The sequence below is a fragment of the Protomyctophum parallelum genome (genome assembly GCF_964188405.1).
Source record: "Protomyctophum parallelum genome assembly, chromosome: 12".
NCBI classification, from domain to species: Eukaryota; Metazoa; Chordata; class Actinopteri; order Myctophiformes; family Myctophidae; genus Protomyctophum; species Protomyctophum parallelum.
In genome coordinates, this window is record NC_139712.1 from 40,013,551 (window position 1) to 40,085,639 (window position 72,089).

General features: G+C 43.1%; 2 protein-coding genes across 2 annotated transcripts; one reads left to right on the plus strand and one right to left on the minus strand.

Moving 5' to 3' along the window:
- Positions 1–20,655: 20,655 nt before the first annotated feature.
- Positions 20,656–34,939, plus strand: terf1 (telomeric repeat binding factor (NIMA-interacting) 1). The gene is made up of 10 exons (XM_083778096.1): positions 20,656–20,945; positions 28,950–29,045; positions 30,303–30,430; positions 30,814–30,900; positions 31,020–31,169; positions 32,543–32,652; positions 33,360–33,389; positions 33,538–33,641; positions 34,557–34,648; positions 34,761–34,939. The coding sequence occupies exons 1-10, from the start codon at positions 20,744–20,746 to the stop codon at positions 34,917–34,919; spliced, it is 1,158 nt and encodes a 385-aa protein (XP_083634222.1). The 5' UTR covers positions 20,656–20,743; the 3' UTR covers positions 34,920–34,939.
- Positions 34,940–35,662: 723 nt separating this feature from the next.
- sbspon (somatomedin B and thrombospondin type 1 domain containing) lies at positions 35,663–47,692 on the minus strand. Its single transcript, XM_083778097.1, has 5 exons — positions 47,020–47,692; positions 45,349–45,543; positions 44,670–44,748; positions 36,711–36,887; positions 35,663–35,795 (listed from the first exon to the last, which is right to left on the minus strand). Exons 1-5 carry the CDS (start codon positions 47,243–47,245, stop codon positions 35,678–35,680), a joined length of 795 nt encoding a protein of 264 aa, XP_083634223.1. The 5' UTR covers positions 47,246–47,692; the 3' UTR covers positions 35,663–35,677.
- Between the last annotated feature and the right edge of the window lie 24,397 nt (positions 47,693–72,089).

The window sequence follows — 72,089 nt, forward strand, 5'->3', positions numbered from 1 at the left end:
TGGAGGACAAATTATTTTAAAATAAAAGTCACTGAAAAAGGAAACATTTATATTCCACCAATGTGAGCTACAAGCATACAACACACTACAATGCTACAAGCTCATCTAAAAATAAATATTCTTTGAAAGGTTAGTGCATTTATACATACATGAAAGAACAGAACTGGACTGTGTTAATGTTTATAGACAATTAATCTAGTTTTTTAAACAGGAGCAGAGGGCGCCAAATGTTTAGAAGAGGTAGCTGTTATTCCACATTTATTCTGAGAAATTATGTTGGAAAAATGAGTACTTTGTGTCAATTTGTTAGATATATACTTTCCCAGACAATATTGCAGTAAATGAGATATGGATAAATTAAACTAGATTAAAGGAGAATTCCATACTAAAAGGCTTTCATACCTTTCTTTGTAGTTGTTACGTCCCCACCAAAGAGATCTAGTTGTTATTTTGTGCAAAAGCTCCTTATTGGCTATTTCCCCTACCATAAGCCCTAAATGAATTGCATTGGATTGAATGGGGCTATGGGGTGTTGTGCTAATTTGCTTATTTCCATCGCTCAAAATTATAATTATTTTGTAGGCTATATATCCTCTCTTTATAATGTAAATAATATCCCAAGCGGCACACTTTACTACTTATTTAGATGGAAATAAGCAAAGTAGCACAACACCCCATAGCCCCATGCAATTCCCATTCAATTCAATGCAATTCATTGAGGGCTTATGGTAGGGGAAATAGGCAATAAGGAGTTTTTGCACAAAAAAACACCTGGACCTCTTTGGTGGGGACCTACAAAGAAAGGTAAGAAAGCCTTCTAGCATGGAATTCTCCTTTAAGAGTCAAACCAAGCCCCTGATTCTTCTGATGATACCAAATGATCTTGAAAATGTTGTTCTACTTTCCTACTTTCCAAGATTTTTTTTTGTATGTAGGCCTACTATAGAACTAGACGGGCACTTCGAAACTTGACTTGACTTGACTAATTTATATCCCACCAATAGAAATTTCAAAAACACAGTGTGTTTTGTTTTTACTTTTAGTGTTTTAAAATTTGTGATAACTTACCATTCAGATAGCATAGCTAGGACAGCAGATTAAAATAAAATTTATCGTCAGCAAAGATAATTGGAGTATTTTTAATATGAATGCTTTACTGTTTTGAAATTTAGACATAAAAACATTCATTAGTTAAACAAATCTACGAGTCGGGATGTGAGGCATTTTGAGCTTGTAGATCTGCTATTTTCACTATAATTTAAATACCCTTTCCCTATAGAAATCTAGTGGAGTCAACAAGTACAATATTTGTCTTTGAAATGTAGAGTGAAAGTCGACTCTTATCCAAAACTTGAGTAAAGTAGGCAGTAAAAATAAATAAATAAATAAAATAATACGAATATGAATATGTTCTTCGACTTCGTTGCTGTTCAACACTGGTTGTAAAAATATGCAGAGCTCTGGGCGTGAAAGAATGATTTATGGACCCACGCCACGGAATTAATGGTTGGTGCATTATCAGCCTACAAGAAAATGTTCATTCTTTATTATGGGTAATAATGCTCCAACATATTTATTGAAAGTGTCCTGAATATACAGCCAGAAGAAGAAGAAGACGTGTGGCACAGGTTAAATTTAACAAGATATTTTCTGTAAAGGATTCTGTAAAAGGCTAAAAGCCCTCTCAAAATGAGTACTGGCTAAATGTAGATGCATTTACATTTAGAACATTTTTTCTTCATTCTATTATTGCATTGTTGGCTGTAAACTGAAATAATTTCTCAAATAATTGCTGCTTTAAACACTGCCTACTATCAATGTCATCGTCAAAAAAGGAGGTTATCCTCCATAACACACGAAGGCGCTGTGAGATAACAGAATCCTGGATCAAAGCGTATACCAGTGTTGCCATTTCTGCTTATTATATGCGATTTCGGGCTTTCGACTTTCTGTAACGTTGGTTGTAGCGGACGTTACAGTAGATTTGAAGTGCTCGTGTGGCTTCTTTTTTACTTAGACCTGGCAACACTCTTCGTCACACGGACGGAAGTGCCGTGGTCTTTCTTTGTTAAAGGGCTCCGTCTTTTGAGCTAATTTAGAACTTCCTGTCTGAGAGCTAGCTAATTTAAGACATCCGGTTGCCTTCAGAATAAAATAAGGTTATTTAATTAATAATTATTACATTACATTATTAGTATTATTATTACATTACAGTTATTGTAAAGACACACATTATGTTTCTGTGTAAAAATAAGTAATTAAATAACATCAAAAAGTTATCTAAATGGATAAATGCTATTCACTGGAGTGAATATTCTATTATATTCTAAAAACGACTTATAAATCCTAAAGCCTTGTTTATACTTCACTGTGCGTGTGCAACGGTCCTATGCTGGACAATAGCAGATATGCAAACTCACAGCACATCTCATTCAAGACACTGAACTTGCAGATCTGCCATTTTTGAACACACTATAAAGTTAACCATTTATCATGCTGCTCTACGTGGCACTGCATTCTGTGACATTAAACCAAATGGCATTTTCCACTCTATGACACTACTGTTCTACATTTTTGTCTAATAAAATAGGCTATTAATTTAATCAATCAAACTGCATTAACTAACAGAGATACTACTAACCAAGCTATCCATGTCAACATGCTCTATAGGAGTCTCAATAACAGGTATAAGTAACGTTTAATGTTTAGTAATGTTTAATGTAGCAGAAGAGGCCATTCATTGAACAGAGTTTTGCACAATTTTAACATCCCAGATCGATTGAAATATGAATCTACTGTGCTGTGCTACACCATGATATATTAAGAGTACAATAACATTCCATTGTGAATAAAAACCTATTAACCACAGTGTAATGCTAAAGGTTTCATCACAGGGCTGTCTGCTTCATGTAATATCATTAAAAGTGTTGTTGGTGACAGTTATATGAGATGGAAGCATTAAGACCCATTTTAACCCTCAATGGCGGATGGGACCAAGGGACCCGGATGTAACGTAAGAGGACTACAATAGATTCGCGGTTAAATCTCGCGGGCGTGGCCTCACACCGGAAGGAAGTGCCGCCGCCCTCAAATACGGAAGAGACGCGTGGAGGTAGGTTTGGTCAGTGTTTGTTTGGAACGTGCCACGTCACCATCGCGGGTCCGTCTTCGGAGCAAGTAAGTGATTAAATGTTATTTAATACTTAACGCTGTTGTTGTTTGTGTGTTCAAACGTCTATCACTTGAAGTTACTTGTTATGATGTTTATATATGATGTTTGTACGAAACTGTAAAACAGTGTTTCAGTAGCGTCGAAGGTTTATAAACAACTATGCCCGGCCTCAATGTTTACTAACCGTCGACAGTACCCACTCGACTACCGAAACACGGCTTTAAAGAGTAGTATTTACATATCTAAACACAACAAGTAACTTCAAAAGTGATAACATGTTTGAGCCACGGACCACCATTTCACATTAATAGACTCTCACAATGGTGGTCAGTGGCTCAAATGGGTCTGAGAGACTAGATGGCCTCAAATGGTGGTCCGTGGCTCAAACGCTGAATAAATAATCGACTAGAGGTGAAAATAGTATTGTTTGGTAGGTAAAAGGACAAACGTTCTGTGAAAATTGGCACGAAGCAACAAACATTCTTTGAAATTGGTGGGAAACGATCCCGGGCACACTAACAAAGCTCAGTCACTAACCACTATGCTACAATCAGCATTATATAATCAAAGGATCAAAAGTAGCAATCTTCTACATTCTCTAATTGTGTAGTTTTTTTGGAAATTAAGCAGATGCTTAACAACAATTGAACTATTGAGAGTGTAAAGATCTACTATTGGGGTCAATTTGGTTACCTAAATTAAATTGCTCTGTATTGTGACAGTAATCATTGCTATAGTGTGTGTTCAGTAACAGTGTTAAATAGCTCTATAGTGTGACAGTAATCATTGCTATAGTGTGTGTTCAGTAACAGTGTTAAATAGCTCTATATTGTGACAGTAATCATTGCTATAGTGTGTGTGTTCAGTAACAGTGTTAAATAGCTCTATATTGTGACAGTAATCATTGCTATAGTGTGTGTGTTCAGTAACAGTGTTAAATAGCTCTATATTGTGACAGTAATCATTGCTATAGTGTGTGTTCAGTAACAGTGTTAAATAGCTCTATAGTGTGACAGTAATCATTGCTATAGTGTGTGTTCAGTAACTTGCAACACAGCAGCCAAGTATATGCAGAACACATATACACGCATTTGACATAACACAAACAACAAGACAATTTACATACATAAAGACATGAAGAAAAGAGCAATATCCACCGCTTAGATTATCCTGTGGCTACTACAACTCCTGATTAAACCCTTTTCTATTTATTAAAGAGCTGGAGAGACAGGAATATTCCTGTTACTGAACACACACTATAGCAATTATTACTGTCACAATAACTTTGTACTTTTGCTACTGATGTTTGTGTGCAACATTTGAGCTGGTGTCAAGTCACCTTAATTCAAGTGATAGATTATATACAGGGGCATGCCATATGGTCTACCTGCACAGCCTTTGTGATTACTGGTAGATCACGATGTACCTTTTGGGCACCCCTGCAATACAGGATTCCTGTCCAGAATTGTTTTTTATTAAATATAGAGGGTTTAAGTGTAGGGTTTGTCATGTTGGTGTTCTCTATAACTTTTCGTCCTGGGCATGACGTTAAACTGTCCAGTGTAACTCCAAGTTACATGGGGTGGGTATGGTTTGAGAGTTTGTGATGCTCAGTTCTTTTTTTGCGTCTCGGTTCCTCAGGTGGAAGCTGCATAGTTGGGTTTTTGATGGGTTGGGTTTCAAGTGGCTGGTCGTTTGTTTAGATATTGAAAAGGAGGGGGGCGAGCGCGCTACCTTGTGGGAGGCCGTTCTTTTCGGCTTTCCATTTACTCCTCTGGTCATTTAACTGAACATAGAAGCGCCTGTTGTTGAGGAGGCTTTTCCTGACCATTGTGCGGTGTTGGACAGTGTCGTAGGCAGCAGAGAGATCTCTGAATGCTGCTCCAGTTATTTGTTTCCCCTCAAACCCATCCTCAATGTGTTGGGTGAGGTTGAGCTCTGTCCAGCACAGGAGCGGCTGGGACGGAAACCAGCTTGGTCTTTAGTCAGCTTGGTATCTATGAGTGGCAACAAGGCGTTGGAGTAGCAGCTTCTCATATAGCCTTGTAGGTGATGCAGAGGGAAATGGGTCGGTAGCTCTTTGTGGATAATGGGTCTTTGCCAGGTTTAGGGATTGCAACCACTTTGGCCTTTTCCCAGACAGAAGGGATGGTTTTCTGTGCTATGCATGTGTTCAGCATCCCCACAAGCCAGGTCTTTGCGTTGGGTCCCAGGTGCTGTAACATTTCTGCCAGTAGGTCATCAATCCCTGCTGCTTTTCCGGGTTTCAACTTTCCCATTGCAGTTTCAAGTTCTTCTAGGTCGAAGGGTTTGGTTTGAGGGCTGGCTGATTGTGGTTGGTCTGATACCACTGTGCGATGGTATTCTCCTGTGGGTCGGTGGCGGTCTTGGTCACAACTGGTGGCCAACAGTTGTAACCAACACCGCCACCGACCCACATAGAATACCATCGCACAGTGGTATCAGACCAACCACAATCAGCCAGCCCTCAAACCAAACCCTTCGACTTAGAAGAACGTGAAACTGCAATGGGAAAGTTGAAACCCGGAAAAGCAGCAGGGATTGATGGCATACTGGCAGAAATGATACAGCACCTGGGACCTATCGCAAGGACCTGGCTTGTGGGGATGCTGAACACATGCATAGCACAGAAAACCATCCCTTCTGTTTGGAAAAAGGCTGGAGTAGTTGCAATCCCTAAACCTGGCAAAGACCCATTATCCCCGAAGAGCTACCGACCCATTTCCCTCCTCTGCATCACCTACAAGCTCTATGAGAGGCACTACAATTTCTGAACAGACTATATTTACATCAATATGTCTGGGTCCCCACCTACTCACTCAGGGTTGACGTGTCACACCTGCAGTGATGGGAGGGGCACCAAAATGTGGTATTTTGATTGTTTAATGGGGGCACTCCCTTAGTATAAAAGTGTATGTTTTGTGTACACATGACCTGATGAAGATCAAATGGATCGAAACGCTGTCAGTATTTCAACAAAGAACGTCTTTCTTATACCTGTGGTGTGCGGGCTCCATCCAATACCTACACCAGTTGTGATGCAACAGAGTTTGCTGTGACCGTTGTGAATTATGGGTGGTGTGGTTTTTGCCAAGACGGTGGATTGTGGCCCATGCCTTCCTGCTGTTATTTGACATGTTGGTGTTCTCTATATCTTTTCGTCCTGGGCATGACGTTAAACTGTTCCGTTCGAGAGGACCAGCGACCCTCGAATGTAAACGGCCACGAAAGGAAATTATGTGTGTGTGAGGTGTTCTCTATAGGTTGGGTTTCAGGTGGTTGTATTGTAGTAGCTTGACATTTCTTGGAGGGCACTTTCAAGGACAGACTCAATCTTCTGGAAGTCTGCTTGTTGGGTCGTAATGCAGAGGTTGTCGGCGTAGATGAAACGCTGGCATTAGGCATTGGGTAGTGGCTGGTCGTTTGTGTAGATATTGAAAAGGAGGGGGGCGAGCACGCTACCTTGTTGGAGGCCGTTCTTTTGGGCTTTCCATTTACTCCTCTGGTCATTTAACTGGACATAGAAGCGCCTGTTGTTGAGGAGGCTTTTCCTGACCATTGTGCGGTGTTGGACAGTGTCGTAGGCAGCAGAGAGATCTCTGAATGCTGCTCCAGTTATTTGTTTCCCCTCAAACCCATCCTCAATGTGTTGGGTGAGGTTGAGCTCTGTCCAGCACAGGAGCGGCTGGGACGGAAACCAGCTTTGTCTTTAGTCAGCTTGGTATCTATGAGTGGCAACAAGGCGTTGGAGTAGCAGCTTCTCATATAGCCTTGTAGGTGATGCAGAGGGAAATGGGTCGGTAGCTCTTTGTGGATAATGGGTCTTTGCCAGGTTTAGGGATTGCAACCACTTTGGCCTTTTCCCAGACAGAAGGGATGGTTTTCTGTGCTATGCATGTGTTCAGCATCCCCACAAGCCAGGTCTTTGCGTTGGGTCCCAGGTGCTGTAACATTTCTGCCAGTAGGTCATCAATCCCTGCTGCTTTTCCGGGTTTCAACTTTCCCATTGCAGTTTCAAGTTCTTCTAGGTCGAAGGGTTTGGTTTGAGGGCTGGCTGATTGTGGTTGGTCTGATACCACTGTGCGATGGTATTCTCCTGTGGGTCGGTGGCGGTCTTGGTCACAACTGGTGGCCAACAGTTGTAACCAACACCGCCACCGACCCACATAGAATACCATCGCACAGTGGTATCAGACCAACCACAATCAGCCAGCCCTCAAACCAAACCCTTCGACTTAGAAGAACGTGAAACTGCAATGGGAAAGTTGAAACCCGGAAAAGCAGCAGGGATTGATGGCATACTGGCAGAAATGATACAGCACCTGGGACCTATCGCAAGGACCTGGCTTGTGGGGATGCTGAACACATGCATAGCACAGAAAACCATCCCTTCTGTTTGGAAAAAGGCTGGAGTAGTTGCAATCCCTAAACCTGGCAAAGACCCATTATCCCCGAAGAGCTACCGACCCATTTCCCTCCTCTGCATCACCTACAAGCTCTATGAGAGGCACTACAATTTCTGAACAGACTATATTTACATCAATATGTCTGGGTCCCCACCTACTCACTCAGGGTTGACGTGTCACACCTGCAGTGATGGGAGGGGCACCAAAATGTGGTATTTTGATTGTTTAATGGGGGCACTCCCTTAGTATAAAAGTGTATGTTTTGTGTACACATGACCTGATGAAGATCAAATGGATCGAAACGCTGTCAGTATTTCAACAAAGAACGTCTTTCTTATACCTGTGGTGTGCGGGCTCCATCCAATACCTACACCAGTTGTGATGCAACAGAGTTTGCTGTGACCGTTGTGAATTATGGGTGGTGTGGTTTTTGCCAAGACGGTGGATTGTGGCCCATGCCTTCCTGCTGTTATTTGACATGTTGGTGTTCTCTATATCTTTTCGTCCTGGGCATGACGTTAAACTGTTCCGTTCGAGAGGACCAGCGACCCTCGAATGTAAACGGCCACGAAAGGAAATTATGTGTGTGTGAGGTGTTCTCTATAGGTTGGGTTTCAGGTGGTTGTATTGTAGTAGCTTGACATTTCTTGGAGGGCACTTTCAAGGACAGACTCAATCTTCTGGAAGTCTGCTTGTTGGGTCGTAATGCAGAGGTTGTCGGCGTAGATGAAACGCTGGCATTAGGCATTGGGTAGTGGCTGGTCGTTTGTGTAGATATTGAAAAGGAGGGGGGCGAGCACGCTACCTTGTTGGAGGCCGTTCTTTTGGGCTTTCCATTTACTCCTCTGGTCATTTAACTGGACATAGAAGCGCCTGTTGTTGAGGAGGCTTTTCCTGACCATTGTGCGGTGTTGGACAGTGTCGTAGGCAGCAGAGAGATCTCTGAATGCTGCTCCAGTTATTTGTTTCCCCTCAAACCCATCCTCAATGTGTTGGGTGAGGTTGAGCTCTGTCCAGCACAGGAGCGGCTGGGACGGAAACCCGCTTGGTCTTTAGTCAGCTTGGTATCTATGAGTGGCAACAAGGCGTTGGAGTAGCAGCTTCTCATATAGCCTTGTAGGTGATGCAGAGGGAAATGGGTCGGTAGCTCTTTGTGGATAATGGGTCTTTGCCAGGTTTAGGGATTGCAACCACTTTGGCCTTTTCCCAGACAGAAGGGATGGTTTTCTGTGCTATGCATGTGTTCAGCATCCCCACAAGCCAGGTCTTTGCGTTGGGTCCCAGGTGCTGTAACATTTCTGCCAGTAGGTCATCAATCCCTGCTGCTTTTCCGGGTTTCAATTTTCCCATTGCAGTTTCAAGTTCTTCTAGGTCGAAGGGTTTGGTTTGAGGGCTGGCTGATTGTGGTTGGTCTGATACCACTGTGCGATGGTATTCTCCTGTGGGTCGGTGGCGGTCTTGGTCACAACTGGTGGCCAACAGTTGTAACCAACACCGCCACCGACCCACATAGAATACCATCGCACAGTGGTATCAGACCAACCACAATCAGCCAGCCCTCAAACCAAACCCTTCGACTTAGAAGAACGTGAAACTGCAATGGGAAAGTTGAAACCCGGAAAAGCAGCAGGGATTGATGGCATACTTGCAGAAATGATACAGCACCTGGGACCTATCGCAAGGACCTGGCTTGTGGGGATGCTGAACACATGCATAGCACAGAAAACCATCCCTTCTGTTTGGAAAAAGGCTGGAGTAGTTGCAATCCCTAAACCTGGCAAAGACCCATTATCCCCGAAGAGCTACCGACCCATTTCCCTCCTCTGCATCACGTCTTTCTTATACCTGTGGTGTGCGGGCTCCATCCAATACCTACACCAGTTGTGATGCAACAGAGTTTGCTGTGACCGTTGTGAATTATGGGTGGTGTGGTCTTTGCCAAGACGGTGGATTGTGGCCCATGCCTTCCTGCTGTTATTTGTCATTATGGTGTTCTCTATATCTTTTCGTCCTGGGCATGACGTTAAACTGTTCCGTTCGAGAGGACCGGCGACCCTCGAATGTAAACGGCCACGAAAGGAAACTGTGTGTGTGAGGTGTTCTCTATCATTTCATTCCAGACTTCACTGTCTATCTCCTGTGTTTTCCATTCATCTTGAGCGTTACACAGTCGTCTGATGTGCGGGGGGAGGTGCCGGCTAGCGCATAAAGGCACGGACGGGACAGGTGTTGTCTTGACCCATCCCGTGATGATGCGACAGGTGTCATTTAGGGCTGTGTCGACCAATTTGGTGTGACGTGATCGGCTCCAGCTTGAGCAGGCATACTCTGCTGTAGAGAAAGACAGGGCCATGGCAGTTGCACGGATTGTTTGTGGGTCTGCGCCCCACTTGGGAGTTCACTAGTTTTCACAGGATGTTATTGTGGGTGTTGACCGTGGCTTTTGTGTTCTCCAGGTGTTTTTTTGAAGAAGAGTGTCCTGTCCAGTGTAACTCCAAGATACATGGGGTGGGTATGGTTGGAGAGTTTGTGACCATCCCAAGTGACGCTCAGTTCTTTTCTCGCGTCTCGGTTCCTCAGGTGGAAGCTGCATAGTTGGGTTTGTGTGTCTTTCTTTTTCTGTCTTTCTTTCTTAGGACGGAGATCAAGGTAGACGCCATAGGAAGGCTCAACACTAGCCGATGCCCCTAGAGATCCATCCCAAAGCTTCCCTCAGGGAGCACAGCAAGCCAGCTAGCCAGCAAGCCTGCCCAGTCAGCCAACGCAGCCAGTCAGCTCCGCCAGTCAGCCAGTGTAGAAAGTCAGGCTGCCAAGCCAGAGCATATCAGCCCTTGCAGTCAGCCATTGCAGCCATACCAGCCTTGCTCAGTCAGCTCAGCCAGGCCTCTCTTGAGGCCTGGCTCTCTGTCTGCCTGGCCCGGTCTGCCCTGCCCTGCCTTGCAGCAACAGAACCAGCCTTTCTGGAAAGCCAGCCAGCTCAGAATGCGAGCTGAGCAAGCCAGTGCAGCAGCAAGCCCAGACTAGGTTACCGCAGCCTTACTGTGCAGCCACAGCCACTCAGTCTAGACCAGCAGGAGCTGGCCAGGCTCCAACCCTTGCAGCGCAGCCTTAGGCCGGACAGTCCCCCTGCCTGCACTTTGTTGCCTTCCTGGCCTGTCTGCCTGCCTAGGCGCCTCGGTCTTCCTGTCTGTCTGCCTTGGCCTGCCAGTCTGAAACTGGTTTAGACTAACTGCGTGCTTGCCAGCTGCGCTGGCTTGCTGAGCTCGTATTCTGAGCTGGCTGGCTTGCCAGCAAGGCTGGTTCTGTTGCTGCAAGGCAGGGCGGGGCAGACCGGGCCAGGCAGACAGAGAGCCAGGCCTCGAGAGAGGCCTGGCTGAGCTGACTGAGCAAGGCTGGTATGGCTACAATGGTTGACTGCAAGGGCTGATGTGCGCTGGCTTGGCAGCCTGACTTTCTACACTGGCTGACTGGCGGAGCTGGCTGGCTGCGTTGGCTGACTGGGCGGGCTTGCTGGCTAGCTGGCTTGCTGGACTCCCTGAGGGAAGCTTTGGGATGGATCTCTAGGGGCATCGGCTTGTGTTGAGCCTTCCAACGGCGTCTACCTTGATCTTCGTCCTAAGAAAGAAAGACAGAAAAAGAAACACACACACAAACTCAACTATGCAGCTTCCACATGAGGAAGGCAGGCAGGCACGCAGGCAGGCACAAGCTGCCTGCGTGCTTGCTTCGCCCTCCAGTTGCTGCTCCAGTTATTTGTTTTCCCTCAAACCCATCCTCAATGTGTTGGGTGAGGTTGAGCTCTGTCCAGCACAGGACGGGACGGAAACCAGCTTGGTCTTTAGTCAGCTTGGTGTCTATGAGTGGTATGAGGCGTTGGAGTAGCAGCCTCTCTTGTAGGTGATGCAGAGGAGGGAAATGGGTCGGTAGCTCTTTGAGGATGATGGGTCTTTGCCAGGTTTGGGGATTGCAACCACTTTGGCTTTTCTCCAGACAGAAGGGATGGTTTTCTGTGCCATGCATGTGTTCAGCATCCCCCCGAGCCAGGTCTTTGTGTTAGGTTCCAGGTGCTGTATAATTTCTGCCAGTATGTCATCAATCCCTGCTGCTTTTCCGGGTTTCAACTTTCCCATTGCAGTTTTGAGTTCTTCTAGGTCGAAGGGTTTGGTTTGAGGGCTGGCTGATTGTGGTTGGTCTGATACCACTGTGCGATGGTATTCTCCTGTGGGTCGTGGCGGTGTTGGTTACGACTGTTGGCCACCAGTTGTGATGCAACAGAGTTCGCTGTGACCGTTGTGAATTATGGGTGGCTCCCTGAGGTCCTTGATCGCCATTGGGTCCAACAGTGGTCATTGAAGCGTGCACACACATGCACACATGCACCTACACACACAGGGGCACATGCGTATGCACACCTGGACCTTTAAATGAACAACAACACAAAAACTAAGGCACTGGTGTCGGACTTCTGGTTTACCGGAACGGGGTTCAACTCCCTGCAGTGCCCTGCTCAATGTGTTGTATTTCATTCATTGGTCCATGGTCTCAGGTCATTGAGCGGCGCGCTATAGTGTGCGATTCTTCATCATTGTTGAGGATTTTTTAAAGGTGAAAATCAAGGAAAAGCAAAAGGCTATAGTCCATGGTCACGGACCGCATACTGGTCAAGGTCATTTATACTGGCGAAGATCATTTACTAGTCTTCTAAAGGTCATTTATACTGGTGAAGATCATTTACTAGTCTTCTAAAGGTCATTTATACTGGTTAAGGTCAATTACTAGTCTCATGAAGGTAATTTATACTGGTCACAGTCATATACTGGTCACGGTCATTTCTACTGGTGAAGGTCATTTATACTGGTCAAGGTCATTTGTACTTGTCAAGGTCATTTATACTGGTCAAGGTCATTTACTAGTCTTATTGAAGGTAATTTATACTGCTCAAGGTCATTGATATTGGTCAAGGTCATTAAGTGGCACGCTATAGTGCGCGATTCTTCATCATTGTTGAGGATTTGAAAAAAGGTTAAATTGCAGAAAAGCGAAAGGCTAAAGTCCATGGTCACGGAGGGCATACTATAGTATGTTGTTTTTCTTTTTTTTGGTGGTGTGCGGGCTCCATCCAATAACTACACCAGTTGTGATGCAATAGAGTTTGCTGTGACCGTTGTGAATTATGGGTGGTGTGGTCTTTGCCAAGACGGTGGATTGTGGCCCATGCCTTCCTGCTGTTATTTGTCATGTTGGTGTTCTCTATATCTTTTCGTCCTGGGCATGACGTTAAACTGTTCCGTTCGAGAGGACCGGCGACCCTCGAATGTAAACAGGTGTTGGGACAGGGTCAGGTGTTGTCTTGATGCATCCTATGATGATGCCACAGGTGTCATTTAGGGCTGTGTCGACCAATTTGCTGTGACGGGATAGGCTTGTAGGTGATGCAGAGGAGGGAAATGGGTCGGTAGCTCTTTGGGGATAATGGGTCTTTGCCAGGTTTAGGGATTGCAACCACTTTGGCCTTTTTCCAGACAGAAGGGATGGTTTTCTGTGCTATGCATGTGTTCAGCATCCCCACAAGCCAGGTCTTTCCGTTAGGTCCCAGGTGCTGTATCATTTCTGCTAGTAGGTCATCAATCCCTGCTGCTTTTCCGGGTTTCAACTTTCCCATTGCAGTTTCACGTTCTTCTAGGTCGAAGGGTTTGGTTTGAAGGCTGGCTGATTGTGGTTGGTCTGATACCACTGTGCGATGGTATTCTCCTGTGGGTTGGTGGCGGTCTTGGTCACAACTGGTGGCCAACAGTTGTAACCAACACCGCCACCGACCCACATAGAATACCATCGCACAGTGGTATCAGACCAACCATAATCAGCCATCACTCAAACCAAACCCTTCGACCTAGAAGAACTTGAAACTGCAATGGGAAAGTTGAAACCCGGAAAAGCAGCAGGGATTGATGACCTACTGGCAGAAATGATACAGCACCTGGGACCTAACTCAAGGCCCTGGCTTGTGGGGATGCTGAACACATGCACAGCACAGAAAACCACCCCTTCTGTCTGGAAAAAGGCCAAAGTGGTTGCAATCCCTAAACCTGGCAAAGACCCATTATCCCCGAAGAGCTACCGACCCATTTCCCTCCTCTGCATCACGTCTTTCTTATACCTGTGGTGTGCGGGCTCCATCCAATACCTACACTAGTTGTGATGCAACAGAATTTGCTGTGACCGTTGTGAATTATGGGTGGTGTGGTCTTTGCCAAGACGGTGGATTGTGGCCCATGCCTTCCTGCTGTTATTTGTCATTTGTCATTATGGTGTTCTCTATATCTTTTCGTCCTGGGCATGACGTTAAACTGTTCCGTTTGAGAGGACCGGCGACCCTCGAATGTAAACAGCCACGAAAGGAAACTGTGTGTGTGAGGTGTTCTCTATCATTTCATTCCAGACTTCACTGTCTATCTCCTGTGTTTTCCATTCATCTTGAGCGTTACACAGTCGTCTGATGTGCGGGGGGAGGTGCCGGCTAGCGCATAAAGGCACGGACGGGACAGGTGTTTTCTTGACCCATCCCGTGATGATGCGACAGGTGTCATTTAGGGCTGTGTCGACCAATTTGGTGTGACGTGATCGGCTCCAGCTTGAGCAGGAATACTCTGCTGTAGAGAAAGACAGGGCCATGGCAGTTGCACGGATTGTTTGTGGGTCTGCGCCCCACTTGGGAGTTCACTAGTTTTCACAGGATGTTATTGTGGGTGTTGACCGTGGCTTTTGTGTTCTCCAGGTGTTTTTTTTAAGAAGAGTGTCCTGTCCAGTGTAACTCCAAGATACATGGGGTGGGTATGGTTGGAGAGTTTGTGACCATCCCAAGTGACGCTCAGTTCTTTTCTCGCGTCTCGGTTCCTCAGGTGGAAGCTGCATAGTTGGGTTTGTGTGTCTTTCTTTTTCTGTCTTTCTTTCTTAGGACGGAGATCAAGGTAGACGCCATAGGAAGGCTCAACACTAGCCGATGCCCCTAGAGATCCATCCCAAAGCTTCCCTCAGGGAGCACAGCAAGCCAGCTAGCCAGCAAGCCTGCCCAGTCAGCCAACGCAGCCAGTCAGCTCCGCCAGTCAGCCAGTGTAGAAAGTCAGGCTGCCAAGCCAGAGCATATCAGCCCTTGCAGTCAGCCATTGCAGCCATACCAGCCTTGCTCAGTCAGCTCAGCCAGGCCTCTCTTGAGGCCTGGCTCTCTGTCTGCCTGGCCCGGTCTGCCCTGCCTTGCAGCAACAGAACCAGCCTTTCTGGAAAGCCAGCCAGCTCAGAATGCGAGCTGAGCAAGCCAGTGCAGCAGCAAGCCCAGACTAGGTTACCGCAGCCTTACTGTCCAGTTGCTGCTCCAGTTATTTGTTTTCCCTCAAACCCATCCTCAATGTGTTGGGTGAGGTTGAGCTCTGTCCAGCACAGGACGGGACGGAAACCAGCTTGGTCTTTAGTCAGCTTGGTGTCTATGAGTGGTATGAGGCGTTGGAGTAGCAGCCTCTCTTGTAGGTGATGCAGAGGAGGGAAATGGGTCGGTAGCTCTTTGAGGATGATGGGTCTTTGCCAGGTTTGGGGATTGCAACCACTTTGGCTTTTCTCCAGACAGAAGGGATGGTTTTCTGTGCCATGCATGTGTTCAGCATCCCCACGAGCCAGGTCTTTGCGTTAGGTTCCAGGTGCTGTATAATTTCTGCCAGTATGTCATCAATCCCTGCTGCTTTTCCGGGTTTCAACTTTCCCATTGCAGTTTTGAGTTCTTCTAGGTCGAAGGGTTTGGTTTGAGGGCTGGCTGATTGTGGTTGGTCTGATACCACTGTGCGATGGTATTCTCCTGTGGGTCGTGGCGGTGTTGGTTACGACTGTTGGCCACCAGTTGTGATGCAACAGAGTTCGCTGTGACCGTTGTGAATTATGGGTGGCTCCCTGAGGTCCTTGATCGCCATTGGGTCCAACAGTGGTCATTGAAGCATGCACACATGCACCTACACACACAGGGGCACATGCGTATGCACACCTGGACCTTTAAATGAACAACAACACAAAAACTAAGACACTGGTGTCGGACTTCTGGTTTACCGGAACGGGGTTCAACTCCCTGCAGTGCCCTGCTCAATGTGTTGTATTTCATTCATTGGTCCATGGTCTCAGGTCATTGAGCGGCGCGCTATAGTGTGCGATTCTTCATCATTGTTGAGGATTTTTTAAAGGTGAAAATCAAGGAAAAGCAAAAGGCTATAGTCCATGGTCACGGACCGCATACTGGTCAAGGTCATTTATACTGGTGAAGATCATTTACTAGTCTTCTAAAGGTCATTTATACTGGTGAAGATCATTTACTAGTCTTCTAAAGGTCATTTATACTGGTCAAGGTCATTTACTAGTCTCATGAAGGTAATTTATACTGGTCAGTCATATACTGGTCACGGTCATTTATACTGGTCAAGGTCATTTGTACTTGTCAAGGTCATTTATACTGGTCAAGGTCATTTACTAGTCTTATTGAAGGTCATTTATACTGCTCAAGGTTATTGATCAATATCAATGACCTTGATGACCCCAAGGTCATTAAGTGGCATGCTATAGTGCGCGATTCTTCATCATTGTTCACGATTTGAAAAAAGGTTAAATCGCGGAAAAGCGAAAGGCTATAGTCCATAGTCTCGGAGGGCATACAAAAATGTGTGGTGCTATACAGGCCGTTCTGGAAAATTTGGGACAGAGGTTCATCGTTGGCATCCAGGGAGTGTGTGTGCAAAATTTGGCATCGGCCGGGTTAATGGTGCTGGAGATTAGCTGTTAACAAACTGACGGACACACACACACACACACACTCACTCAGAGTGCAAAACATACTCTATCCCCATGGCTTTGGCCTGGTGCCATACCGTTATTAATTATTGCCTACAATGTCAATTGTGAAATTACTTTACCGTTGCAATGCAAAATTTACATTTCAACGAATGGACCTCGTAAAACAAAACAAAAACCAAGGCACTGGTTGTGGTACTTCTGGTTTACCGGAATGGGGTTCAACTCCCTGCAGTGCTCTGCTCAATTTGTTGTATTTACATGGTTCATTTTTATTTTCTGCTCATTGTGTTGCCTTTTCATAGATGATAACCCCCAGGTTCTTTAATGTGTTTGCACTCCCTACAGTTAGGTTACCAAGTCTATTTATTTATTATTTCTGTTCACTAGAACTAGAACCAATTACCAAAGTAGGCTTTCTAATGACACAACTCGCCTTTGTTTTTATGTGTAGCAAAAACGTTCTTTTTATTTACGCCAAAGAGTAGAGGCTGGTCTGCATTCATGCGAGCGGGGAAGTTTAGAGTAACATAGCTCTAAATGAAACGCATTAGAGCTATGGACCAGAGCTAGTAGTCATAGCACTTCATGGTATATGCATAGTTTATATAGTTTCATTATAGATATATTAAACAGAGAGGACTGGAGTCAATTGGGTTATATTATGTTTAACACTAATTTGAAGCTGTCAAAATCTGACAGACTTCTGGCGGCCATGGCCACGCCCACCTTTTGGTAACGCCCACTTTCGGCCAAGCCCACAAAAAGGACCCCCCATGTCATTTGCCAGGCAGGCTCCACTCTCAGACAGATATTTGGCTCTGTCTTATGAGCTAATTTAGAACTTCCTGTCTGAGAGCTAGCTAATTTAAGACATCCGGTTGCCTTCAGAATAAAATAAGGTTATTTAATTCGTTAATTAAATAATTGTCAATGCCCCAAGGCACAGCACTTTTTTGAGCGTTGACCTCAGTAGAAGGTCTGCTGCCGTGAATTTTACACCTCTCCCACTTAGCGGAGAGTGGGGTGTGGTACAGGACATCTCCCCGAACGCGTGGGTATACTGCATCTACAAGTAGTACAAGATAAATTGAAACCATTGACACCTACTTCGATGGTTCAGTTGTCATCTATGCCGGGGAATTTAGCAGCTCTCATTCAAGCGTTTTTTCAAAATCCAGGTCACACATTTGATTGCAAAACAATCTGTGGTGTCACTCAACAACTAGTGAATAGCATCTTACTTGGCCTTAGGAATGCACAATGACCCATTAGATTTTATACACAAACTAGTAGTTTGGTTGAGTATGTGTGGTGTCCACACAGTTGTTCAAGCAAAACATACAGACATCTGTACATTCTGTGCCTGGACAGTTGAAAGCAATTAACAGAACAATAACGGAGGACAATTTGGAAGAAGATGATGATGATGTGGTTTTATGCAATGAAAGTCTAAATGACAATATGTGTGAAGCTATACCATTACCAATTCTAACATTTCTACAACAGACATCTGCTATCAAAAAATGTCACACACGGCTTGAAGAAGCAGCAGCGCAGGACTCAACATTTAGACGGAAACTTGAGAAATTCAATCTAGCCAACACATCAGTGTCATTAGTGTCTCAGAAATGTTCTAGGACAGAAGTATGCACCATATTAAATAGATTTGTAGAATACACACTTCGGTCTCCTTTCCTTGGAGATGACCTGCTTTGCCTGAAAAGTCTTAGTCTGTATAGTTGTACTCAATGTGGTGACAAGGCCTTACCATCTACAAAGAACATGTCACAATTCATAGTGCAGCCACTTGACGTGTCACAAAAAGGCATCTTAGACACTATTGCACAAATATTACCTGCTCAATCTGAACAATGTGAAACATGTCAGCAGGAAAAGAGCTTATCAACATATGAAGTAATTAACAGCCCACAGACCTTACTTCTCCTGTTAAGAGCTGGCACAAAAATTCCAAAAACGTTCAATTTATCCTGTCTGTACCACCAAAATGAGTATGCTTTGACCAGTATGTGTGTATTTTTCGACAGGCCACCATATGCGTCATTGTACATCCTTAAAGATCATAAATGGCATATCTGGACAAATGAATCGAATGACACAGCAGGCTATACCTTTGAGCTGATGCAAAGAACATCCGCTCGACAGCACACAAAGACAGTAGTCACAAGTAGTTTCTATGTCGTGTCATACGAGAAAATAAACAGTCGAGAAATAATCAAGTTTCGTCAGGACAAACAAATGCATAAATGCACAGACAGATGCAATCAACGCACACAAGTGACACCCATTCCAAAGCTAGAGGTAACTCCTTGACCTGACTTAGCTTGCGTAGAGAAAGTGATTTCATGTCAATGCCCCAAGGCACAGCACTTTTTTGAGCGTTGACCCCAGTAGAAGGTCTGCTGCTGTGAATTTTACACCTCTCTCGCTTAGCGGAGAGTGGGGTGTGGTAGAGGACATCTCCCCGAACACGTGGGTATGTCCAGATAGTTGCCTCGCGGAGGCCTCTTTGTCCAGTGTCCATTCTGGGTCCGGAAACGGTACTTTTTGTCAGCATTGACCCCAGTAGAAGGTCTGCTGCTGTGAATTTTACACCTCTCCCGCTTAGCGGAGAGTGTGGTGTGGTAGAGGACATCTCCCCGAACGCGTGGGTATGTCCAGATAGTTGCCTCGCGGAGGCCTCTTTGTCCAGTGTCCATTCTGGGTCCGGAAACGGTACTTTTTTCAGCGTTGACCACAGTAGAAGGTCTGCTGCTGTGAATTTTACACCTCTCCCGCTTAGCGGAGAGTGGGGTGTGGTACAGGACATCTCCCCGAACGCGTGGGTATGTCCAGATAGTTGCCTCGCGGAGCCGTCTTTTGTCCAGTGTCCATTCTGGGTCCGGAAACGGTACTTTTTGTCAGCCTTGACCCCAGTAGAAGGTCTGCTGCTGTGAATTTTACACCTCTCCCGCTTAGCGGAGAGTGTGGTGTGGTAGAGGACATCTCCCCGAACGTGTGGGTATGTCCAGATAGTTGCCTCGCGGAGGCCTCTTTGTCCAGTGTCCATTCTGGGTCCGGAAACGGTACTTTTTGTCAGCATTGACCCCAGTAGAAGGTCTGCTGCTGTGAATTTTACACCTCTCCCGCTTAGCGGAGAGTGGGGTGTGGTACAGGACATCTCCCCGAACGCGTGGGTATGTCCAGATAGTTGCCTCGCGGAGCCGTCTTTTGTCCAGTGTCCATTCTGGGTCCGGAAACGGTACTTTTTGTCAGCCTTGACCCCAGTAGAAGGTCTGCTGCTGTGAATTTTACACCTCTCCCGCTTAGCGGAGAGTGTGGTGTGGTAGAGGACATCTCCCCGAACGTGTGGGTATGTCCAGATAGTTGCCTCGCGGAGGCCTCTTTGTCCAGTGTCCATTCTGGGTCCGGAAACGGTACTTTTTGTCAGCATTGACCCCAGTAGAAGGTCTGCTGCTGTGAATTTTACACCTCTCCCGCTTAGCGGAGAGTGTGGTGTGGTAGAGGACATCTCCCCAAACGTGTGGGTATGTCCAGATAGTTGCCTCGCGGAGGCCTCTTTGTCCAGTGTCCATTCTGGGTCCGGAAACGGTACTTTTTTCAGCGTTGACCACAGTAGAAGGTCTGCTGCTGTGAATTTTACACCTCTCCCGCTTAGCGGAGAGTGGGGTGTGGTACAGGACATCTCCCCGAACGTGTGGGTATGTCCAGATAGTTGCCTCGCGGAGCCGTCTTTTGTCCAGTGTCCATTCTGGGTCCGGAAACGGTACTTTTTGTCAGCCTTGACCCCAGTAGAAGGTCTGCTACTGTGAATTTTACACCTCTCCCGCTTAGCGGAGAGTGGGGTGTGGTATAGGACATCTCCCCGAACGCGTGGGTATGTCCAGATAGTTGCCTTGCGGAGCCGTCTTTTGTCCAGTGTCCACTTTATAAAGTCCATGCACTCCAGTGAATAGCATTTATCCATTTAGATAACTTTATTATTATTATTATAAGGATTTAATTACTTATTCTTACACAGAAACATAATGTGTGTCTTATAGCATCATATAGCATCATTTAAATGCTTAATTTGTAGTTGTGTGCAAATTAAACTTTTTTTCAATACTCTAGAGGGTACTCTTATTTTGAAGAGATCGTCCACCGGAAGTCTTAAATTAGCTCACTAGATTAGCTCACTAGACGCTGCCTTGTTAAAGTTTGTTTGTTGTTGCTGGTGGCTTCTGGAGCTTGGGGCGCGAGACGTCTTCTCTGTGGTCTGGCGGCTACAATATAAAGTTCAAGTAGCATAATAAGTTTAACTATGGATGCTGCCGCGGATGAAGACGATGCAACCTCGTCACTAACAACAAGTAGTGCTTCATCTGCAGACGAGACCGTCAGCTTGTCGCGTGTAACGGCGGTCGCTAACGGGTGGATGTTTGATTTCATGTTTCTAAGTGTGTGTCGATGCTTCAGGGAGAGAAACCTGGACGACTTCAACGCATCTCTGAACACACTGGAGGGTGAGGATATGATTTGTGGCCATGATCCACTGAAGAATGAATGAATGAATTTCGATTAAAACAAGCCATATGCCGCTTTTTTGCGTAGCAGAACGTATATATTGTCAATTGAATTGTACTTTCCTGTGCTTTTACCCGGCAAACTGTTAATAAAGTGTTCAAGGGGGGAGAGCAGAGTACAGCACAATGCAAAATAATGGTTTTAATGTCTTCAATCGGTAACAGGAAGAGACTGAGTCACTGTGAGGTCCAAACACAAAAAATAGCCCATTTAACATGAGCTGCCCACTCTTCCTTGCTTGGTTCCCAATCTTTCTGTATCCTGGAGGAGAGATACCACAGTCACCACACTGTATAATATAATAATAATTAATAATAGTTTCAGACAGTGTCTTCAAAGTAGCTACTGTTTAGGCAAACACAAAATCTTAGTGTTGCCAACTCCAGTGAGAGAAATAAGCCAACCCACCTCCAAAAAACAAGCCAAAACAACCAACTCTTGTGAGAGAAATAAGCCAACTCTCCCCTTGAAAAACAAGCCCAAATATGGCCTTATAATCTTAATAAAAAAGACTATGCATTTAACATCATTATAAATGTAGGCTCGAGGATCGTTTGCTTTTGCCTGAAGGCTGGCGTGCTTGGATGACGCAATGTTGTGATGCGCCAGAGTTGGCTGTGTTGAGCTGTTGTGTGGATTGATAATAAACGGAGCGACCGGTGGCGTTCCAATGATAAACTCCTTGTCATCTATCCTTATAAAGAGAGTCTAAAGCCTGCATATTCTTCTAGCTGCGGCCGGCGCTACATTGGTGGCAGCGGTATTTGGATTGTGGAGTTTTTTTTGACAGTTTCTCTCCGTGGATAGTTACTGGAGTTTTGAATCAGGACTGACTGTGTTTACATTGGACTTGAGCACGATGTACGGCGGATATAAAACTAAAAGCGAGGACGCGTGGGAGACGGATGGAGACGAGCGCAGACGTGCTGATTTGTCTGTGACTAACTTCAGAGTGGAGCTCCCGCAGCCGTTCCGTGGGGACGGACAGAAGCCGTTTGCTACATGGATAAAACAGTTTGAAGCCGCGGTTCGCGCTCAGACGAGGGGGGCGTCGACCGCGGTCTACATGGATACTTTAGCCAACATTCTACCTACCAGGCTGGACGGGGCAGCTTTCCTGTTGTGGGACAGTCTACATGGATCTGTACAATTGGATTATGGACGTGTGAAGGAGAGGCTGAAGGAGGCATTTGGGATGAAACAATACATGCTGTATTTTCAGACCTGCGTGAATGCACGTCCCCGCCAAGAAAACGAGAGTTTGGAAGTTTATGCAGCAGATATTTCCAGGCTTGTGGCAGAGGCGTTCCCTGAATATGACTGGGCTGCACAGAATGGTGAGAAGTTTAGGCGTTTTCTTGCTGGACTGGACCCTGCTCTCCAAACTAAGTGCCACGAACAGGGAGCGACTGACATGGACGAAGCCTTGATAATAGCGAGCCGCTGTGAACGAGCACGGCAGTCTGTGCTGGGGGTGGGCACGGCACCTGTGTCGCCCTACAGTCTTCCATATCCTGCTGTTGTGGCTAGCCTAAGTTCACCACCAGCTGCTGTTGTGGACTGTAATGCTAATGCTGCAGAGAAGCTCGTGCATGCGGTCGAACGCCTCACCTTGAAGATGGATAACTTACAGACTGAGGTGAGGGAGCTGAAAACACGTGGCCACAGGTCTGAGGAAGGCAGACGGGGCTCCCTTAACCGCGAGGACCGGCGTAGAGACGCAGGGGAGCGCGGAGGACAACGAGATGCCTGTCACTGTGATTGTGGCAGGTCTGGCTGCAGGTCTACGTTCGGGAGCCACCAGAGGGATGACCGTGCGAGGGGCCGTTCTCCACAACGTGAGCCGCAGAGAGGTTACAATGCCAGAGAGTGGTCCCCACGAGAGCGGGGGGCCCGAGCTGACTTCTCGCCACACCGGTCAGACGATGGGGAGCGGCGCGCCACAGAGGATCGACAACAGAGGCGTGGAGTGAGGTTCCTGTCTCCCGCCAGGAGGTCACCATCTTCATCCCCGCACGGACGGCAGCAGGGAAACTACAATTAGCTGGCGTCGGGACCCAGATGCCAGCTTCACCACCCAAGGGTCAAAGTGAAATCTCAGTGACAGCAACTCCAGGTCAGACGGACTCATGTGCGGTGGGTGAGTCCAAGTGTATGGCCTATGTTAAAGGGGTCGTAGAGGGTCTAGACGTGACTGTACTTATTGACTCTGGTTCAAGTGTTTCATTGATTTCTGAAGAATGTAGAATGTCCATTCCGACTCTAAGTAGACGTGCATTGAGTAAGCAGTACAGCTTTGCCCGTGCAGTTAATGGTCAATTATTGGACACCTTGGGTACGATGACTCTGCCCATACGGATGGGTGGCGGTCACTGGGAGCACGTTGTTCATGTGGTACGGGGGGCAACACAAGCGGTTCTGTTGGGGTTTGATTTCATGCTGATGAACCATGCTGTTTTGGACACTGGTCAGGGACTGCTCAGCCTCGGAGATTTTGAAGTGCCTCTCATGCATGTCGATGATTTCATACCCGAGTGTTGTAACATATCTGTGTCTGTTGCTACGACTGTACCGCCTTTTTGCGAAATTATTGTACCGGTTCGGGTTGAGCCACCTCGCCTTGCTGGACCACACACCAGTTCTTATTTAGGTTATTTGGAGCCTGAGGTGCGTGACACGCTAGGCCTAGTGGTCGCACGCACGGTGGCACCGGTAAAAGATGGGTGCACGGTGGCGCGGTTGCTCAACCCAACAAACACTGAACTGAAACTTTATCCTGGTTCCCGCCTGGGTGTTATTCACCATGTTAATGAGTGTGATGTACTTAACGATGCAAAGGTTGTCACTCCTGCACAGGATGCGGTTTCACTGCCAGATTTAAGTAACTGTCCATTGCTTGTAGAACAGAAGCGACAACTGCAGGCTCTGGTGGAGGAGAACCGGGTGGTGTTCCGCACCGGACGGGGCGGAGCAGCGAACCCGTCTCTTGTCAAACACAGCATACAGACGGGTGACAACCCCCCAGTGAGGCGGCGGGCTTACCGCACCTCCCCCGAGAAGAGGAGGGAGATAGACAGTCAAGTCAAGCGCCTTTTGAAAGAGGGTGTCATCGAGGAGAGCTGTAGCCCCTGGTCCTCTCCAGTGGTGCTCGTAAGAAAGAAGGATAAGTCATGGAGGTTCTGTGTGGACTACAGGGGCCTCAACTCCGTGACAGTCAAGGACTCTCACCCGCTACCGCGGGTGGATGATACGCTGGATGCACTGGCGGGGGCTACATGGTTCAGCACCTTGGACTTCTCAGATGGGTACTGGCAAGTGGAAGTGGCACAGGAGGACCGAGAAAAGACCGCCTTCAACACTGGTCAGGGCCTGTATCAGTTCAGGTCCATGCCCATGGGTCTGACCAATGCACCGGCGACCTTCCAGAGGATTATGGAGCTGGTGTTGAGGGGGCTGCCGTGGCACATCTGCATGGTGTACCTGGATGACATTCTGGTATATAATAGTTCATTTGAGGACCACATCTCAGCTCTGAGGGAGGTCTTTACTAGGATTGGGGCTGCTGGCCTGCGGCTGAATGCCAAGAAGTGTCATCTGGCCCGCAATCATGTGGTTTTCCTTGGCCATGTGATCTCTGCGGAAGGGTTGCGCCCCGACCCCCGGAACACTGAGAAAGTCAGATCATGGCCTGTGCCGCGGTCTGCCACAGAGACTCGTGCATTCCTGGGTCTCTGTTCATACTACAGGAGATTTGTGAAGTGCTTTGCCGATCGTGCGGCACCCCTGAATCATCTTACGGAGAAGGATGTTTCGTTTCAATGGACGGTGCAATGTCAGGAGGCGTTTGAGTTCTTGAGAGACTCCCTTTGCGCTGAACCCATTATGTGTCACCCAGAGTTTGATCGGCCGTTTGTACTGTACACCGACGCATCCCAGTTTGCCGTGGGGGCTGTGTTGGCGCAAGAAGTGAATGGCTTGGAGAGGGTGGTGGCCTATGCTAGTCACTCCCTCACAGGTGCCGAACGTCGGTGGTCCACGTTCGACAGAGAATTATGGGCAATCGTGTGGGCTGTTCGTAACTTCAGGCACTACTTGGGTGGCCTTCCATTCACGATTGTCACAGACCACCGGCCTTTGGTGGGTCTACGACGGCTCACTATTGACGATGACAGGACAGGGCGTCGTAGCAGATGGGCCCTGGAGCTTGATCCGTACGAGTGGGTTATTGTCCACAAGAGTGGGGCTCAGCACACTAATGCTGATGCTCTGTCACGCAGACCCGAAGCGGGTGCGGAGACCTTGGACTGTAAAACCCCTAACAGTGTCTCGACTCTCATCGACGTGGGTACTCAGGTGACTATGGCGGAAGTCCCCGGTGCAGTGTGCGTCGTCGAGAGTCCGGTAGTGGTCTCTCTTACAACCCCTTCTATGGATGGCAGCTCCGGTGGTCCTCCTTCGGATCTCCAGGAGCCTACAGATCTGGCCTCGATTTACACCCTTTCACACGATGGCTCCAATGTCAAGGAGCTTCAGCGAGAGGACCCGGACATAAGGGAGGTCCTGGAGTGGTTGGAGGATGGACGAAAACCTCCTTCGTGGAGGGTCAAAGGTGATACTCTAAGAGCTCTATGGAGGGTGTTTGAGGAGCTAACGTTGGTTGACGGACTGCTGTTCAAGGTGAACCGTTTGCAGGATGGAAGGGAGTTCACGCTGGTTGTCGTCCCTGCTGCGCTGAGATCCGAGGTCCTGGGGCACCTGCATGGAGGCCCACTAACGGCACATCTGGCGTATGATAGGGTGATGGCACGCGCGAAGGTGGTGTGTTATTGGCCGGGGATGGGAAAAGACATCCGGAAGTATTGCGACCAGTGCTATGCATGCCAAAGACGGAAGTCCCCGGTGCCCCGCCATCATGCTCCTATGAGAAGCACACCGGTGGAGAGACCATTCCAACGTGTCGCTGCAGACATACTTGAGTTGCCAATCACGACTAAGGGCAGCAGGTACGTGTTGGTTGTGCAGGACTATTTCTCCAAGTTTGTGAATTTGTATGCCATGCCGGACCAGAGAGCCCAAACAGTCGCAAAGCACATGCTCGTGGAGTACGTCTTGGAACATGTAGTAATGGAGACTCTGCACACAGATCAAGGGGCCCAGTTTGAATCGGAGGTAGTGCGGCATCTCTGCGAGATGTTGGGGGTGAAGAAAACACGCACCACGCCATACCATCCACAGTCTGATGGGATGGTGGAACGATTTAATCGGACACTGATAGATCAGTTGGCAAAGACTCTCCTGTCTTATGAAGGAGAGTGGGACTCTTTCCTGTCACAAGTTGGTTTTGCCTACAATACAAGTGTACATGACAGTACTGGGTTCACCCCTTTCTTCCTCACGCACGGCAGGGAAGCTCGGACGCCTGTGGATGTTCTGCTGGGGTCACGAGTGCAGGGCAACGCTGCTGGTGGTCCCCCAGGGGACTTCGCCGGTTCCCTCCTGGGGTCCTTGGAGACGGCATTTGGCCGGGCTAGGGAAAACAGCCGGGCAGCGAGCGGTAGTCAGAAGAATTATTATGACAGGAGGATGAAGCACAAGCCTTATGTGCCTGGGGACCTTGTGTGGTTGAATGATCCCACAGAGAGTCGACGTAAGCTGGCTCCACATTGGAAGGGCCCTTATCTGGTGCGTTGCAGAATGGACCGGGATGAGGAGATCGGGGTCACCTATCAGATTAGTAGCCCGTTTGGCGGGGAGGCCCCTCTGCAGGTCGTCCATTATGACAGGCTGCGTCCCTACACTCTGCCTGTAACGTATCCGTTGGGGGGCCCGGAAAAGGGTCTCTTTCCCTCTTCCTCACCTGCTGTGGGGCAAGGGGAGGCAGTCCCTCACAACGACCATGCAAACTCGTTCCTTCCTCCTGCGGACGTGGACTGTGATCCTGGGGGGGGGGATGTTGCTCTCAATTCCCCGGTGCGCACGCCTGCTCCGCCTGTGGTCTCTCGGGCTGGGAGGTCGGTGCGAGCCCCTGTACGTTTTGGGGATTATGTGATGGACTGACGGGATTAAGTACTGTGAATGTGCCTTCTGTGTTACTTTTTCTTTCTATATTTTGTATTTGTATTGCATGAGTGTGTTCTCAGGGATGCAGAATTGTTTTATTTTTATTTTTGATAATTTGGAATTCATGGTTCTGGAATGTTTTTTTTCTCTCAATATGCCTTGTTGTTTACGTCGAAATGGGGACATTTCTTTTGTAAGGGGGGACGTATGTAGGCTCGAGGATCGTTTGCTTTTGCCTGAAGGCTGGCGTGCTTGGATGACGCAATGTTGTGATGCGCCAGAGTTGGCTGTGTTGAGCTGTTGTGTGGATTGATAATAAACGGAGCGACCGGTGGCGTTCCAATGATAAACTCCTTGTCATCTATCCTTATAAAGAGAGTCTAAAGCCTGCATATTCTTCTAGCTGCGGCCGGCGCTACATAAATACTATATGTCTATAATTATGTTTTGGCCATTTATTATACTATCACACACACATGCTTTAGCCAGGGCTTAATAAGTAGAGAGCCACCAGACCGATTCTGTCACTCAATGTGATTCCCACTCTCCCAAACCTATGGGGAATTATAGTGTATATTAGCTCTGTTCCATAGCCTTCCACTTCGCAGAAGGCTATGCGACTTACCGGTTTGAATCTCAAATCGAAATCAGACCAGCCTCTCCTCTTTAGTGGAAATCTCACGAACGTTTGACCTACTCACCAATACAAACACGGGTTGTGTCAATAGAAAGCCTACTTTCCTTAGTGGAAGCACTCTGAGCCCCCCACCACACGTATAAACGGTACCTTTTGGCCAGAAAGGGATTATTTTCCACCGGAGGAAAAATATTCTCTATGAGGCAGTTCTCTGGGCAATATCAGTAGAGGGCGCAGCGGAGTAACTAAAAATGTTTTTTTTCCGGTGGAAACAAAATCCCCTTTTGGCCAAAAAGTACAGTTTATACGTGTGGTGGGGGGCTCAGAGTGCTTCCACTAAGGAAAGTAGGCTTTCTATTGACACAACCCGTGTTTGTATTGGTGAGTAGGTCAAACGTTCGTGAGATTTCCACTAAAGAGGAGAGGCTGGTCTGATTTCGATTTGAGATTCAAACCGGTAAGTCGCATAGTCTTCTGCGAAGCGGAAGGCTATGGAACAGAGCTAAGTGTATATATACATCAAATAAATGTTGACTTGTTAGATTTCCTAAACAAGCCACCGCCATTTTTAAAGGCAACTTTTCCCCCTGGACAAAAACAAGCCCAAAGGCGTGGTAAAAATATGCAGACTTGGTAAACCTGCTTACAGTCTACTCATCAACGTGTCTCAAGAACTTCCACACTCCACAGGCATACTGTACTAGAATTCATTGGATTTTTGCCTCTTTGGGAACCATCTATGGGACTCTCCATTTTCTTTGTGTGACCTACTGTACCTGTTTCCACTCCATTTTTTCAATTCAGTCAAATCAAAAGGGCTTATACATTTACATCATTTGCCAGAGCAAAAGTGGAACAAAACAAGTAATTTGTGTTAAAAGGGAATAAAGAAATGTCTAAATAGACTTACAAAAATATAGGAATTGTTCAAATGCTCAAATGTTCAAATGTCAGAAATTGTTCAAATGTCAGAAATAGTTATATATATATATACATGTGGGAAAGATTTGCTTGGGATACATAAAGTTAAAACAAATCATAGCAATATTACAATGTTAAATGTTCCACTCAGTCATTCACCAGACCATTTACCACTATGTAAGCCCTATTTTATACTTTGTTGCATCGTACAAAGGTGTTGTGAGGCAATAACAGCCGATCTGCAAGAATGGCAATGCTTGTGAGCTTGTAGATTTGACTATTTTGAGTATTTTCTGAAATTCTTTTCCAATATTTCTCTTTTCAGCCATCGTCAATGGCTCTTCTCCTCTCGGAGATGTCCAGGCCCAGAAAAAGAACATAGCTGCTTTTTTGACAAGGGTCATGCATGGAAAAGATTTGAGTAAGTGTCCCTGAAGACATATTTTGTTGTTGATTGATTGTAATGCGTTTCATTGCTGATTTGTTTATTTGTGTCTCTGAGTTTGCAATGTCTCGTTTGTGTCTATGGTTAATTACCTCATGTTCTATTTGAATAGTTCAATCATAATGTTTTTTTGCAAGTTTGGGTCCCAAGAGTGCCTTCCTAGAAACATGGTGAACTCAAAAGTACAATATGTCTACTACTTGAAATGTAGAGTGAAAGTCCTTACAAAGAAAATAAAAAAGTACTCAAGTTAATGTACTTTGTTACTGTCCACACCACTGCTCCTGTCGAGCTATGATGTGGTCCATCATCAGAAACATTGGAATTTTATGGACTTGGCCTACATTTAGCCTTTAAAATGGATCCATTGGCAGCGATCAAAAAACGCTGAGGCTGCCAGGATGCAAAGCATCAGCTTGGCAGTTCCTACATGTCCTGTCTCACTCTTATAATATAGATAATACATATGCACATAACCTCCCTACCCTAGTAAACAACCATTCCTATATAAAACCTAGGCTTTAAAAGTATTTTTTCCAGTGGAAAACCCACAAACCGAGGACATTTGTAAATATTCCTCTTATAGTGAGTGGTATGGTTACTGGTATGAATCGTCAATTGCCTTGATAGGTGACGTTAATGGGGAAACCCCTTCATAACAGAAGTCATACTGCTGTCAAGGGCAGTCAACTGGCCTCAATATTTCACTCAAACGGATATTGCAGAGAGTTTGTGTTTTCATTGCTTTTTACATTAGATTAGATGTTCTTCATTATCCACAAGGAATAATATTTCCCCGGTCAATACAGACAGGATGATATAAAATACACTACTTGACATCAATCTAAATGGTAAAACAAAAAGTGACCCACCTAAAGCATTGCCATGAGATGAGATGAGATGAGATAAGATAAGATAGAATCCCCAAAGGGAAATTTGTGTAATGTGGTGAAATAAATATACACTAGACGATACAAAAACACATCAGACACACATGGACAGAATCACGCATGAACAAAGCCGACACCACATGCATTAAGTATTAGGGAGACTTTGAGGGAGTTCTCTTGCATTGTGCAATTTGATGGCAGTTGGCAGACTTGGCACAAAGCAAAGTATGTACAGCTCTGTTGCATTACACATTTGAAGAACATCGTGAGTTGATTATTGTACCAGACAACATTGTAAAGTGCAAACATAACGTTATGTTTTTACTGTGTGACGTTTTCCTAGATGTCAAGTTTGAGGAGGACGACGATGTGCTGCCTCTGATGTCTGCCGTTAATATATGGAAAAGTCTAAGAAAGACTGTAACAGAGGACAGCATGTTTGACAATATCGCAACTCTCTTGTTGGTCCAGGTAAACACATTAAACTGTCCAGAGGCAGTTAACCTCTGCCATTAAACCCTTAGTTGACCAGGATCAGATCCCCTCTAGTATTTTGCTCGCATCAAATCTCTTCACCAAAAATGCACCAGACTAGGGACGCTAGGATTCAAGTTGTTATTTTGAATAGAGGTATCTTTAAATTGTTCAGATGCACACATCTTAATTGCAACTGTACATTTTGCAATAACGGTGCTTGTAAAATAATAATACTTTTAAAAAACACTGTCCTAAAACGTAAACGTATCATCTATCCACTTTAACGTGCCACTGCATTTTAGATAGATATTTTGTACTAAGATTTATCTTTTGTGAGTGCAGCATTCTACGTCTTAACGCTTTCTCCCCTCATTTAGGCCGTGGCTGTGTGCTTGGAGAAAGGCCAAACATCCCGGGCCCGCTCTGTCCTTAAGTGGCTCACAGAGAGACATGAAATTGCACAGGTAAACATCCCAATTACTGTCCATCTTCAGTTCAGTAGAGCAGCACCACCAGTCCACCACTCATGCAGCATGAGGAGAGACATGCGCACACTAGGTAATAAGAAACACTTTGTTCACAGAACGTTGCAGCCAAGCTGTCGGTGGTAAGTTGCAAGGCGGATATCTACCACCCATTCCTCCTGAACTTCAGCTTTGACCGCCTGCTGGAGACGGTCCAGGGGTACTTGGATGCCTACTTGGAGAGGAACCCCTCAGACTTCCTGCTCAAGGTTAGGGCTGTTCATGACATTTTACAAATAATTGCGATGAATGATTACATTTTGTCATTGAATAGTAAACACTGGAACATATAAATAAAAAAATATTTTCTTTTAGGCTTTCTAAACAAAAGATGCACAAGTCAGATGTGAAAAATAATTTAAATATACAGTACAAAGAAATGACTGACATCTATACAAGGAGGCAGAAATTAAATTCAGTTTGTTCTCGAGATGCACAACATTTATATCCCTCATGTTTGTAAGTTCACATGCCAATATTTTTGAAAACCTGCTCCATGCTAAATCTGCCCGCTTCACTCACATGCTTCCTTGGATGGGGTAATATGGTTTGAATCAAGATATCGTATTGAGAGGAATATGTGTCACTGAGACGGCATGTAATATATTACTGTAACGTGTTGGAAAATATTAATTAGCGCAAGGAGTCGGGTTCTGTAGTCAATCCAAACTTGGACTACACTATTACTTTTGTTGTTTAAATTAGCAATAATAAAATTGACAAACACGCCTGCACGCTAGATTTGCTCGGTACAAGAGAACAAATGTTTGCACTGTCTCACTATGATTTCCTTTGCTCCTACTAGCAAGGAAGTTGTCTGGCTTAATACGTCTTAATCCCCAGAGGCATAGGTGCATAGGTCTAAGGTTTTAATTGTTAGCCGTAGCCACGTCCGCTTACCTTTGCGTATTGGCTGCGTTGAGATGCTGATCTGGCAATAGAAGTCAAAGGTAATTTAGAGTTGGTCGTCAACATAGTTGGAAGGGCAAACCGCACCGTTCAGCAGAACTCTCCCAAGGGCCCCACAGAAACGTATTCATGAAAGTTTGAGCTATGATTTGCAAAGGAACCATTTACCAAGGTTGAATTTAGATTAGCTCTCTAATGAGAGTTTATGTATTTAATAAAAATCAAACCCGTGTGAAGTGAGTGGTGCAACTTAATGTGTTTGTGGGGGGGCGGAAGTTCCAGGCCCACAGGTACGCAGGGTGCCGGCGTGATTCCGGCGAGCCGCCCCACGTCCGAAACGGTTGAGAAATGACAGTTACCGTGTGGGGGTCCCTGTACTGTACTGTCACTGTACTGTACTGGGTCACCCGAAATCATCATATATACAGTTAATGTGTGTGTATTAGGTTGCGCACAGGTGGTGAAAAACAACCATACTGTTTTCGTGCTCAGACTCACCCAGCCAGCTAGCTACCCAGCCAGCCACCCACACACATAGCTCCGTAACTCAAAGAATATCCCACCAAAACCTCCCCTTTAAAGCTGAAAGGAAGATGTGGAAAAAGTAGGACAGTGTAGTTTTCTTTTGTTGTAAAACACAAAGCATGAGCTTGTGTTCCTTCATGTCTGCCAGGCAGCCACCAGAATGATCCAGTCCAAGGTGGTTAAGGAGGACTCGATGGCATTAGATGAATCCAGTCTGTCAGAAGAATCCACCAGAAAATCTACGGAGGACTTTGGAAGGTAGGACATGGTGCTTATTTAGGGGGGGGGGGGGGTCGCGACACATCATGCCAAAGCATTTTCTGGGGTCCACAGCCAAAAACGTTGAGAACCCCTAGGCTACAGAAAGCCCAGGGCTAACTTAACTTTGCGTTTGCATTTCACAGCACACATGTTTAATATCACTCAGGCTGAGGTGGCATTATCCTATAGTGTTTTGGCACTACAGTCACTTACCGCCCCCTAAGGTCTTCCTTCCACTGCTGGCCTGCTCGCTTTGCCTAAAAAAATGTCAAAAAATAAATACGGGGAAGCAGCTTTGTTTTGCTTCTACAGGCCGATGGCGTGGAACAAACTCCCACTGTACCTTCGACAGGCAGCCTCTGTAGACATTTTTAAAGCACAGCGAGTCAAGACCCACTTCTACACCCTTGCTTTTAATTGATCTTTGAATTTTTTGTTATTCATGTCCTCACTGTATTGCATTACTGCTCTTGTTTTTTAATGTTTATGCCTTGCTATTATTTTCTTTTTTTCTCCATTGCTCTGTAAAGCACTTTGAGCTGCATTTCATGTCATGAAAGGTGCTATACAAATACAGTTTTATTATTATTATACATGCCGAAATTAGCTTGATAACGTAAGGTAAGGTAAGGTATTGGCGCTCCATAATAGACTGCTCCATCTTATGTCACAGGCAAGATAATTTATATTCTTTTTCATTCCAGCACGAATGAGGGCCAAACTACCTTTCTCAGGTCAGTAGTCTGAATTCGACATTTTATTTTAGCAAATTTTAATTTGTTTGTTTTCAGTGAACAACTTATTTTGTTAAGCTCTGTTGAACAACATTGTCATATATTGTTCAATCACAAAACATTGTGATGAGGATGTGTTTGTCTTCAGGCGGAAAAAGAAACTGCTACTACCAAAAGATGGTGAGATGTTGATGTGCCAGCCTGAATCCCACAAAACTCCTAGCATCCGTTTGAACAGTGTTCCAAAGAATAGTAAGTGCTGTACATTATTCAAATGAGTAGGGGTGGGAAAATGTGTAAATATTCATACTATTATCCCTATTCTGTTTTCCAATATATTTTATTGAGGAAAGAGAGAGAAAATCATGTAATTGACTGTATCTGAAATAGACTGTTCTATGAGCAGAGATGTTTGACTGACTTTATTTATAATTATTTGTTTTTACAAGTGTTTACAAGTGTCTTACTAAAAACTATGTTTTACTCCAGCTGAAAATTAAATTAAGCAATATTATATTACACGATAAATTGTGCTTTAATGTCATTATTGGCACTACAGCGATGCGGCCAATGATCATGGTAAATCCAACCTTGAGTGTAATATTGTGATTTATGTTCACCTTCAGAATGAAACGTGTCAAAGTGTATTCATATTGTGGACCATCTCTCTGATATCCTGATCCTAATTCACGGGACTGAGATAGACCAGTCCCTGTTTACTCAGCCACCAATCTGAACACGCAGAGAAAAAATATTACTATAATAATAATGCCAGATTTTATCCACAAACTAGCCTAGCTGCAGCACTGCTCTGATCATACTGTAGTATGATTAAGTAGGGCATTAATGTAATTCAAAACCCAAAGTTAAAATAAGGAGGTTTCCGCCTGACGGCAACAATATTGCATTGTGTCCTAGTGGTGTTTTGAGCTTGCATTCTTCATCAGAACTGGTCTGATGAAGAGCACAAGCTCGAAACCTCAGTAGGCGCTTTGTGGGTGCAATACAATTAGTTTGAAATGGAAGCCCAGCTGTGTTGTTTATTTTGTTTCCTGTAGTTCTGTACTTTGCTCAGCACCTGCCCAATTCTGGGCATTGGATGTGTGTTCTTCATTCATTATCTGACTTTATAAATAATAGCCTAAGCTCTTTTTCATTTTTTGTCAGCTGCAAGTCACAAGTCGACGTGTCAAGACATGTCTCCTGACAAATCGGGTAGCTGTAATTCAGAACTCAAAAGACAGCCAAGGACAAAAAGGGTAGGTGGATCACTGGAGCTACACGGAGCAGAAATTAATCTCAATTTAGTGCAGTTTTTAGAATGCTAATCTAATTATCGTATGAACAAACCCGTTTTTGTTTTCTCTTCAGAAATGGGGCGATTCCATGGATGCGCGTCTCAAAAAGGGCGTGGAGCGCCACGGCGTAGGGAAGTGGGCGCTCATATTACAAGATTATGACTTTAGTGGGCGTACGTCCGTTATGCTCAAAGACCGCTGGAGAGTGCTTAAAAAAAATAAATTAGTATGACCATGTATTACTGAATTATAATTTTACATTAAGTAAATATTTTTGAAACATGTTTGACATTTCTTTTTAATTTCTGTAAGTTGATAGATTTTATTTTATTTTATTTAAGAAATACGTTTACTTAGTTAAAAAAAATTGTCACAACCCACTGTGCTTGGGAAAAACTTCTATACTGTATGTTTGTACTTCAATATCTTGCTACTGCGTTGAACAAACCAAGAAAGAAATGTCCACTAGAGGGCTCCAGCAACAAATATGTATGGCTTGTATTGTTTATTTATTTGCCATACCTCCACATTAACTGCATAGAGAATGTTTAATGTATTAATTTAATACAATTGTAATACTTTCATTTGTAAGAATAACATAATTGTACAAACAATGTGTGTTAAAACGTTTTGATAACCTTGGTGTGATATGTGCTTAATGCTCATGTATGTACCAGGCATTATAGTTATGTACAAAATGCAATCGGATTCAGTTGAATAAAGTGGAGAAGTACACTTGTGACTTGTGAGTGAATGCTATGAGTGATTTCCCCTGCTTGAACATTAGTTTTGTTGTACAGTAGCTGTGCAAAGAAGGATATATATTTTTTCTTTGTGTCAGTACAGTAGTTGTAAGAGTCTTCGCATTGACAATAGAGTCCCCAAGCATCTTTATCCTCAGTTCCATTGACCTCAAAATGCGTAATGGTGTCAAGGTCATTCTTGAGGAAACCTTTGTGCAAAGAACTGTTTCACCCTGTTCTCTGTGGTTCAGATGAAGATGAAACTGTGGACTGGTGGACAGTCACACAGCTCGGTCCTCTGGACTTTCTTCCATGTTCCAGTGCATCGGGGATTCCCCACTGCCTGCCAGTGGAGCACAGCTTCCCTGAAACAGACCAAATTCAAACAGTCGAGGTTAGGGGCGATTTCCATTTTTTTGCGTGCCAGAGTTAAGCACAGAAAAAAATAATGCTGTGTTCTCCCACTCAAGTTAGTACTTTCGGATTTTGTTTTACAGTATCTGAATGTAGGAAAGTCATTTGCTTAGCATGCATTCTCTCTTTATTGGCATTACCCTGTTTCACGTTCTTTATATGGTTGCCTACATTCACACCTGTCTGCTGATCAGCACAGCCGCAGCCCTCTGCTGTTTGCCACCGAGTCAATTAATTCAAGCAATTATGGATGAATTACCTTGCTTAAGGGTACCTCAATGATAATTGCTGTGTGAGAGGAATTGGAGCCAACTACCTGGACTGCACAACCAAGAGGGGAGGAAGGTTTGGCATGTTGCCCACTGTATGTTTAAAGAAATCTGCTACAAATGGCCAAGGGTCATTGTAACAGGAAAGTGATAGGGGCCACATGGTACCACAGGACAAAGGCTGGTCTGTAGGGACCACTTCTGTGTGTGTGTGTGTGTGTGTGTGTATATACTATATGTGTGAAAGGCATATAAATCAAGAATTTCACCTTGTTTTATAAATAAAATACAATGTTCCTGCAAACGGTGGCCAGTACACATAAAACCCAGAGTGGTCGTGTAATGTTCTTTAATGTATATATTTTAACGCTCTAGAGATTTAATTAACGTGATTTTTACAAGTTGGATTGACACGTCATGTATGTATAACTAAGTCTTACTTTTCAAAAACGTTTATAGATTGCATGAACATATGAGTTTATAGCAAGAATGTTGAGTAACGAAGAAATCCCCATATCCTGAACTGATACTAGCAATGTTCACACTGTACCAATGTAGATAACATTCAAATGATCAACATGTTTTGTAACTTCATACTTGTGTGATTCTTGACCATCTCCTTGGCAGCTGCCACTATTGTTCCTCATGGCAGGCGGCTGGCATGCTACACACACTTTGTAGCCCTCCGTTATGTAACGCATCCAGTGTGTGTGGGGGCGACTCTCCACTGTACAGTGGGCTGTCCGGGACTCCAGTGTGAACTCCATGCAGAACCTGAGAGACGGGACAGGAGTGGCAGGTCACGTCATAGAGCACCGAAGTCTGACGTCAATATCGGTAAAGTGCGCAAATCCACGGGTTCATGTACTTTTTATTTGCATTGTAATCCCCATAGGTTTTTTTTTAGATCGCCTCATAATAGCTGTTTGAAAAATAAACAAATCATCCGGGCCGCTTCACTCATATGGATATGAAGAATCAACTGACTAGAAAACGCTATTGTTACTGCTACTGAATTGGTTACATTTTCGCTTGAAATAGATTGTATCATATATATATCGCAAACGATACAGAGACACCTCCCTGACAATAACGCAGAGACAGCTTGTTTATTTTTGGACCACAACGCTTATATGAAACGACTTTAAGATGAGCCCATGTTATTCTCCATAGAGACATTTCTTCCGTGAACCAGGGGACGAGCGAGTGACGTCAGGACTTTGGCGCTCTATTGCATTCATCCTTGGGCGTCTAGAAGAACAGTGGTTCCCAGACCTTTTAGCGCAAGACCCAATTGAGAAATTTGATGTTTTCCCGGAACCCAAAGAGTGAAAATAGCAGATCTACAAGCTCTGCTATTTTCACTACTTATTGTCTCCACCAGGCCGAAGGCCTAGGGGGAGAGTATGTTTTGCACTCCGTCCGTCCGTCCGTGTGTCCGTGTGTGTGTCCGTCCGTCCGTCCGTCCGTGTGTCCGTGAGCAGCTAATCTCGGCCACCGTTAACCCGGTCGATGCCAAATTTTGCACACACACTCCCTGGATGCCAACGATGAACCTCTGCCCCAAACTTTCCAGAACGGCCTGTTATAGCGCCACCAAGAGGCCGCTTTGTGCAAAACAAGTTTTTGCACAGTACACCTACAGATTTTGTCCAAACATCACGCAAATTCGTACACAGTCTCTCTAGAGCCATTCAACGAAACCGGTCTTTCAGATTTCCAGAACGGCCTGTTATAGCGCCACCAGGAGGCCGCTCCAGGAGGCCGCTTTGTGCAAAACAGGTTTTTGCACAGTACACCTACAGATTTTGTCCAAACATCACGCAAATTGGTACACAGTCTCTTAGTACTGCGACAATGGCCCCCAAAAGTCGGCATACCCCTCCCGGAGTTAGGACCAAACACAACATAGTTTTTCCTCATCTCTAAGGCCTCCCATACATGAAATGGATTCTTGTATAAAAATATTTTACAGCAAAAGTGGTGAAATTGTTATTTAAAGTTATACACCTCAAACTAAAAATAAAGCCTGTCCGTCTGGTGGTTGAGGCACTTAAAGTCATGTAGATTCACAATGGAAGCTCTGAGAGGTTCAAAACTTGGCATACTTGAAGCCAGAACATACCTCTACATTCTAGAAAAGACTGAATGTCAATATCTGAATGTCAATATGAGATATAGTCATTTGAACACATACTTACAGTAGGCGGAATTGTACATCTATGTAGATGTCTTCTCTACTTTGTAGTGACTCTGGAATGGATTGTCATAGCAACACATATGATGGCTTGTAGGAAAGGTGAGGTTCTACTGAATCCAGCAATACCAATTGTGTAAATGTAGCTTGCATAATCGTGGAGTTATGCCACAAAACATATATGGTGTCCCAAACGGGGGGAAATAAAACTAATGAAATCTACAGTATCACATTAGTTTTATTTTTACTTCACTTATCAAGGGTGGGAAAACATAAACAAATCACTTGAGTAGAAGTCCCTAAAATGTATGAAATGTCTCAAACTTGAGAAATGATTAATTGTGAACAAATAGATGCCGCTTCAATAGAGAAATATGCAAGCCTACAGTGGAACTACTAACTATTATTATGTTGCAGCACATGACCTGGATGTTCCCTCATCAAGCTCAAATCTCAATATTATCCTCATAAATATAAATAATCAAGTTATTCATTTCTGTTATTTGAGTTATTTGGTTACAGTCAAGTTATACTACAGTATTTGGCTCCACCTGCATCTTATTGCCTACAGTATGTGGCTTTCTTCATACAATGACAGGTAAAATCATTTCACATATTTTGGAATGTGAAAAGATGAGATGAACCTTGTCAAATCAAGTAGCTATTTAGCTGACTGGAGTGGAGAGTGACCTAGTATTTAGTTCTCTTTAGTGTAACAGAGCCTACTGCCTGTCCAGTAGTCTACACTGACAATAGCAGAACCCTGCCCTGACACTATTTCACCAGAATGGAAAATAGACTTAATTAGTATCACTTGTAATATGGTTACTGCACATATACTATAGCCTAAAAATAGTGTGCGCAATGCACAACATAGATACTGTACAAATTCTGAAGTGTGTCTTTAAAATTCTACCAAAATGGAATATTGGATCCAAATCTTTGTATCATCTTTGCTAAACAGTTGGAAAAAGGCACGAAACAAGACCCATAATGTATAAAGCCCACAGCAGAAGACCTTCAACACTAACTGTTCAACAGAGAGATGGTGTTCATAAAACCCTGGCAAACCCAAATTCAATATACTCTCCTCTCCTCATCATATACTATACTGTATCATGTTGAGAAAACTACTCCAGTAAGACCAGAGTGAGAGCATGCCGTCTCGTCAAGAAGACTGAATAGGGTACAACATTGTTGAATAGGATACAACACTGTTTAACATACAAATATATTGTTTCATTTGTGGGAAGGCCAGCACAATTGATTGATTGATTGATGGATTTAATAGTTTATTAGACATAAATGTAAAAACAGCAACAGAGTACAGTCATACAATCAGTCCAAAAGGGATAGCACAAAAAAGTCATTGCGGTCTTGTGCAATCAGTTCATAGACAAAACCAGGACTACTGGTCAGAGTACCAGAGACAGGGCCTTCACATGGTCACTGGTCAGAGTACCAGAGACAGGGCCTTCACATGGTCACTGGTCAGAGTACCAGAGACAGGGCCTTCACATGGTCACTGGTCAGAGTACCAGAGACAGGGCCTTCACATGGTCACTGGTCAGAGTACCAGAGACAGGGCCTTCACATGGTCACTGGTCAGAGTACCAGAGACAGGGCCTTCACATGGTCACTGGTCAGAGTACCAGAGACAGGGCCTTCACATGGTCATAGGTCAGAGTACCAGAGACAGGGCCTTCACATGGTCACTGGTCAGAGTACCAGAGACAGGGCCTTCACATGTAGTAGTAGTTCTGGATTTTCTTGGAGATTTGCATCTTCTCTCATTGTGCCCATTTCCCATGGGCACACTTTTAGAGCATGCAACATCAGACTTTCCATGTTCTACAAATTATAATGCTGTATGTTTCCAGGGTTTGTATTTAGACAATATCGTCTTCTTCCTCAGAGTTAGTGTCTTCAGTATGTCATCATAACAGTCAAGGAGTTTATATACCGTAAATGGAAATTGGTGCATTTACAGTATATAGAGCTTTTATCCAAAGCACTTTACATAGATTGTGCATTACATTCACACATTCAGTCACACACCGATGGCAGAGGAAACCATACAAGACACCGACCTGCACATCGGGATCAATTAGGGGTTCAAAGTCTAACTCTGGGGGAGCCCTGGATCGAACTGAGAATATGGTATGATATAGTACTACCGGTATATTGTTAGTTCACACTGAATTTTGTCTTGCGAACCTCACGGTTCTCCATCCAGCCGCTCTATTGGCCACTCTATCCCTGAGGCACTGCCGCCCCGGCATATTACCGGTATTATACTGTATATTTGTCATCATACACAAACAGATCTGGGTACGAGAGGAGCAGATGATGTACAACTTCATCAACCTTTCTGATGCTGCATGTCTCTGGTACACATACCAGTACCAGCCATAATGGCTGTCAGATGTTCTGGTCTTGTACTGGCCTTCACACAAATGAAACAATCTCTTTGTATGTTAAACAATGTTGTATCAACCCTATTCAGTCTTCTTGATGAGACTGGTGCAGGCATGCTCTCACTCAACATTTGCAACTTGCTCATTACTGCAGCATATTGTCTGTATATAGAGCCACGGTTTTATGAACATCATCATCTCTCTGTTGAGCAACATTTAGTAAGATCATTTTAATTTTGAGTATCTGCCGATACTGATTTTTCCCCATCTGAAAATTATATTTTATGCAACTCCTCCAATATCACAATAGTACAATATCCCAAATCACGGACAATATACAGTCTAATATCATGATATGGATACCATATTGATACTAGGGATGTCCCAATCACATTTTTGTGCTCCTGATCTGATCATTTAAAAATGTCATGATCGGCCCCGATTTCCGATACACTTCACATTATAAGATCACATAAGATGCACATAGGTGGAGCCAAATACTGTAGTATAAATTGACTGTAACCAAATAACTCAAATAACAGAAATTAATAACTTGATTATTTATATTTATGAGGATAATATTGAGATTTGAGCTTGATGAGGGAACAGGCTTTCGCCTTTGCTGCCCCAACCCTGTGGAATGCCCTCCCTAAGGCACTCAGAGATGCCTCTACCCTTCAAACCTTCAAAACCCACCTCTTCAATATTGCCTTCCCCAGCTAACCCTTTTCACTGTCTTTTAATGTTCTTTAGCTTTTAGTGTTATTTCTATTAAAGTTGTTTTTAATTTGTTGTTACCTCTGTAAAGCCCCCCCATGAAAAGCGTCTTTGGGTACTCAGAAAAGCGCTATATAAGTTATATAAGTATTATATTATTATTATTTAACATCCAGGTCATGTGCTGCAACATAATAATAGTTAGTAGTTCCACTGTAGGCTTGCATATTTCTCTATTGAAGCGGCATCTATTTCTTCACAATTTCTCAAGTTTGAGACATTTCATACATTTTAGGGACTTCTACTCAAGTGATTTGTTTATGTTTTCCCACCCTTGATAAGTGAAGTAAAAATAAAACTAATGTGATACTGTAGATTTCATTAGTTTTATTTCCCCCCGTTTGGGACACCATATATGTTTTGTGGCATAACTCCACGATTATGCAAGCTACATTTACACAATTGGTATTGCTGGATTCAGTAGAACCTCACCTTTCCTACAAGCCATCATATGTGTTGCTATGACAATCCATTCCAGAGTCACTACAAAGTAGAGAAGACATCTACATAGATGTACAATTCCGCCTACTGTAAGTATGTGTTCAAATGAATATATCTCATATTGACATTCAGATATTGACATTCAGTCTTTTCTAGAATGTAGAGGTATGTTCTGGCTTCAAGTATGCCAAGTTTTGAACCTCTCAGAGCTTCCATTGTGAATCTACATGACTTTAAGTGCCTCAACCACCAGACGGACAGGCTTTATTTTTAGTTTGAGGTGTATAACTTTAAATAACAATTTCACCACTTTTGCAGTAAAATATTTTTATACAAGAATCCATTTCATGTATGGGAGGCCTTAGAGATGAGGAAAAACTATGTTGTGTTTGGTCCTAACTCCGGGAGGGGTATCTCGAAAACTAAAGCACTTTTTGACTGTTTGTTGCAGGACTATCTCTAGAGCCATTCAACGAAACCAGTCTTTCAGATTTCCAGAACGGCCTGTTATAGCGCCACCAGGAGGCCGCTTTGTGCAAAACAAGTTTTTGCACAGTACACCTACAGATTTTGTCCAAACATCACGCAAATTGGTACACAGTCTCTCTAGAGCCATTCAACGAAACCGGTCTTTCAGATTTCTCAGACTCCATCCTGATTGGTTAAGATTGGCTTCCAAAGTTCACAGGAGTGCTCAGTTTCAAACAAAATGCTGCAAATCATGAACACATCGCGTGATTTCCGTGAGGACGAAATGCCACATGAACAATTTCAACTCAGCCTCAAGGTGGCGCTATAACTGGCCCAAAAGTGTTTTTACCTCTAACTGCACGGATCTGTGGATAACTTTGTATGCCAACTCCCTAGAGGCCAAGGAAAAACCTTTGCCTGGAATTCTTCACATCTGCTCATCCTGGTGGAGACCTGTGCCCAGTAGGGCACTTTTTCTAGTTAAACATTTGTTTTCTAACTTATTTTCATTGGCCCGGCCCTACCTGGGCCCTCATCAAACCCTGTACACTCAAGACACTGCCCCCACTGCCACCCTTAGATCTCCATATATGGAGCTGACCTGTTCTGACATTGCATATGTTGATCTGACCTCATAAAACCCTGTACACTCAAGACATGCTCCATATATGGCCAGTAATAATGGATTGCATTTTTATAGCGCTTTTCCAAGTGCTCAAAGCGCTTTACAATGGTCCATTCATTCATACATTGGGAGGTGAAGCGGCAAACAGTCGGCACCAGCGTCCACACTTCCCACATTTGCACACCGATGGTGGCAAGCTAGCACCGACTGACTCATTGGAGGCAATGTAGGGTTCAGTGTCTTGCCCAAGGACACTTCAACTTGTGGACAGGAGGAGCCGGGATTCGAACCACCGACCCATGGATCATTGGACGACCTGCTCTACCTCCTGAGCCACAGCCTCCCCAAGTACAGAATTCATTTCATATGTTGATCTGACCCCCCATGCCAAATGTCAGCGCTCGCCCAGCAGTCTGCCGTCACCCAGGCAGATGCGTGCACGCGACCTTGCCCTTTTGGGCGTCTTACTGGTACCCATTGTCAAGAGTACCCTTTCTGCCCACCTGTCTTGTGGGCAGGCGGGCATTTCCGTGTCAGGCACGCCCAAATGTGGCGTCTATGCCATGTTGCTGACATCAGTACTACGACAGAATATTGATTACCGGGTACATCAGGGTACTCCATATCTGGGGATTTTCATTGTCTATCGATAATCTTTTACATCCCCAGATCATTCTGACTGACATCCGATAGACAAATAGATTATTATCATTAGACCATGTTAACACACTTATTAAAATGTCCCTTGCTTATGCTGTTTTTATCATTTGGATAATTTTTACATCAATAGTTCTCTATTTTTATTTATTTTAGACTCTTTTTCCAGTCCACCTCTCACACCCTGTCGGGCAGAAACCTTGTAACTCCATGTTTCCATTTTCTTACATTTTTTACAGGTTCAATGTTTGTTTTAAAAATGCCATTGACAATGAAGAGAAATTAATGTTTGTTTTGTCCCTAACACAAACATAAAATCCCATTAACAATAAAGAGAATGTAATGTTTAAATTCATTCCATACCCTACCCTTGTTATGGTGGTTATGGTTATAAATATTGAACCAATGAAAATTGAGAAACAAGAGATTGTGACAAAAAACTAAATTGGAACGCAGGTTATTTTTGAGGGGCGCTAGCCCCTCCTATAATGTTTGTCTTTAGTTCAATGTTTGTTTTGTTTACGCCATTGACAATGAAGGGAAAATGTGCCTCATTGCGTCATATTGTCTCTTTATTGTTTATGGCATTTAAAGTTTGTGTTGGCACAGTTTGTTTTACATCACCATTTCATCACCAAATCAACATGAGTCAGACTTTAACCCATTCTGACCTGAGATCAGATTCATACGAGGTTTCCACTGGACACACACTGGTTCTGATTAACCCATTCTGACCTGAGATCAGATTCTAAAAAATGTCAGTCGTTTTTCGATTTTTCAAAAAATAGCAGACCTACAAGCTCATATCGCGCCACTCGGTGGCGCGATATGAGCTTGTAGATCTGCTATTTTTCAATAGCTAAAGCATAACATGATGCCGACACCAAAATGGGTGCCCGGTCAGAATGGGTTAATATATTAGCGCCCCTCACTTCACACAGGTGTGATTTTTTTTGTTAAATGAAACTGACCCTGTGTCCAGAGGGATTCCATAGCTGTCATGCATTGGCCTTTCCTTCCCAAACTCCATGCTGGTGATGAAAGCTGGACCTGACGACACAAAAACACCATCTTCAACTACACAGCAGTAAGTGAAATCTTGTTTTTCATACAGATTGTGTGTGTGTGTGTGTGTGTGTGTGTGTGTGTATGTGTGTGTGTGTGTGTGTGTGTGTGTGTGTGTGTGTGCATGCGTGCACTACATTGGTGAAAGCCACAGAAATAGAATTTGAGAAATAGGTCGTCATGAGAACCATTTTCCTGGTACTCGCAAGGAAAATAGTTGTTCATGACACACGCTTCAAAAAAGAAAGAAACGAAATAAATACAATTCAGACGAAAGATTGGTATTATATATATATAATTGACGTTATACAAGCTCATACCGCGTTCTCTTTACAGTTTACATTCAGGCAGGGCATTCATAAACTCACCGTCCTACGGTGACGTGTGTCAACTCATTGTGAGCTTGTAGATCGACTATTTTTGGCGAAGAAAGTGGTCCATTAAGTGTAACACCCGGGATTCGAACTCGGTCCCCCACGTGAAAGTTCAACATTTTAACCACTACTAGACCAAAGGGATATCCCTATGGTGTGTGTGCATGCCATTGTATGCCCATGTGCATGTGTGAGTATGTGTACTGTGTACCAGTGTTCAGTCCACAGTGCACCCCCTGGTGGTCTCTGTACTCCCTGCATCCTGCCTGTTGAATCAGACTGGGGCAGGGCTTGGCCCCGTTCTTGGGCTGCTGCTCTATGTGACGAACGCGGACTCGCACCGACGGCTGGCAGGGCTTGGCACAGCCGCTCCAGTAGGTCCACTCACTCACTGCACAGTCCTGGGCTGGAGGATGACACACACATCAGGGGGGGGAAACGTTATAACGTTGCCTCTGTCTGTGGTAAACGGAATTGAGAAAAGGAGGTCTACAGGCCACAGCATTCAAGACTTGTGAAGAATCATCCATGCAAAAATGAATCCAAGGCACTCTTTATGAAGGAGCTTTAATGTCAGGCTTAGTCCATAATTGAACACGTAAAAAGAAAATGCCTGGCAATGTTTTCACTTGTTCAATTATGCCTAATCAGACTAAGCCTGAAATTAAAGCATTCTTAACCTCAAGAATTGTGCCTTGGGTTCTTTTTATGTTTTTGTCTGGGTGCATCTGTGGTATTTCGGTCAGGAACTCAAACCCGGGTATAGGACCCATGAGCAGAACACAAACACGGGAAACGGAGTGAACTTAAAGCAGACTTGACTTGGATTAGATTGACTTGATACAACTTTATCAACACATCATGTACAACTGATAAACTAGCACTGAACGAAAGTCAATGTATCAACTATTGGAATATCTTAAAATGAGAAATCCAAGAATCATTGACCCAACTCAATGTTCTTCTGAGAAGAACAGTGGCAGTGCCATAGGGGAATCAGAAGGTCCCAAGTGCAGTGCACTTTGGATAAATGTGCTATATAAATGTAACCCTGGTTCAGATCAAAGTGCTTGCAGAAGTGACAATTCTGCATCAGCAAAAGCACAATCCCTAAATAAAAAACAGCTGATGTGCATTAGCAATAGCTTCTGTATCTCACCGTCAGTCAATTAAAAACTCATTTTGACGTGTAGAAGTCGTTTTCTGTTCAGCTAGTGTTTTGAAAGCAGGCCAATTTGTCTGTCATCGAATCCTTTGATTTTCCTTACAGTGTTCAGTTTACACTTTGATGTATCAATCATATAGAATTAGTTACTATTGACCTGTCCTATAACATGTATTAGGCATGCTCCGTTTGTTTGACTTGTACTGTAATTGCTCCAACTGATTGATGGAATCTCATTCTTCAAATATCTGAACTAATTCCATTACGAGTGCCAGTCCACTGAACTGAGTTAGACACAGCCTGCCTGGCTTCGGGTATTAGGCACTTTGATCATTCTTATTACCTTTTTGGGATGCAGTAGTCTTGGGTGCACCATAAGAAACATTAGTTGCTGAGTGACATACTTTAGTATCACAAGAGAGGGTCAGGAATATAAGGCAGCCCACTGTTTTAAGTGTCTGGCAAGACATGATAAACATGCCTACATGTGTAGTGGATGAGTTGGAACACAGACTGTCCAATGCTCTCCTGCCCCCAATCGGCCTTGCTAGCGATAATGTGGTAGTGGTGATGCTAACATTTAGTCTGCTGGTTGGGTGCGGAAGATGATATATCACGTATCAAGTTCATCCCCATACTAAAGGTTATCACGTAATGTCAGGCAGCACATGCCCCGGAGAGCATTGAAAGCCACTGCACTAGTCTCTCTGCTCTTACCTGGGCACTCTGTGAAATAATCAAAGCAACAGTCCTTAGTCTTGACACAACCATCGTCACAGTAACACGTCCCCCACACACGATCCATCCTCCAGTCAGTGGTGACACAGCTCAGGTCTCTCCCGTGGCAACATTTCCTCGAACACCCGCCGGCTGCCAAGTGGTTCACTTCCAAGGAAGAGATCAACAGCAACAGGGAACAGATGAACTCCACAACAGACCCCATTATCAGACTGAAACGAAGGGTAGGGGTGGTCAACACCTGGACATGCACCGACCAAGTGTCTCTTAACGAGCCTGATGTGTGACGTCACGTGACCCAGGGTCCCCTCGCTGTGATTTGGCTTGGTCCTCTCTGTCCAGTGTATCTGTTTCCCCCTTGCAGGTCCTAGGCTGCCTCTTCCATGCACATCATGGCCGTGAGATGGACAGGGTGGAATACCAGTCCAGTCCAGCCTATAGTCTCGAATAAGGTCCCGCCGCCACAGGAGCCCTTGTGACCTGGAATTCCTCTGAACCCGGCCTCATACAACCCCTCTGTCTCTCTTTGTCTCTGTCTCTCTCTCCCTGTCTCTCTCTCTCTTTCTCTAGCTACGTTTTACTGAGCAGTGTGCCCTTCAACAGAAAACTACATTCTACATTCCGGCTCTGATCAGGCGCCCATATTTGTGGCGTGTCAGTAGAAACTACTGTCTCTCTCTCTCTCTCTCTCTCTCTCTCTCTCTCTCTCTGTCTGTCTCTGTCTCTCTCTGTCTTTCTGTTCCCCACTGAGTCCCTCCCTCCGGCCGATCACACACAGGAGGAGGCAAATTAACACGAGAGAGAGCGAGGTAGGGAGGGGGGAGGAGGGTTGAACTCCTGTGTTTGGTGTGTGTTTCTGCTTTTCAGTCTGGAGTTTTCTGTATCTCTCTCTTGCACTCGGTCTCTTTGTCTCTCTGTCTCTCCCATGTCCCTTGCGTGCCCCTCTCTCTCCACCTCTCTCACTTTCTCTCTGACTCACCTGCTTATTATCATAGGCCTGGTCCTCTCCCATATGCCTCCCAGCAGTACGTGTTGTTGTCACCCTGATGCCAGTCTTGCCTGCATGGCTGCTCTCTGCCACCCTGGCGCTCTGAGTCCCAAAAGAGGGGGAGGAATGTGAGCAGTTGGCAGACCTCCAGATCATTGCTCCAAGGGGCCCCAAAGCCACCTTTTGGTTCTCACCTCTCTCACTTGTTCTTTTCTCTCTACTTGCTTACAGTAATCTCTCAAAACACACACACACACACACACACACACACACACACACACACACACACACACACACACACACACACACACACACACACACGCGCACACGCGTGCGCCCCAAATGGGATATGTCTGCCTTCTGGGACTGTATGCAGCTTGTCACTGTTACTCTTATGACAGGGAGAACCTGTGTAACTCATGATAATGTCTACATCCACTGACCAGAGGCATTAGTTGAAGGCCGTGGTGTGACCTTGATGTAGATTTCTTGGATTGCTGTGCTGGTAAAAGATAGGTAATGGATTTCTTTGATTGGTTGCCTTTGGCTATGCTTCTGTTAAAGTTGGTGACATTCCGAGCATGGCTAATTGTATGGGGTACATCGCTGTCAATCAACGTGATGTATTACTAAAACTATGTGATTTCTGCAGTCACTGAAAGTAGGGGAGGTTTGGAGGAGTTTAATATATTATATATTTGTCAACTTATCCAGTTGACAAAACATTCATACAGCAGAATTGGAATTGCTAAGACAATACAAGCTGCTATACAGTATATGGCACTTTTGCAACAACATAAATACACAGAAAGAATCTGCAAAAGGCAACAAATAGAAACAAACTAGAAAAAGTGCCCTTCTGGGCACAGGTCTCCACCAGGATAGGAATGTAGGACATTGCAGCTTGCCTTCATCTGGTGGTTGGATAAAAGGGCAACAAAAGTAAACTAGGGAGTTGGCATACAAAGTTATCCACAGATCCGTGCAGTTAGAGGTAAAAACACTTTTCGGCCAGTTATAGCGCCACCTTGAGGCTGAGTTGAAATTGTTCATGTGGCATTTCTTCCTCGGCCTAGTGGGAATGTGCGTGCACAATTTCACGGAAATCATGCGATGTGTTCATGATTTGCAGCATTTTGTTTGAAACTGAGCACTCCTGTGAACTTTGGAAGCCAATCTTAACCAATCAGGATGGAGTCTGAGAAATCTGAAAGACCCGTTTCGTTGAATGGCTCTAGAGAGACTGTGTACCAATTTGGACAAAATCTGTAGGTGTACTGTGCAAAAACTTGTTTTGCACAAAGCGGCCTCCTGGTGGCGCTATAACAGGCCGTTCTGGAAAGTTTGGGGCAGAGGTTCATCGTTGGCATCCAGGGAGTGTGTGTGCAAAATTTGGCATTGACCGGGTTAACGGTGGCCGAGATTAGCTGCTCACGGACACACGGACGGACACACACACGGACGGACGGACGGAGTGCAAAACATACTCTCCCCCCATGCCTTCGGCCTGGTGGAGACAATGAGGCCTCGGCAGCCAGGGAGCGGCCCGACTGGGACGAGGCCTCATCTAACACCCGTATAGCGTCAGGCAGGGCAGATGTGAGGAATATTCTGCCTCCCTCCCCCTTTCCTGGGCCAAACAGACCGGCGAGAACAGAGGCGTTCTCCTTGGGTCCTTTCATGCTGGTTCATGTCAGGGATCATGCAGGTCAGGCGACAGTAATAGCCTTCATCTTCACCCGCATAATCATCAGCATTACCATCGCCGTGAGAGATGGAGATTGAACATGCATCTGAACTGTTCTAATGCGAGTTGTTGAACCAAGGATGACCCCAGGACTTGGCATGCATATTTTATTTGACCGTCTGTTCTATTCTCTTCCTCTTCCAAAGATTGTGAGCAGCAGTGTATTTTCCTGCAGCAAGTTACCTCCCTCAAAGACCAAATATTGACCCAGAGGCTTGAAATTCTACTGGGCGGAGGTCAAGCAGTGTTTATTCTGCTATTGTATCTACTCAGTAGGGATTTCTGAATAGTACGGTTCTGGCAGGATGCACACGAACACACAGGGCACTGAAGTCGTACTGTATCTACTTGACCTGAGCAGTGATGTAGGATTTATGACCACAACCAAGTTTGTTATGGCTTGAGTGTAAGTGCAAGAGCACATCAAAGATTGTGTTTGGACATCCCGGCCTGAGTGCCCGTACTGTGCACTTGTCAAAGACGATCAGCCTGCCCTAAGTGATCACCCACTCTAGACAGCCTTTTTTTATTCTGTTTGTGTGTGTGAGAGAGATAAAGAATGGCAAGTAAACCAAATATGTATGTTTATGGTCCTCACACTGTGTCACCAGCCGTTAGGTCAGCTACTGGGCTCAGCGTTTTTATCCACATGACAATCACAAGGACCAATCTACAAGCTCTCAACAAGCTCTTAACGCGTTGTAAGATCTTGTAGATCAAACAAATCTTGAAGAAAAGAAAATGGGACGTGAACAAATACATTTGGGGTCCTTGACATGAAAATAGAACCACTGGTTTGAACAAAACACTTTAAAAACAAGCCCTAAAAAAAGAAAAATAATTAATTCCCTCCCGTTACCATAGGTGGTAACGTGAGGCTAGTGCCAGTGAATTGCAAGACATAAGCAAAGAAGAAGAGCCCTCATCTGGCCGACCCGGAAGTGATTGCCCTCTATTGTCACGCCAGGCTCGCTCACGGCCATGATCTGCCGCTCAAACTATTATTATGCATAGCGTGACCTCAAATTAATGTTTTATTAAGTTCTAAACATGGTACTTTATCTCAATCTGAGCCCTAAAATTCTTTAGATCGTGTACATGTGCACTAGGAGATTTTGGATATTCGATGACTACACACCATGGGAGTCACCGGAGGCTAACGATGGATGCTAAAATCGGTTAATAAAATACTATTAACTCTGGATTAAATGACATTTAACAAACCCGAGATTTATCGTGTTGACAAAGGAGGTTGCAAGCACAAATCCTGGGAAATCGCGGGTCTGGCATAGTTTCGGTTAAAAAGAAAACGGCAACCTGCAACTAGCGACTTAATTTACTAGCGACTTTACAGGAAAACAAGCCCAAAGTCGCTTATAATAATAAGTAACCAAACTGTAAAGCTCAGCTGGAAAGTAAATAAGTATGTCTGTAGCAACTGTACTTTAGTACAATTTTGATTGCGACTGTAGGTCTCAGATTACTATGAAAACCTGTCTGTCCGTCAGCCTCGGGACACGATCTATATATCGCCGTTAGTCCGTCACACCTCGTGACACACTCCATATATGGCCATCTTCATATATGAAGATCACAACACTGACCTCATCAAACGCTGGATAGCCATACATGGAGAAGACTGGCTCGTCATGTGTCCATTCAAACTAGACGGGCCCGCCCCAAAGTTATTAGCGCAGCCCCGCCCGGCATCCGGCGAAAACTAGAGTTCTCAACAGGCCCGAAAATTTAGTCCCGGCCCTACCTGGTCCGAGGCCTCGCCTGGCCTTACTAATTAGCACACATTTTACGCCCTACCCGGCCTGAAAGTGTCCATTTAAAAAAAGGTCCATACTGTATATGGGCATTCCCAGAACTGTGCTTCTCGCCCTCAGGGCGTCTTACTGGTTATTAATATTATTTGGAGTATTTATATTTTACTTTATATTTGTACTCCACTAAGTCCTCAAACACAGAACGTACCTTTACTTGTGATATTTTATTATTTTTACTTTAATTTAATAACAAATGTGAGTACCTCTTCCACCACTGTTAAAGATTTAGTCCAACCAGTCCAACAACACTGGTGTTACAGTATGTATCCCAACTCTGATAATGAATTGTCAGCAAGATAACTGAAATGATTTTATGCAAAATGCACCATGGTAACACTAATACCAAGAGAGGCAAGTGGTGATTCAAGCCCATGCTCCCCAGAGACACAGTAGCTCAGTGTGTTATGTACACATGGCTAATGAGGTATGTATTCATGCAGGGATGGTTGAAAAAAATAGAATGCACAAAGTAATGGTATAGTTGTCATTGGTTCACGAACCACAGCTAACGACTCTAACCCTGGCGTCCCTATTGTGGGCATGTCATTGTAGGCTAAAAGCCTACAAAATAGCAGATCTACAAGCTCACAACTTGCCATTAGTTCCAGTGACACAGTGCCCACCCAGCCTCATCCTTCTTTTCCTGACCTTGCCCGTGGCCCATGAGAGGCCCCTGCAGAGTTCCATGTTTCTGATGTGGTTCTCCCATGCAACATCAAATGTAATAGAATTCTTGTGTCGACACCATCTAGGGACTTTTCCTGCTGTACTGTGAGCATTCATCTCTCTCACCCGTACAGCAGTACGGATTCTACTGCAGCCACAAACTCTTCACCATCTCAGATTTCCACACTCACCTCATCCCGTACAAGGCATTCCATACAAGCGCCCTCTGGACCTTCAGATCCTGTCCCGTAAAGGCAGTCCAGGCTCTGCGATATTTTAAGTCCTTGACTACCTCAATCATGTCCCGTTGGCAGTAGCAATGATGCTGTTAATTTAGTTTTCTTTAGGCCAATCATCTTACACTCAATTCCACTGCCTTCATTTCTCGGCTGTGTCTGAGACCAGGGCAATGTCGAGGTCAGTGATTGTGATGAGATGAACTCGCTGAGTCTTCCTCAGGACCAGTGTGAAACCCAGTGTCTCCTCCCTGCCACTGATTGTGAGTCTCAGGGCATGATCCATCGCCACAATAAACAGACAGGGGGCCAGGATGAGTATCTCAAACTATCAAAGTCATACCATCAAAACCTTGGCTCAAGTCCGACTATCATTTATCACATTAGTATCCCCCAGTGTATGGTGATAAAAGCTTTCTGGAAGTCAATGAAGGAGATCACCGTTGACAGGTACTGCTCCACGACACCTTCCAGTATCTGCCTGACTGGTGCACTCGAGGCGAAAGCCATTCTGTGAGTTTTTCAGCAGGGGGTCTAAGGCTTCATTCACACCAAACGCCAATCAAGCAATGTTTTATTTTTTATTTTTTTGGGCCACCACAATGCTTTTCCAATGGGAGTCACATGGTTTGATCAAACATTTGTGTTTGATTGCTGATTGCTCCCCCCTCATCAAACAAAAATGTTTGGTCAAACCATGTGACTCCCATTGAAAATGAATTGGGACAGCAATCAAACAGCAATCAGATGTCACACACGGACCGAACATTTGTTGTGTAGGTGTGTACGAAGCCTCAAACGTTTGAGGACCGTCCAGTTAGCTGTCTTGATGACTAGTGAGCTCAAGCTGATGACCCGGTATTTGTCTTTCTTGGTGACACAAATCGGTCAATGACAACTAAATGTATGTTATTTTTGTGAGTTCATAATCTCAGGCCCATCTGCACCGTTCCTCCAGCACTAATGAGCCAATTACAACGCTCCTGTCCATCCAACTTGTGGAATGTACTAGCCAATAGTTGACATGCAAGTCTTCCGGAGTGAGCCGCCATTAGATTGACACCAAAATATTTGGGATGCACCGAAAGGGAAATTCCTGGCCGAAACCGAATATACGAAACAGTACCGAATATCTGAATATGATTAATATTATATATCTTTTTTTCCTACCATTGCTGTCATGGCTGTACCTTACCTTAATAATCACTATTATGTGTCCATAAAACATTTATCAGCTCTTTTGAATGCATTAATTGCATACACTATTCTGTGATATATTTTCTGCCTATTCGGGCCGAAACTGAATGGACCGAAAATGCATTTTTAGCCATATTCTTCGCTGACGAATATTTGGTGCATGATGCATCACTACAAAATATACATTTACATGACAACATACCTCCAAACCCACAAATCATGAGAATCTTAAGGTCTGCGCACACCCAACCCAGTGTATGTTGTGTTAACCTTGCTTCCCAGAATGGCTTTAGCTAGATTAGATAGATAGAGCTGGCCATGCAAGACTAGAGCAGTCTCAGTCCTTTCACAGAGGTTAGAGTGCTGACGATCCGCAAAGCAGAGCAAAATGGAAAGGTGTGCTCAATGGACTGCAAGGAGGAACACCTGACCCCAATAATATTTACACTGTCAGACTGTCCTCCCCCCCCCCCCCCCCCCCTCTCTCTCTCGCCACTGTAGCAACAGTGGTTACATAACCTTGGGAAACTAGCCACAGCTTATCTTTAAAAAGGTCATGACCATATCAATATTTTAGAAGGCAGATGTTATAACTCAACTAGTTGAGAAATGGTGGTGTGGGTGGTCATTGGCACACCCATGATGTCATTGGTGAGCAGTTTTATTTTTATTTTTACTTTATATTTTTTGTCCCACGATTTTGTAACGCATTTTTCACCCCTGTGTCAATCATCCTGTGATGTGATCCTGGGCTCTACACACCCTCCGCCAACCTAGGGAGAGCAACGGACTTGAACTCATGCTTCCTTCATGCTTGAGTGTCCAAGTTGCTCCTTTACACCTGACAGGGGGGAGTTTCCCTGGTTGGACATAGCGCGTGGAAGGAACACGTTATTCCAACCAGTTCCTTTCCCCTCCATCAGGCGTCCCGGCTGGCCAGGGGGAGGCAGTTTAGAGACCAGGATTACTGCATGTTTTTGTGAGGGTACCTACCCTGGTGAGCAGTTTTCTGAACTGGCCATGGCCAGTGAGCACACAGAAATGGTACCATCCTATAATGAGCATTAGTGAGGAACATTTATATGAATGAAGATGGGAGAAGTGGTCCAATGAGCTGCTGCATTACTTCCTCAAGTTCACTGGGGCTAATAATGAGAATTCAGCAATTTGTCAGTTGTGAAGAACAGAAAATGTGGATTATTTTGATTATCACGTCTCATTTGTAAGATGTAGGTATAGGACTGATATGACAATTTGATTTCTTTATTATAACTATAAGAGAGATTTTAAAGATTTCATAATCAGTCTGTAGCTTCGTTCTCTCTGGTTTTAGTGAGAGAAATCTCAGCCCCAAGAACCGTTACAATCTTTCCCATGGCATGACATGATGTCATGGTGGGCAATGTAACCTGTGTAATTAGAGACAAAACGACCTGCATTTTATTCAATGCATGAATAAAATGCTTATCTACAGTTGTAACCGCACTTAAATGTCTATAGAGACACAAGTGATCCCCACTACAAGAAATCTCAAAATTAGCTGTTCTGCTGAAATATAAACAAGATTTCTGGGGTCACTGTCTCTACATCTCTAAAGTAACTTAAATATAAATATATATTATAAGAATTATATATATCCACGGGCACGGTGGCACAGTCGGTAGTGCTGTTGCCTCACAGTTAGAAGGTCCTGGGTTCGATTCCCGCTGGGGATGCTGTGGGCGCTGGCGGTGTGTCCTTTCTGGGCCTTTCTGTGTGGAGTTTGCATGTTCTCCCCGTGTCCCCTAGGGTAGGTACCCTCACAAAAACATGCAGTAATCCTGGTCTCTAAACTGCCTCCCCCTGGCCAGCCGGGGTGCCTGATGGAGGGGAAAGGAACTGGTTGGAATAACATGTTCCTTCCACGCGCTATGTCCAACCAGGGAAACTCCCCCCTGTCAGGTGTAAAGGAGTGACTTGGACACTCATGGAAGTCCGTTGATCTCCCAGGTTGGCGGAGGTTGTGTAGAGCCCAGGATCACATTAGATAATTGACACAGGGGTGTAAATTTGGTTACAAAATCGTGGGATAAAAATTATATATATATTAAAAAAAAGAATTATATGTCACACACACACAGTCACACCCACACACAACATAAATTACTTTATTTGTTTATTACATCCCAGCAAGCCAAATTACGTCATGATAACGTTATGATGACGTCCTCCGGTGACTCCGGTGACGTTCAGGACATATGGGGATGATCTTTACGACATTTCCAGGACATCTTAATAATATAGCTTATTCTGGGCCAGATCTGACTACTTATGATATAACTTAAGTGGATCTGGACTCTCTCTGGGCCAGATCTTGTCTTGGTTTGACTTGATCTGGCCACGATCAAGACATCACTAATTCGTCCAGGTCCTGGCCGTGCTTTGCTGGGATGGTACAGAAAGACTTTGCTGTACCTCCCATTGTGATTCATAGACCACAGATTAATGTTTGACTTAACTCATGAATCAACAAAGTATCACGACCTTTACAAATATTTAACCTTAACACAATACTTGTCTTAGGGTCTGGTGCAGGCTAATTAGATTGAGCTAGCAGCCCCCCCCCCCCCCTCCCAGACTCCCGCCAATGGGTACAGTGGTGTGTCTGTCTCATGAATGAAGCCTTTGTCCATTGCTATCTACAGAATTTACTGCTGGGCTGTCTCCTACTTCCTCCCTCTGTCTGCGTGTGCGCGCGCGTGTGTGTGTGCGTGTGCGTGTGTGCGAGCGCGCATGTGTCTGTGTTTTGTCTGGTTATTTATCTAAGTCTATTTGTGATGTTATATGTCTGTGTTGCCATATCTGTCTGTGTACTGTAGGTGTACAATGTGTTCATGTCTGTCTTTTCTCCTCACAGTGGATCCCCTATAAATGTGACTCATGAATATGAGCCTGGACTAAGTCAATGTAAATTCAGGGAGGGACGTTTGTCTTGTGTAATGCTATAAAGAAACACAATGTTAGGTGGGAAATTCACAATGTAGAGACCCTAGCTTGCTCTTTTCAGGGATTTGACTAACCAGGGACATCAATGGACATCTAAACCGGAGTCAATATGTTCCCACCCAGAAAAGCAACAAGCGTGTTTTGACCTGATTGGTATTCCTCAGCGTTGCCATAAATCAATGAAAGGATATTATTGAGTGCTGGCTGTTATCTTATCTTATCATTCTACTGTTGTGCCAGAGTGCCATGCACTCTGAGACTATTTTTGAGGGCCACTAGCCCCTCCTACAGGTTCAATGTTTGTTTTTAGTTCAATGTTTGTTTTAAAAACGCCATTTTACAATAAAGATAATGTATTGTTTGTTTTACATCATCATTACATCACTGTAAGGTCACATTCATACCAGAGAGCTTTGCTGCGATTAAAACGAATCCTGCTGCGCATTTTCAGAAAGTGCACTTCGTTTGGCAGGTGTGAAGGCTCATTCGAATCGTAATGCGTATCAAAGAACCGCATTATACTCCGAGCAAAAACGGGGGTTTCGCTTCGCTTCCAATCGCACTTGATTACGATTCGGTGCAGGTGTGAATGCAATCCGCAGTAAATAAAGGAAATGAAGCAAACAATGTGGCGGGTGAGGAGCTGAACACAGTTGGAGACGGAGAAGGCATATTTTACGCAGCGCAAAGATGTCCCGTTACCGTGGATATAGACGTGGTCGAATGAGGAGATTAATCAATTGCTTAAGAAAACACATAAACACTGCAGTGCAGTGTAATAGTATTATAGCCTACAGAATATTCTGTCTGTCTGTGCGTGCCGTAAACATGGAGTGCTGTCACTGTGTGGGGACTAGTGGGGAGTAGGAACTTTCATCTCAATAAACGTGTAAACATTTTGCGCTGCTGTCTGTTATATCAGTGCGCTCAGCGCTGTGCCTCCATGCCCAAAAGAACAGTGTGTGGCTGCGTGCGTATAGTGAGAGAGCGAGAGAGAGAGAGGGGGGTCCAGTCCCAGATGGCACGACACATGCACGTTATGAGTATAATTTTATCACCATAGATGTCACTGTGTAGGCTAGTTTATGAATGGAACACATTGATAAAGGTCCCCCCTGCTGCGTTTCCAATTGCGGCGGATGACAGCTGTGTGAAGGCAAACCGCAGCAAATTAAATATGCAAGAATCCCAAATTCTCCGCCCATACGCATTGAGTCTACCGAAGTATTAGGTGAGAATGTGACCTAAGATTTGTAGTCTAAGAGCATCCCTCACTTCACACGGGTGTGATTTTCAATATGAGTGCTGCGGTAATTACTTGCGCAAGCAGAGCGCGCAAGTAATCATTTCGCCCAGTCACTTTCACCGTGACAGCCAACCCGCCATTTGATGTGTATGCAAAAAAACATCAAATCTGTGCCTGTTTTGCTGGGACCAGATTACACAAATGACCATATTTCTTACGTCATCATTGAGAGCTAGTCATACGTATACTATATACATAACCAGTAAAAAATAAAATAGCAAAATGTGCCTGATCTGCTGGGACCAGAGTACGTGGTGTGTATTTGTATGACTAGCTCTCAATGATGACGTAAGAAATATGGTAATTTGTGTAATCTGGTCCCAGCAAACCAGGCACAGATTTGCTGTTTTTCTTGCATACGCATAAAATGGCGGGTTGGCTGTCACGGTTTTTGAGGCAAAGTAACCACAGTATACCGCTAATCAACTTACAACTACATACTCTATATAGTATATCAGGCAGATCAGGCACAATTTGCTATTTTATAACTGCTCTCAATGATGACGTAAGTAATACAACATTATGTTTCTGGGGTGTATAAAAGTAACGAAAGTGTCAAAAAGTTAACCATAAATCTTAACGTTAGTGTAGTGTGCAAAACTATAAGTATATATCTAAGTATATAAGTTTGCCAAGGATGTTGAATACCTACTTGCCAGTCAGTATGGTGTGGAATGCAAACAAGTATGTGACAGTGCATCGATCATGTTACGACAGACGAAAGGAAGAGAAATTAAAGGTCTAACTATGAATGCAGGATTAAAAATAAATAAATATAACGTTGAAGGATTATTGAGAAAAGATCATGCTTATAGATTTTTGAAAGATGTAAGAGGATCTAATGTATATTGGCAAAGGACACTATATGATCTGCTGGTTATCTATGTCAAAAAGATATAGCCTACCCGCCGTTTTTTGACGTTATCATCAGCTGATCTTCGATGGCCGGAAGTTATACAGATCATTGCTCGACAACATGGAATCAAATTCACTACTGAAGACATAATGAATATGAGTTTTGAGGATAGGAGCAAATGGTTAAGAAGAAATCCTGTGACTGCTGCAAGACAATTTAATTATAGATTAGAAACCTTTATACGAGATTTTATAAAATCTAAATTAGGACCACTAGGAGAAGTAATCAACTTTGTTTTCAGAATCGAATTTCAAGCAAGAGGTTCACCTCATGCTCATAGTATTTTATGGATCAAACATGCTCCGAAACTAGACGTAGATGACAAGGAAAAAGTGAAGAGATTTATAGATGAAATCGTAAGCTGTAGTTTACCGGATGAAAATGAAAAACCAGAGTTAAGAAAATTAGTAGAAACATTACAAACACACTCATTCATGTGCATGTAAGAAGAAAGGAAATTGTAGATTTAATTTTCCAAAACCACCAAGTCCCTTAATTATAATTGCAAGGGAAACAGATTCGGATGAGGAGTTAGAACGAGCACGTACTCTATTAAAAAAAGTAATGACATTTATACATGAAGACCAACTATCAGAGAATATGCAGTTGAATGAAATGTTTAAATTACTTGAACTTACAGAGGACGGATACAAAATAGCTCTAGCCGTTTCAAAGAGAGGAAATACGGTTATACTAAAAAGAAGACCAAGTGAAATATGGATCAATAACTACAATCCCGACATTCTTATGGCATGGAAAGCTAACATGGATATACAATACATTACAGATCCATACGCCTGTGTAATGTATGTAGCCTCGTACATGATCCGAAACCGAAAAGAACATGGGACAACTATTAAAAATTGTATCACATGAAAGTAGAGATATGGACTTCAGAGATCAAATAAATAAAATAAAAACAGTATTCCTCAACCATAGAGATGTTTCAGCACAAGAAGCAGCATACAGACTACTGTCACTACCTTTAAAGAAAATGAGCACTAAGGTAATATTTATAAACACAAACTCTAAGAATTCTCGGGTATCAATGATGATGCCATTGAAAATTATTCAAGATATGCAAGATGATGAACAGGATATCTTTTATTCTAATATTATCGAGAGGTACGCTGCAAGGCCAGATATATTAGAAGATATTTGTTTAGCAGAATTTGTTGCTAATTACAATAGAAAAACGAATAACGATGACACAATAGAAGACGTAGAAATTGAAAAAAAGGAAGAAAACCAAATAAATAATTTCATAATTCTAAAACATGGACTCTGTATTATGTACAAACGATGTAAAGAAGCTTTCATAAATACAATAAAGAAACAGAAACACTTCCGTGCTGAGTTAATGTTGTATTTACCCTGGCGAGACGAAGAAGATGATCTAATAAGTGAATACATTAATTATGAAAACCATTATAATGCCAAGATTTATGTCATTTTCAAAAATGAGAAGAAATACAGTATAAATCCAGAAGCAATAGATGCAGCTATAAGGAACCTTGAAACTAATGGTCCACCGGAACTTGCTTGGGAAGATATTGCTCCACGGAACACGAAGAAATACTTATACGAAAGGAGGATGAAGAGACGGAACGAGAAATAAGTCAAGAGGACCTGGATGCTAATACAGAACTTGTATCTAGAAATCAAAGAAACTACACAGGGGATCTTTACAAACAAGAAGTTAGGAGAGATATATTATCTCATCAAGAATATTGTAAAATGATGAGATCATTGAACCAAAAACAATTAATGGATTTCCATCGTCAATGGTGTAAAAATACAGTTCTTGATTTTGTAACGATTGAGTCAAATTAAAGGCACAAATGTTATTGAAAATGGCTCAAAGGTACAAGAACCGTTAGGCAATGTATCTATTTTAGCCGTTGGAGATCTATTCCAATTACCACCAGTAATGCAAAAATACATCTTTCAAGGTACACGTAATGCAATGGCTAATATATGTGGTAATGGATGGGATTCATTTAAATTGTTGGAACTTAATGAAGTAATGCGACAGAAAGATGATTTGAACTTTGCTGTAATGTTGAATCGAGTCAGAGAAGGAGAAATAACAGATGAGGATATCCAACAGTTACAATCAAGATAAATAAATCCTAATGATGATAATTACCCAGAAGATGCACTTCATGTCTTTGCAGAGAATACATCTGTCGATGAACACAATAAGTACAAACTTGATAAATTGAATATTACTATTTGTCATATAAAGGCAGAAGATAGTAGAAAAGATAAAGACACACGACTATTTGATCTGGATTGCACAAAAAGGAAACTATCACAAACAGGAGGTTTACCAACTACACTCAGTATAGCAATTGGTGCACAAGTGATGTTGACTACTAATGTAATGGTATCTGATGGATTAGTCAACGGTATCAGAGGATTTGTTGAGTATATTGACTTTGGGAAAAACGGCACCTATGTTACAGTAATACTCGTTAAATTCCAAGACAAAGATGTTGGTCTTAATGCGAAGTCTAATAGTAACTATAAAAAATATCCAGAAGCAGTTCCAATCTACAGACATGAAGCTATCATTTTCCATGGAGGCAGAAGAACAGGATCAACAAATAGGTTTCAATTCCCGTTGACATTAGCTTGGGGATTAACTATTCAATCCTATAGGTGGGGGAGTTATGTTTGCTATAAAAGAAGATATTTCCATTGAAATAACTCAAAATGAAATCAGGATATTAGAAAAAGTAGAACACGTATGTATACTGTAAAAGATAAAGATCTATATATCATTCTTATGTACAGATCACCTAAAACAGACCTTTCGAAATTAAACACATTTCTCGAAAACATGGTAAAGTATCTATCATCTCCGACTTCTGCAATTATGATAATAGGAGATTTCAATGAAGACCATAATACTGAGAAAGATAGAAGTATAAAGACCTACATGTCAAGATTAGGCTTTAAACAATTAAATACAAATACAACCAAAGATTACGGAAGTATTTTAGATCATGTATATTTTAACAAATGTGAAAGTATTATTACAGAAATTGAAGTTAGAGACACATATTACTCTGATCATGATTTAGTATTAATATCACTATAGTCCAAGATGAAATACATTTAAAACAATTGACAATTTACAATAAGTAATACAATAATTATACTGTATAATATATTTTAATTCACATATCAATGATTTATTTTTCTTTGAAAAACTAAAAAGGGATCTAGAATATATCTACATCGATAAAACTGTATTTCTTATATAGATAGAAACTTGAACCATACTTAATAATACTAGGTGTTTATATGCATAAAGTAGGTAGGTAGCAAATAGTTACACCTAATGATTATACATTTCAAACGTTTCTTCACAGAGATACTGAGATTTAACAGTTTACAGCGGTCGAAAGTACTTGCGCGCTCTGCTTGCGCACTAGTTGGCCATGTATGGCCTACTAGTGTGCAACAAGCAAGTATGCACTCGACAGAGTGCAGTTCTAGTTCTGTCTATGTTCTCTCAGCCCTATATTGTGTTTAGGGTTAGGCTTGGGGTTAGTTTTGAAGGAACAAAGGGCTGAGGGAACACTCTTGTTAATGCCTGACATTAAGATGTAATCATTAGCAATATAGTGCAATGATAGAGAGCACAAACTACAATATTCAAAGCCTTCACATGTCCCTAATAGTGTGTCGGGGAAAGGGATATACTGAAGTCAGAGTTAATACATAATACTGAACACCAGTCTTAGCTGCTAAAGTCCTGTCTACTTTACTTAAAGATGGAGTGCCGTACTTTTCCCCCCCTTAAACACGATCAAGTTTAAAATTATGTTTTTATGTGGTCACACCCACCAGTTCATTAAGTATACCTGGTTTTCACCTTCGCACCACCCACCTGAACTTAAGCCTCTCCCACAGCTGTTGTTTTATGATAATGAGGAAGGGGTTATTTCATGTCATTTCATGTCATTTCGATTGGGCCTTTTGACTCAAAGGCTTTTTAGCTCTCAGGACGAAACCAAAAATACACAGGGAAGACATATTTATAACCACACCTGGGGGTCTATTAGAGTAATGTTAACTCCATAGTCACATGCAAAACAAGTACAAAAATCACGGCACTCTATCTTTAACAAAGAATACAGTTATAGGATCTTAAATTGAAAATTGGTGCATATATGAGAACTCAGTTTCTGCTGAATAGCACGTGACAATGCTCATAAATGCGTCTTGCAACGTGATCTTCACGAGTGATCATGCAGAACTTCACGATGCCATTCTGCACAATGCCATTGATTAGGATGAATCATCCGGTCGTACTCGTACAATACTCGTCCCAATAATGACGTGCCATTATTTACCGCACATTACCGTCTAGTCTGTTATGGATGATATCCCACTCACCTCAACAAGGACACCACGCCATGTGGAGGGGAGGAGACACGTACGGCTCTTAGAGTATATATGAATAGAGACGGCACCGGATTCCTCCTCCCATCCACTTGCATTAAGTTGCTCAAAAGCGCATGAGGCGATTTCACTCCTAGGAACAAGTGCATTCTGGGATGGATTGCCCCAATAATATGAACGCGCTGGTCGTTGACTATCATTGTGCCGTTTGTGCGCGTTCACGTATGAAACATTCGTTCACGTGTCATGGCCCCAATAGCCTCGGTACCAGGCTTTCACTTTGTTGGTGCAAAAATTGAAAGCCTGGAGGAACGCATTGGCCGCTCTGGTCTAAAAGTGGGAGTCAACCCTTCCGGGTGGGCGTCGCTCCAAATTATGTGACGTAGCGCTGCAGTAGGGGGGAGAGGAGGGGCCGGCGGTGACGGACAGATCGATGAGATCCAATCAGGGTGCGCGTTTTTCTGAGCCGCGGCCCTCCCATCTAGGCCAGAAATGTCTAGCGTTAGCTCAGGCTATGGCCCCAATAACATGAACGTGCGCAATGATAGTCAACGGACCAGCGCTGGCTCGAGCTGCAATACCAAATTCGGCCACTGTCCATTTCGCCTCAGGGTTTCCTCCGGGTGCCGTCTCTAATCATATATACTCTAAGGTACGGCTGACATGTCATCTGCGCTCGGCACACCGGCTGCCTTTGGCACAATGTCCAGACTAGAAAAAGTGCCCCTCAGGGCACAGGTCTCCACCAGATATGATCGTTTGTGACGTAACAGTATATTCATAATGTTTAGTAATGGCATAAAGACGAATGCATGTTGTGTTTTCAATAAATGGCTTGTGACATGCTTGTGTGAGCTGGACATTTTGATGTGTTTTGGTTTTGTTTATGTGATTTTCGTGATTTGCTGTGTTTTATAATTTTGCATGTAGAGTGAGAGTAAGTTATTGCAGTGATTTTACTTTATTGTTTTGCTTAATATTTATTTCTGTTTGAACTGCATGCTTTTGTATAACTTTATTTTTCCACTGACTGGCTACACTAACTCACTAATCAAGCACCTGCAGCTGAGTGACAATGACCTGCACCTGGGCATGGGTGTGGCCAACAATCGGGAGCCCTATATACTGTAGCTATTGCCAGACCTGGGCGGACAGGCGTGGCCGTTTTCTGCTGTGTGCCAGCGTCTCTTCCGCGTTTTTAGACAGTTGGTGGATGGAAAAGAAGCTCCACCCACACGGCAGAATGATCATGAATGATCTATCAGAATGTCTCTATCAGAATGTCTCTATCAGAATGTCTCTATCAGAATGTCTCTATCCGAATCTCAGACGGCATACTATAGCACGCCGTTTATCTACATTTTTGAGGATTTCAAAAAAGACGAAAATCACTCCGAGACCATGGACTATAGCCCATGGTCTCGGGGTGATTTTCGTCTTTTTTTTCGAATCCTCGCTTTTCATCATTTTTGACCATGGGCTATAGCCCATCTCAGACGGCATACTATAGCACGCCGTTTATCTACATTTTTGAGGATTTAAAAAAGACGAAAATCACTCCGAGACCATGGACCCCACAGTGGACATTGTCTGTGAGACCCCACACTGTCTGTGAGACCCCACAGTGGACACTGTCTGTGAGACCCCAGCCCACACTGTCTGTGAGACCTCACAAATGATGATGTTGTATTACTGTTGTATTGTAGACAATAAAGTGGGTTTCAGGTGTGGTAATCTGAACACAGTGTGAGTGTCTTTACACTCTAGTGAAATAGTGCATTTCATATTGAATGTAAACATTGTGGCAGTTCAGCCTGACACTGAGACTGAATGGCTAAAGTTTGAATTATTATTTATTGAGTATGTTGCAGAGAATTATATTATTTTGTGTATGTATATGTAAATGAGATGATGATGATGATGCTTGATAATTGGTTGACTCCATTGTAGGGAGCAACTATCAGCTGTGGGGTGTGGGGAACATACCAACAGTATGAGGGTTTGTTTAGAGTACTCTGATTTATCATTGTGTTGTCACAGCCCCTGTAGTTGGCCTACTAGGGCCTGTGTGTATTACATTTCCTGTAGACCTATGCATTTGGCTTCCCACAGGTTCTGAGTTGCTGATCAGGTGCATTGGGAGCACCTGGCCAGTGTTCCCAAGGTGCACTATAAATGGCTGGGCATTGGCCACGCTCAGTCTCTCTCTCCTTCCATGAGAGCAGCAGCATCTGTTTGCACCATTCAACACCCCACACTACATTTACCACACATGCACTCACTTACACTACTGATCTACTGAATAACACGCTCCACCTTAGAACTGTAGTATTGTTTGTTTGTTTGTTTGATTCTTATTAAGTTGGTTATAATGTAAATAAATATTGGTTTGTGCACTTTTAAACAGCCGTGTGTCTTCCTCCTTTGTTATGGCCCAAGAGCCAGCTCATAACAGTGTATATTATGTGGATAATGTGTGGAATATTGTAACACTTTAAATGTGTGTATATGAAATGTGGTGTCTCTGGACATTGAGTAACTGGGGAAATTGTGGAATCAATTTAGGGTTGGTATGGTCCGTGGGAGGGGTTTAGCCTATATAAGTAGGGAGACTTCCCACTGCCAGTCAGTCAAAGTAGGACTGTGGAGGTGGAAGGACCGAGGGCCAACCTTCCAGTTGCTGTGCAGATACCTTCGTTCAGTTTTGATGGTGTGAAAAGGTGAATAAAGAACAGACTTCTCTGCATCCAAGGTCTCTGTCTGACAGTTTTCTCCAACTTTTGGCTGTTCATTTAAAGTGTTACATGTGCCTTATATTTTTGGCAAACACTACCCACACACTATAGGGCAAAGTGTGACATTTGGTGGCAGTGGTGGTGGCAGATAGATGGCAACCGTCTGGAAGAAGACCCCCCTAATGGGAAAGAAAATGGGAACCAGGAGCAAGATTAAAATACCAGAAGAACCACCAGAACCTGAGGTTCTGGACCAGGAGGAATGGGAGGATGCAGAGGGGAGAGTGTCGGCCGCTCCGCGCCACCGCCCTGCACCCCAGGAGGAGATGGTGCAGAAAAAACGTCTACGTCTACAAATAAACGTCTAATAGCCCATATCATACGGCATACTGTAGCACGCCGTTTTTCTACATTTTTGAGGATTTGAAAAGAATAATAAATTAAAAAAAACGATGGGTTATAGCCCATCGTTTTTTGAATTTTGGATTTTTTTTATCCTCGTTTTTCATCATTTTTGACCATCCCACTGAGCAATAGCCGTCTAAAACACGTCTATTATTAGAAAAATGATTAAAAAAAATTCTAAAAATTCTAAAAACGATGGGCTATAACCCATGTTTTTGTTTTTTTGTTTTTTTTTTCAAATCCTCAAAAATGATGAAAAACGGCGTGCTATAGTATGCCATACGGTATGGGCTATAGCCCATGGTCAAAAATTATGAAAAACGAGGATAAAAAAAGAAATCTAAAATTCAAAAAACGATGGGCCCATGTTTTGTTTTTTTTCACTTTTTTCAAATCCTCAAAAATGATGAAAAACGGCGTGCTATAGTATGCCATACGGTATGGGCTATAGCCCATGGACAAAAATGATAAAAAAACGAGGATAATTCTTTTTTTTCTTTTTTTTTTAAACAATGGGCTATAACCCATGTTTTTTTTCTTTTCATTTTTTTCAAATCCTCAAAAATGATGAAAAACGGCGTGCTAGAGTATGCCATACGGTATGGGCTATAGCCCATGGTCAAAAATGATGAAAAACGAGGATAATTCTTTTTTCAAAAATTAAAAAAACGATGGGCTATAACCCATGTTTTTGTTTTTTTGTTTTTTTTTCAAATCCTCAAAAATGATGAAAAACGGCGTGCTATAGTATGCCATACGGTATGGGCTATAGCCCATGGTCAAAAATTATGAAAAACGAGGATAAAAAAAGAAATCTAAAATTCAAAAAACGATGGGCCCATGTTTTGTTTTTTTTCACTTTTTTCAAATCCTCAAAAATGATGAAAAACGGCGTGCTATAGTATGCCATACGGTATGGGCTATAGCCCATGGACAAAAATGATAAAAAAACGAGGATAATTCTTTTTTTTCTTTTTTTTTAAACAATGGGCTATAACCCATGTTTTTTTTCTTTTCATTTTTTTCAAATCCTCAAAAATGATGAAAAACGGCGTGCTAGAGTATGCCATACGGTATGGGCTATAGCCCATGGTCAAAAATGATGAAAAACGAGGATAATTCTTTTTTCAAAAATTAAAAAAACGATGGACTATAACCAATGTTTTTTTTTTTTTTTCACTTTTTTCAAATCCTCAAAAATGATGAAAAACGGCGTGCTATAGTATGCCATACGGTATGGGCTATAGCCCATTGTCAAAAATGATGAAAAACGAGGATAATTATTTTTTTAATTAAAAAAACGATGGGCTATAACCCATGTTTTTTTTTTTTTTTTTTTTTTAAACCCTCAAAAATGATAAAAAACGGCGTGCTATAGTATGCCGTACGATATGGGCTATTAGACGAGCGTCTAAAAATGGGATAAAAAACTTATAAAAATAGACGTCTAAAACACGTCTAAAAATAGACGTGTTTTAGACGTCTATTTTTAGACGTTTTTTAGACGTCTATTTTTAGACGTTTTTAATCCCATTTTTGGACGCACGTCTAATAGCCGGCTATTGCTAGTGGGATGGTCAAAAATGATGAAAAACGAGGATAATTTTGTTTCTAAAATTCTAAAAACGATGGGCTATAACCCATGTTTTTTTTTTCCATCTTTTTCAAATCCTCAAAATGATGAAAAACGGCGTGCTATAGTATGCCATACGGTATGGGTATGGGGTATAGCCCATGGTCAAAAATGATGAAAAACGAGGATAAAAAAAAATCTAAAATTCAAAAAACGATGGGCCCATGTTTTTTTTTTCTTTCATTTTTTTCAAATCCTCAAAAATTATGAAAAATGGCGTGCTATAGTATGCCGTACGGTATGGGCCATAGCCCATGGTCAAAAATGATGAAAAACGAGGATAAAAAAAAAATCTAAAATTAAAAGAAAACGATGGGCTAGTATAGTATGCCATACGCTATTAGACGAGCGTCTAAAAATGGGATAAAAAACGTCTAGAAATAGATGTCTAATAGCCGGCTATTGCTGGGATGGTCAAAAATGATGAAAAACGAGGATTAAAAATAAAAACAAAATTCAAAAAACGATGGGCTATAACCCATGTTTTTTTTTCTTCATTTTTTTCAAATCCTCAAAAATGATGAAAAACGGCGTGCTATAGTATGCCGTACGGTATGGGCTATAGCCCATGGTCAAAAATGATAAAAAAAACGAGGATAATTTCTTTTTTCTAAAATTCTAAAAACGATGGGCTATAAGTCATGTTTTTTTTTTTTTTTTTTTTTTTTTCAAATCCTCAAAAATGATGAAAAACGGCGTGCTATAGTATGCCATACGGTATGGGGTATAGCCCTTGGTCAAAAATGATGAAAAACGAGGATAAAATAAATTCTAAAATTCTAAAAACGATGGGCTATAACCCATGTTTTGTTTTGTTTTTTCATTTTTTTCAAATCCTCAAAAATGATGAAAAACGGCGTGCTATAGTATGCCATACGGTATGGGCTATAGCCCATGGTCAAAAATGTAGAAAAACGAGGATATTTTTTTTTTCTAAAATTCAAAAAACGATGGGCTATAACCCATATTTTTTTTTCTTTAATTTTTTTTTCAAATCCTCAATAATGATGAAAAACGGCGTGCTATAGTATGCCATACGGTATGGGCTATAGCCCATGGTCAAAAATGATGACAAACGAGGATAATTCTTTAAAAAAAACAAAAAAAAAACGATGGGCTATAACCCATGTTTTGTTTTTTTTTCACTTTTTTCAAATCCTCAAAAATGATGAAAAACGGCGTGCTATAGTATGCCATACGGTATGGGCTATAGCCCATGGTCAAAAATGATAAAAAAAACTAGGATTAAAAAAAAAGATTCAAAAATTAAAAAATGATGGGCTATAACCCATGTTTGTTTTTTTTTCATTTTTTTCAAATCCTCAAAAATTATGAAAAACGGCGTGCTATAGTATGCCATACGGTATGGGCTATAGCCCATGGTCAAAAATGATGAAAAACGAGGATAATTTTTTTTCTAAAATTCTAAAAACGATGGGCTATAATATAACCCATGTTTTGTTTTGTTTTTTCATTTTTTTCAAATCCTCAAAAATGATGAAAAACTGCGTGCTATAGTATGCCATACAGTGTTGGGAAAGTTCTTTTTTTTTAGGAACTAGTTCAGTTCAAAATTTTAAAAATGAACTAGTTCCGTTCATAGTTCATCATCCAAAATGTTGAACTAAAGTTCATCGTTTGAAAAATGAACTATTATAGTTATTTTTCGTTCTTTTTTTGCTTTAATTTTTATATATTTTTTACATTTTACATTTAATTTTACTTTTGCAATGTGAAATGCCACCGAATGGGCACATACTTTTATTGTGAAGGCAAAAGTTTCTGAATGTTCTCAGAGCCTGCATCTCCGCATGCTGGGGGTGGCTGATCTACAAGCTCACAACGTGTCCGGACGCGACGCGTTGTGAGCTTGTATATCAGCTATTTTCAGCACGGAACACATTGTACGGCGAAGAATAAATCAGGCATGAACGTGAAAAAGTGACGTTCACACACGCCAGAAATGAACGCGTTCACAATGACGTTCATCAAACAGAAATACAGTACGTTCAGTTCACGTTCACCCTAAATGTGAACGAGTTCGTGAACGATTGTTCTTTGAACGCGTTCGGGTACAACACTGATGCCATACGGTATGGGCTATAGCCCTTGGTCAAAAATGATGAAAAACGAGGATAATTTTTTTTCTAAAATTCTAAAAATGATGGGCTATAACCCATGTTTTGTTTTGTTTTTTCATTTTTTTCAAATCCTCAAAAATGATGAAAAACGGCGTGCTATAGTATGCCGTACGGTATGGGCTATTAGACGAGCGTCTAAAAATGGGATAAAAACGTCTAAAAATAGACGTCTAAAACACGTCTAAAAATAGACGTGTTTTAGACGTCTATTTTTAGACGTTTTTATCCCATTTTTGACCATGGGCTATAGCCCATAGCGTACGGCATACTATAGCACACCGTTTTTCATCATTTTTGAGGATTTGAAAAAAAAATAAAAAAATCTAATAACGATGGGCTATAACCTATCGTTTTTTTTTTTTTCATTTTTTTCAAATCCTCAAAAATTATGAAAAACAGCGTGCTATAGTATGCCGTACGGTATGGGCTATTAGACGAGCGTCTAAAAATGGGATAAAAACGTCTAAAAATAGACGTCTAAAACACGTCTAAAAATAGACGTGTTTTAGACGTCTATTTTTAGACGTTTTTTATCCCATTTTTGATCATGGGCTATAGCCCATACCATACGGCATACTATAGCACGCCGTTTTTCATCATTTTTGAGGATTTAAAAAAAATCAAAAAACGATGGGCTATATAACCCATGGTGTTTTTTTTTCTTCATTTTTTTCAAATCCTCAAAAATGATGAAAAACGGCGTGCTATAGTATGCCGTACGGTATGGGCTATTAGACGAGCGTCTAAAAATGGGATAAAAACGTCTAAAAATAGACGTCTAAAACACGTCTAAAAATAGACGTGTTTTAGACGTCTATTTTCAGACGTTTTTTATCCTATTTTTGACCATGGGCTATAGCCCATACCGTACGGCGTACGGCATACTATAGCACGCCGTTTTTCGTCATTTTTGAGGATTTGAAAAAAAAAGAAAAATCAAAAAACGATGGGCTATAACCCATGGTGTTTTTTTTTCATTTTTTTCAAATCCTCAAAAATGATGAAAAACGGCGTGCTATAGTATGCCGTACGGTATGGGCTATTAGACGAGCGTCTAAAAATGGGATAAAAACGTCTAAAAATAGACGTCTAAAACACGTCTAAAAATAGACGTGTTTTAGACGTCTATTTTTAGACGTTTTTTATCCCATTTTTGATCATGGGCTATAGCCCATACCATACGGCATACTATAGCACGCCGTTTTTCATCATTTTTGAGGATTTGAAAAAAAATAAAAAAATCAAAAAACGATGGGCTATAACCCATGGTGTTTTTTTTTCTTCATTTTTTTCAAATCCTCAAAAATGATGAAAAACGGCGTGCTATAGTATGCCGTACGGTATGGGCTATTAGACGAGCGTCTAAAAATGGGATAAAAATGTCTAAAAATAGACGTCTAAAACACGTCTAAAAATAGACGCGTTTTAGACGTCTATTTTCAGACGTTTTTTATCCTATTTTTGACCATGGGCTATAGCCCATACCGTACGGCATACTATAGCACGCCGTTTTTCGTCATTTTTGAGGATTTGAAAAAAAAAGAAAAATCAAAAAACGATGGGCTATAACCCATGGTGTTTTTTTTTCATTTTTTTCAAATCCTCAAAAATGATGAAAAACGGCGTGCTATAGTATGCCGTACGGTATAGGCTATTGTAGACGAGCGTCTAAAAATGGGATAAAAACGTCTAAAAATAGACGTCTAAAACACGTCTAAAAATAGACGTGTTTTAGACGTCTATTTTTAGACGTTTTTATCCCATTTTTGACCATGGGCTATAGCCCATACTGTACGGCATACTATAGCACGCCGTTTTTCATCATTTTTGAGAATTTGAAAAAAAA

Bases quoted from the DNA above. Each gene is read 5' to 3' on its own strand.
- terf1 (XM_083778096.1), top strand. From the start codon at position 20,744: ATGGATGCTGCCGCGGATGAAGACGATGCAACCTCGTCACTAACAACA. The intron at 29,046-30,302 runs GTAAGTGTCCCT...ACGTTTTCCTAG, and splicing joins CATGCATGGAAAAGATTTGA to ATGTCAAGTTTGAGGAGGAC. The intron at 30,431-30,813 runs GTAAACACATTA...CCCCTCATTTAG, and splicing joins CAACTCTCTTGTTGGTCCAG to GCCGTGGCTGTGTGCTTGGA.
- sbspon (XM_083778097.1), bottom strand. From the start codon at position 47,245: ATGGGGTCTGTTGTGGAGTTCATCTGTTCCCTGTTGCTGTTGATCTCT. The intron at 45,544-47,019 runs GTAAGAGCAGAG...GTCATCCTCCAG, and splicing joins TTATTTCACAGAGTGCCCAG to CCCAGGACTGTGCAGTGAGT. The intron at 35,796-36,710 runs GTATGAAGTTAC...GGTCTGTTTCAG, and splicing joins GATGGTCAAGAATCACACAA to GGAAGCTGTGCTCCACTGGC.